Source organism: Lytechinus pictus, chromosome 15 (genome assembly GCF_037042905.1).
Source record: "Lytechinus pictus isolate F3 Inbred chromosome 15, Lp3.0, whole genome shotgun sequence".
Lineage (NCBI taxonomy): Eukaryota > Metazoa > Echinodermata > Echinoidea > Temnopleuroida > Toxopneustidae > Lytechinus > Lytechinus pictus.
This window is the reverse complement of record NC_087259.1, coordinates 5,047,147-5,119,235: the sequence shown is the minus strand read 5'-3', so window position 1 is coordinate 5,119,235 and position 72,089 is coordinate 5,047,147. Positions and strand designations below refer to the sequence as shown.

Below are 72,089 nucleotides of genomic sequence, written 5' to 3'. Positions count from 1 at the left end.
GCATCCTGCAGAGTCTGAAGTAATGAGACTAAATTCACTTTGAAGGACAAGCCCACCCAGTCAAAAAGTTGATTTGAATAAAACGAGAAAAATCCATCAAGCTTCACACTGAAAATTTCATCAAAATCGGATGTAAAATAAGAAACTATTTAGACATTTTAAAGTTTTGCTCAATTTCACAAAACAGTTAAATGCACATCCTGGTCCGTATGCAATTGAGACTGATGACGTCATCCACTCACTATTTCTTTTGTATTTTATTATATGAATGATAAAATATTCTAATTTTCTCCTCATTGTCAAGTGAAACAGATTAATTCCTCCCTGAACATGTGGAATTCGCACTATTTTAATGCTATCTCAGTCAAGTTGGCCCTTATTTTTAAATCTTTAAAAAATGAAATATTATATAATACATACAATAAATAACAAAAGAAAGAGTGAGTGACGGACATCATCAACTGTCTCATTTGCACGTCACTCAGTTGTGTATATAACTGCCTTGTGAAAATTAAGCGAAACTTTCAAATGTCATAACTTTCTTATTTTACATCCAATTTTGATGAAATTTTCAGCATTATGCTCAATTCATTCAAATCAACATTTTTCTGGGGTGAACTTGACCTTTAATATGTATTTCTGGTAGGGATGACCATGCAGTACCACTCTACTAAGCCTTCGGTATCAAAGATATTTACTACATTCAAAACACAAATATTTGGTAGTCACTATCAATCTGGGGGGAAAAAACACACTTTTCACCAAAGAAATATCCCTGAATCCTACTCTGTAAATGCAAAGGAGCTAATCTGGTCCCTAATCACAATCTTTTCAAAGTGAGAAGAGGGACCACTCCTGATGGAATGAGATTTCAATCTTTCAAGAGTGAAAATGTACTCTTTTAGGAGTTTAAGTGTAAAAATGCACTTTCACTCCAAAACAGTTTTAAAAATCACTCTTGGAAGATTGAAATCTCATTCCATCACGACTGGTTCCTCGTCTCACTCTGAGGGGAGTGAGATTAGGGACCAGATTAGCTCATTTGCATGTAGAGAGTAAGTACTGCTCATTTTTTTTTCCATTTCCATTTAAACAACTTTTTTGGAGTGAAAGTGTGCATTTTTACACTTTAACTCCAAAAAGGGTACATTTTCACTCTTGAAAGATTGAAATCTCATTCCATCAGGACTGGTCCCTCGTCTCACTCCGAGGGGAGTGAGATTAGGGACCAGATTAGCTCATTTGCATGTAGAGAGTAAGTACTGCTCATTTTTTTTTCCATTATTGATCACCATATAATTCTCTGCTATAACATAAAAATGGCCAAAAAAAATAAACATATTCCAATTTCTTAGGATATAAAATACATTATGCAGTGCAAGAAAAGTACTTTGAATGCAGATAGATTTGTTTTATTTCATATGGTCAAATAATTCTAGTTCATATAAGTTCTCTTTTTTTCTTCTTTTTTTTTCTCCAAAACTCTGTGATGACTTGGGCATTGAGCAGTTATTTGCAGATATCTATAATATATTCTTGATCAGCAAGTGAGCATGAATTTCCTTTTATGAACCCTCTTTTGATTCAATAGATGATCAATCATTTAATATTTATCTAGGTTATGGAATGGTCTTCCCAAATTCTTTTGACGTGATCACCAGCTACCCATCTTTGAAACTCAAATACAATACTCTATTTCAGATTATTAACAATGGATTACTTACTCTTTTACAAGGATTAGCCTAACCTAACCTATCTGTTGGTGAATACGGTGTCCAACGATAAAAATGGTCTATATCAAGATTATCAACCAAAACTTCTGGTAGATAATAATAATAATAGCCAATTTTTATAAAGCGCTTTTCCCAGAACGGCTCAAAGCGCTTTACAGCATATTATTACCAAGATAATACCAATACATTGGCTGATTTGAACTTTATTTTTGTTGGTTGGATACACATACACCAAAACATATAGTTATTTTCACCAATCCTGTTTAAGAGTGCACCCTTTTTATGCATTTCATGTAAAGTCATTTTTGTGTGTTTTTTAGTCTCATCTAGGTCTTTGCTTAGCAGCTAGATGGACCCAGGGGTAAATTGCCAATTCGTTTATTGCCAACTCGTCCAACGTCATTTAGTCCAATGCCATTCCGTCCATCAACACTTCGTCTAGCAACCATGTGGTCCAATCATCACTTCGTCTAATCACCAGTTCGTCTATGATCATTTCATCTCACAACCAGTTGGTCTATTATCCATATCATTTTAACTCACTTCAACCAATTCATAGCTTCAATAGAGCACTTAAAAAAAATCTAACCAATAACTATAACACTCACATCATTCATCCTACTTAGGATATCTTGTGGATCTTCTGTTCTTCCGGATTCCCCCCCCCCCTGCCTTTACTTCGCTTCTTTTCCCCGTCTCCTTTCTTTCGCTCTACTTTTTTTTTTCCTTCTTCTTTCTTTCTTTTACTCGTTTTTGTCCTTTGTTTTGTTGTTGTTGTTGTCTTTTTTTTTTATTTGTCTGTTCTTGTAATATTTCGTCTGTCTTGTTTTGGTATAACTTTTTGTCATGTCTTGATCTTGTACCGTTCTGTCACGTCCTGTTTTCGTAACATTTTGTCTTGTGTGTCCTTTTCACTTTTTCTTCATATCTTGTAATATAATCCAGCCTTGTTTATCTTTTACTTGGGAGAATATGTAAAAAAAAAAATACATTTAACAAGGATTTACACATAATTTTTACATATCATTTTTACAAGAAAGATATGATGACTTGTATATTGTATCTATTTTGAACTTCAACAAGAACGATATGATTTGTATATTATATATATATATTGTTTTTTTTTGCATTAAGTCTTATTTATTGAAGGAAACCTTCAATAACAAGCTTTGCTTTCCAGAAGGTTCCTATTTCATTTCAAAATGTTACATTATATTTTGCTTTACTTTGTAAATTTGTTGAAATTTTGGAATGAATAAATTCGTTGTCAATCAATCAATCAATCAATCAATTAACACTTAGTCCAATTAGACCAAAATGGTATATGGACTAAATGGCTATTGGTCCAACTGGATATTAGACGAAATGGTGAGTGGACGTACCCTGTGGATAGTGGACGAACTGATGGAGGAGCAAATGATAGGAGACAAGTCGGTAATTGGACGAATTGGCATTAGACCAATTGAACATTAACTGATCTAGGAGGGGGGGCTGGGGGCTCCTGGACGGAAGTATTAACTCTATGGAAGGGAAGCCACTGGGTCCCATGTACTTGTGATGGCACTTAATTTATGCTTGTCACATTTGGTTGTTGTTTTGGGGGTTTGGGTTTTTTTTTTTTTTTGGTGACAATGACATCAATCTTGCCAGCAGGGAACATTTTTTTATTTTTTTTATTTGGCAAACAAAATGGAAAAGTTTTCTGGGGCCCTATGCAAATTGAGGATATCCCTCTGACTCGGAACTTGATACTGGCACGATACACATTTCAGGATTGGATTGTTACTCAATCAAACTAACTTCACTTCATTTAATTTCATTCAAAAGTTATAAAATAGCATAGAAATCAACCGTGTGTACACAACGAGAAGGGAATTATTTTAAACACAAACTCTTTGACAATGTTGAAGAGTTACTTCAATTACACAAAAATTATTAAAACGATACCTGCTAATGTCATCACAACTTTGCCAATTCTATCTGAGAAAGATCATAATATAATTTTTTTCTTCTTCTTCAATTATCCGACAGATAAGATTCTAGGTCTGTCTTTCCTGGTGAATCCCCAAGTCTGGTGGCATTTACAGAACGCTGAGGCAGGGGAGACAATACTTCCTTTCCAATAAGACTGTGCGGATCGGGTTACGGCATCAGAAGAGGAGGAGTCTGTCCATACAGGGTTTTATTCCTAAAATCTAGAAACTTAGTTTTAGTTGGTCTAGCTTATTCTATGACCCTGTTTACAGTGCAATGACGGGTCTCCCTATTTTGTGCGTTACAGTGGCGGGCTTGGCCCGGCTTAAACTTTAGCCTTTCAATACTTTGTCGTAGTGGCACTCTACATGTAAACAAACGATTATTTTGTGGCGCGCCGGGGTCATGCTGGAGTCACATTTGGCCCTGCGTGCGTTTTACAGTTAAAAAAGTCCGGGCCGAGCCACAAAAGCAATGATTGCGTCTCCGTTACAAATAATCTTGAGATTGTTCGGATCGGGATAATTTGCCGGATCAGAACTATTTGAAAACTCCGGCTGGTGCAGACGGCCCTCATGAAACTTCCAAGCAGTACCACAAAAAATGTGTCAAAGAAACTCTTCTAACTCATATTTTATTTCACTTTACATCTTCACATTTTGAAAAGTATGAAGTAGAAGAAGAAACACTCTTACAAAGCTCTAATTCTATTTTCACTTTTTGAAGACCAAATTCTCATTTTCAGCTATTTACAGAGAATTTTCCCTTGGGTGTGGCTGGTCACAAATAGAAATATTCAATTCAAACATTTAAAAAAATGAATTCATGACAATCATCAACTGTTTTATTAAAGTAAGCATAAAGGTGTCATATCCCTAGAATTAAACTTGGTTTGTATAAACACACTGAGGCACGGTAACTCCTGTGCATACAATAATGTGTACTTCCTCGTAACCTATGCCAAGGTCTGAAGGCCAGAGGCCATAATATCATGAAAATATTATCTCATAAAGGGAAAAGTATTAATTTTGAAATAACGTCCACCTGCGAAGTAAAAGCATTGAAGCTCAAACACATTTCTTAAGTTTAGTGATGGAACAATTGTCTGCGTGTAATACAATGAGTGAGGTGATGATGTTAAATCCTTTGTTATGATTTTTTTTAATAATTAATTTTCATAGACATACAAAATTTGCATCCCTTTCAAACAAACAAGTTAAAATAATGAATAAATCCTGTATTTTAGAAGCAAAACATATAGACAATATTGTATTTTTGTAATGAAACACCAAAAAGTGGTGATAATGTTTCATTAGCTTTCTAATTGAAAAAAAATATGTACATAACTATTACCCCCATTTTTTTTAAGTTTTGAAATACAACTTTTTATTTTTTTCCGATATTGATGGAATTTTAAATGCTTTTTTCTCAAATTTTAGTCTATTCAATTCATTAAGTTATAGACAAGACAAGGGTATTCTTTTAATACAAATAAGAAGTTTCTTCATAGGGTAGCCCCATGTAGGATATGAACTCGGTTCTATTTCAGGCAGTCTTGGCAAGAGAACTACATCATTTCTTTCATTCATTTCCAAATCTATTAATTCCCCACTCTATAGAAAGTCGATGAAAATGTACATGTATGTAAGGAAATTCAATCACATGTTAAGCTTATTGGGATTTATTGAATATCCGCAGAGGAAAAGAAATTAAAAAAAAGTGGGGGTTTAAACTTAAAGAGATGATAAAATTCTGTGAAATTATTGACAGTTGATAGAAATGTACATATCTGAATATGAGGGAGTTATTGGAGATGAATCAAAACTTAAATGTGATTTTAAAATTTACGAGACTGATTTACATTCTAAAATCTCTTGGAGGAGTGACAATCATTTCTGTTACATTTTCCACTTTAAAGGGATACTCCGGGCTGAAAATATTCATATCTGAGTAAATAGAGTAAAATTCACAGAGCAAAATGCCGAAAATTTCATCAAAATCGGATAACAAATACCAAAGTTATTGAATTTTAAAGTTTAACAATATTTTGTGAAAAAAGTTATATACACATCGTCATTAATATTCATTAGGTGGGCTGGTGATGTCACATCCCCACTTTCCTTTTTCTTATGTCATTACATGAAATCATTGTATTTTTATTATTTCATACATGTGTGAATAATATGTCTCCCTTATAATGAAATAATGCACTAAATCAGTTGTCACTCCATTTTTTAGTTCTTGGAGGAAAAAACTTGAATAAACCCAATTTCATATAATAAAATACAAAAGAACAAGTGGGGATATGACATCATCAATTTGCCCGTTGAATATTCATAAAGACATGCATGCCTAAAACTGTTTCACGGGAAAATGCAAATCTTTCAAATGTCATAACTTTGTTATACTTTGTTATTCCTTGTCCGATTTTGATCAAATTTTCAGTGTTTGTTTGTCTGATTTTTCCTTAATCTGTTCTTCAAACCGTATTTCCTTCAGACTGTATACCCCTTTAAATGTTTCGACCCATTATTCAAATTATTGGATTCACCTTAATGCAAGGTTGGATTTAACAAGTAGAAAAGGTTGACACTCCAACCATTCAATTATTGATTTAAAGGAGAATGAAACCCTTGAAACCAGCTGAATCCATATCAAAGACAAAAATCAAAGAAACATATTGTTGAAAGTTTGAGGAAGATTGAATGAATAATAAGAAAGTTATGAGCATTTGAATAATGAGATCACTAATGCCATGTAGATCCTCCCATTGGCAATGCGACCAAGATCTGTGATGTCACACACGTACAACTCCCTCATTACTTTAGTACTTATTTCACTTATATTCTCACTTTTATAGAGTCTATCACAAGGTGAGGTGTTCTCTTTATGAGAGGACAAGTACAGCGGTTTCACAACATTATATCATTGATGAATCGTTTGTCATATGATTAGAATGAGCCAAAAGATATGTTTTGGGGTATATTTTTAGTGTCCAAAAGGGGAGAGTTGTTCGTCTGTGACATCATAGATCTTGGTCGCATTGCCAATTGGAGGATCTCCATAGCATTAGTGATCTCGACATTCAAATGCTCATAACTCTTCTATTGCTAGTCCTATTTTACTCAAACTTTTGTTGATCTTATTCTTTAATTTTTCTGCTTTCACAAAAGCTGACTTGCTCCAAGAGTTTCATTCTCCTTTAACATTTCAGTTTTCAGAGTGATAGCTTTAAAATCTTTGTTTTTATACATATTTATAGATCAGATGCTCTTTAGATTCAGGAGGACTGACTGTAACTTCCTCTTGGACTCATTTCAAATGTTGAAAGTTTAAATGGTACCTCAGGTAGGAGATTCCACTTTTCAATTTTGTATCTTTTCATCTAGATTTGGACTGATACGTTTCCTTTTATTCCTTTTTTTTCACCAATTTTCTCTGATGCGCCATGAACACATAATTTATATGGAAAAGGTTCTATACAAATTCTATGTATTCATTATCAAGTTTATTATTGTTTTAAGCATTATGTCCAATATTAGAAGTAAAATATATCTGATCTAGAAAGGAATAAATAAGTGTTGAATTATCTGCCGTGAATATAAATGATAAGCAAGATCACCCAACATTTCACTCATGATATCTGGTGTATTTCAGTGCGACGATCTGAAACAGAATGAATAATAGCATTTAATATCTGCTTAGAGTATAAATATATACAAGATCATCAAACATTTTACTCATGATATCTGTTGTATTTCAGTGCAGTATTTATTAAATGTATACTATGAGAAATTACAACAGAAAAGAAAAGAAAGGAAGGAAAATGGGTAAGAAAAAATTGTGAACCCCTACATGTACAAAAAGCACTGTTTTGTTTAATAAATCAGTATTTTTCTTCTTTAATTAGATTAATTGACAATTCAATCTTGACTTCTTTTTTTTACGTCTTTACTCCTTTTTTTCAAGATTTAAATTGGTGTTGATATTTGAGATATATGCAAGAAGGATTTATTGGTACCTTACCGCTAATCGGCTAATTCCAATGACCTAGGACCAATTTGAAACAATTCAAAAATTTCTAATTCCTCTGGATTATAAAGTGCATTCATGTTAACATAATAGGGCATATTGTTACATTTTGTAACATGAAACTTGAAAAATTATTCTCCAATGATGAAAAAATCAAATGTTTTATGTATATATATTGTTAAATTTGCATATTCAGATCATTCTCATGCACAGGTTAGTGTATATATACATGTATCCTTTAATATAAGATAATGGATATGCTATGTGCAATTTAATATTTATGGGTAAAATGTAACATGAATACTTTTAAGTGTCCCAAAATTTGCATGAATTTGTTTTGCTTTTTTATATTTTGGCATAGAACCTCTTTGCAAGTACCAAAAAGTCCAAAAGGAATAAGATTTCCAGGATATGTTTGCCGCATACAACTTTATAACATACCATTACTAAATGATTTAAAATTATCTAATGGGTCTTTTTGTAAAGAAAAAAATGTAACATTGTTAAATAAATAATAATAGTGAATATAGTTTACATTATTGATTCTTCATCAGAACTGTAGATAGGCATGATTTAAATTGTGGTTCCTTCTATCTGCAAAGGCTTGTTGTTGTAATCTTCAGTATAAAATTGAGACTCACATTCCTTGCTTCCACTATTCTGTGATCAAATTTCATTTTCTTATAATTTGAACCTAATTCTAGTGTATCTAGTTTACCAGATATTGAATTGTGATACCGATTAGCCGATTTCTATAGCTTTAATTATAGCCACCTTTGTTTCTCCATCCCTACCCCCCCCCCCCATATCCTTTTTCAAACAATGGTTCCTTCTATCTGCAAAGGCTTGTTGTTGTAATCTTCAGTATAAAATTGAGACTCACATTCCTTGCTTCCACTATTCTGTGATCAAATTTCATTTTCTTATAATTTGAACCTAATTCTAGTGTATCTAGTTTACCAGATATTGAATTGTGATACCGATTAGCCGATTTCTATAGCTTTAATTATAGCCACCTTTGTTTCTCCATCCCTACCCCCCCCCCCATATCCTTTTTCAAACAATTATCTCCCTCTTCCCTGTCAGCCCTCCCCCCTCTCCCCCTTCTCTCCCACCCCATTTTGTATAATTTTTCTGCTATTTTTATATTTTTTTTGTCAGGGTGAACTTCCCCTTTAATTGAGAACACAGGAGCTAATGAGCTCTCTCAGAAGGAAATCTGCCCCCCCCCCCCTTTCCAGTTTCAAGTCCAAGTCTCCCTTTCACCAGTCTAGGTGTTCAAAAACAGATTGAAAAGAAACAAAGCATACCACCCTGACAATAAGTTGGTCTTTAATTGGTTTTAAAAAAATTAGAGAAAAATTTTGTTTCGGGTCGTGTGGTCCAGTGGTTAGAGCATTGGACTCATAATCGCAAGGTTGTGTGTTCTAATCCCCACTCTGCCATTGTCTCCACTTAGATAAAAAGGCCCAAGAGTAATATCCGTTGTCTATATGGTCAGCCGCTATGTGACGGAGTAACCTAGATGTAAAATGCTTCCTAGGTAATTGGTTATATACCAGCTTGGCGCTTACCAGCAAATATGCTGTCCTGCCGAGTTCCTACGGGAGTTACCATAAACAGAAACAGAAACCGAAGTTTTGATGAAAATCTATCAAAATTAACAGAGTAATGAATTTTTTCAAAGTTCTTATTTTGCATCATCACAGACGAGCAGCTGCTCGCATATGACATCACAAAATTTAAAAAAAAAATTCATAGCCCTATTATTCTTTGATGTAATTTCATGAAACCTTCACCAATATTTTTTCTAATATTTTTTCTCCCTTTTTTCTGTTCTTATTACAACTAACTTAATATTGTCAGGGTGAACTTCCCCTTTAAGATAAATACCCCTGTGCCCATATTCTCAAAAGAGGTTTCAATTGTACCATGGTACAACACCATGGACTATGCAGACTTTTAAACATAATTACACTTATTTCATCGCGTACACAAAGTTAAATCCAATCAAATATGCGTTTTCGGCAAAGTGCACTTAAAATAATATATGTTAATGAAATAAATCTGCATAGTCAAATGGTTTTGTACCATGGTACAATTGAAGCCTCTTTTGAGAATGCGGGACTTCAAGTTGATGTACATGATATATAAAAACGGTGCATATTCTAACACCTTTTTTACTGGGCATAAAGGAGGATAATAAGAACAGAAAGTTGGGTGGGAGCTCCATGAAAAGAAGTCCATCGAGAGAGCAGATACATATAGTTAGTCATATACTAGTAATTGGATATGTTTATAGGGACTTTCATTAGTACTTTAATAGCAGCAAAAGCAACCCTGCATCACTGTGGCTACAACCAAGTTTACAGGTACGAAATCTAAATTTAAATTATTCAAAATAAATCCACATTGCCTGTGAATCACCTGAACATTGGATTTTACGTTGAAACCCTGCAAGTTAGAATTTAACCCGAACTTGAATTTAACCCTTGTTGGGTTGAATTTAAAGCCAAAAGATTTGAATTTAAATCTTTCAGATTTAAAAGTTAATCCTTAGGATTGAAAATTAATCCAATATATGGTCACTTAGGGAGCAGTAAATGAGGTTTATGCTGCACTAATACAGAGAAAAAAGGGCAGAAAAACCTTAAATCTCTTTGTCTTCGGCAGGACATGAGCGAGTAATACCCCTTTCATAAACCCAATAAAACCCAATTATGCGGCTAATAGCAGCATAATTTGGTCGTAAAATCAGAGGAGGACAAGAGTTATCAGCATTATTCTGATGCTGCTATTATCCGCATAATAGCGGCATCGGGACAAGATTTTGAGTTTATGAACGTATTTCCAAATAATGCGGATAATTGCCATGGTGCGGTCACAAGGTCACCATTTTCCAACACAACCGCATCGGAGGGGGCGTGTTCAGTTGTCATGACTATTATCCGCCTTTTTCAGGACGGGTGCTCGTAAAAATAATGCGGATAATTTTCGGAGTTTGTGAACGCAATTTTTATTGAATTATCCGCATTACTCTTAGGCGGCTAATTGGAGGATAGGTTTTATTGGGTTTGTGAAAGGGGTATAACATGAGTAACAAAAAGATAATTCCAATATCAAGTTCCAATATCAGTTTCAGTTCCAATTTCAATTCTAATTTTTATGTCAATTTAATAACCAAAAAATAAATCCTATGTACGCATATTTGTCAATATAATAATTCTCTACATATATATCAGTGTTTGACTTTGTGTAAATATGTATGAGGCGCCGAATGTACCAATATTATATAGAACAATTATTTGTTATATAATCATTATTTATTAAATAATAACTATTATATATATATAATTTACATTTTATTTGTAAATAACTACTATTATATAAAATATCATTTCTAATTATTTATATATAATTCCAAGTAATACTTCATTATTTGTAAATAATAATAGTTCGACATTCCATTATTTATAAATAATGATTATTTGTTTTTCATTATTTATAAATAATGATTATTTGTTTTTCATTATTTATAAATAATGATTATTTGTTTTTCATTATTTACAAATAATGATTATTTGTTTTTCATTATTTATAAATAATGATTATTTGTTTTTCATTATTTATAAATAATGATTATTTGTTTTTCATTATTTACAAATAATGATTATTTGTTTTTCATTATTTATAAATAATGATTATTTGTTTTTCATTATTTATAAATAATGACTATTTGTTTTTCATTATTTATAAATAATGATTATTTGTTTTTCATTATTTACAAATAATGATTATTTGTTTTTCATTATTTATAAATAATGATTATTTGTTTTTCATTATTTATAAATAATTTGTTGAGTTTTCCATTATTTATAAATAATGATTATTTGTTAAATAATGAAAACGTCTACTTCATTATTTATAAATAATTTTTTCGAGTGCACCATTATTCTCATTATTTATAAATAATCATTATTTAATGTTCGAGTTTTCCATTATTTATAAATAAAGATTATTTGTTAAATAATGAAATATCTACTTCATTATTTATAAATAATAATTTTGCTTCAATATCCCATTATTTATAAACAATTTTTACAGTTTGCCATTATATACAAATAATCATTATTTATATACAAATAACCATTATTTATTAAATAATGCCATTATTTATTAAATAATGCCATTATTTATTAAATAATGCCATTATTTATTAAATAATGGAAAACTCGCTATAACATGCAAATGTGGGACCGCCCATGATATGAATATTCATGATGCGATTTCCTTTTTCGTGATTTTTCTTCACAAATATTTGTCCATTTCCTCTTCATAATGACATTTCTTGAAGCAATTTTCTAGGGATATGGTCTGATTGTAATATTCTTCATTTTCTATATAACTTCGTCTTCGTAGAAATATCAAAAAGTGTAATTTTATACGATTTTTCCTACAGTTCACAATCCCCATAGGCGCGCGTGTATCGTAGGGACAACCGGTGAATCGACGGAGTGCTCTTCATCGAAATACTACGTTGGTTGGTCCCCGGAAGTGGCGGGCGGAATTTAGCCCGAATCCTCGATGGAAGTCGATCAAGTGCAAATGAGCTGAGAGAGTGAAATATCAGTGTACTTGTACAGGCCCTTCTACTTTTTATAAATATTTCTTGTTGCTTTTTTTGTTAAGTTAATTTTTCCTGGTGTAGAGATAAGTTTCAGTTCTAATAATGCACTTCAAATACATTTTGGAGTGTCTGTTTGAGGCGTTTAAGCGTTTGGGGCGATTTCACCCTGGCCCCAAAATGCTCGCAACGACAATACGGGGGCATGATGACCCCTAAATTTTTAAAAACTTATTTTTCTATTGAAAATTATCACAAAATTCACCAAAAGTGTGCACGAAAGCCTTCGTATTTCACTTTTAAAACTCCAAAAAGTGCCCAAATGACAAGCTTGGTCGCTTCGCTGTGTCGCTTTCAACTTGAGAACGTTTACGCGTCTGCTTCCCCCCCCCCCCTCCTCCGAAAGAAATTCTGTATACGGCCATGCTCTAAAGAGCCTGGCACATTGATTTATGTATACTTTCATTTTCATTACTTTTATCTCATTATCAACATGGCCTTACGCAGAATTTTTTCCAGGGGGGCCGGGGCCGGAGCATGACGCGCGTAAACTTTCTCAAAAAAATCTTGAAAGCGAGATAGCCACGGGACCAAGCCCAAATGACAAGCTTAATTGGTCGCTTCGCTGTCTCGCTTTCAACTTGAGAACGTTTACGCGCGTCTGCCCCCACCCCCCGAAAGAAATTCTGTGAACGGCCATGCTCAAAAGAGCATATGGCACATTGATTTATATGTACTTTTCATTTTCATTATTTTTATCACATTATCATCATGGCCTTACACAGAATTTTTACCGGGGGGGGGGGGGGAGCAGCTAGGACGCGCGTAAAGTTTCTCAAAAAAATCTTGAAAGCGAGACAGCGACGCGACCAAGCTCAAATGACAAGCTTGGTCGCTTCGCTTTTTCAAGATTTTTATTAGAAAGTTTACGCGCGTCCTGCTCCCCCCACCCCCCCCCCGGAAAAAATTCTGCGTAAGGCCATGATGATAATGAGATTAAAATAATGAAAATGAAGTATACATAAATCAATGTGCCAGGCTCTTTAGAGCATGGCCGTATACAGAATTTCTTTCGGAGGAGGGGGGGGGGAAGCAGACGCGTAAACGTTCTCAAGTTGAAAGCGACACAGCGAAGCGACCAAGCTTGTCATTTGGGCACTTTTTGGAGTTTTAAAAGTGAAATACGAAGGCTTTCGTGCACACTTTTGGTGAATTTTGTGATAATTTTCAATAGAAAAATAAGTTTTTAAAAATTTAGGGGTCATCATGCCCCCGTAGTGTCGTTGCGAGCATTTTTGGGCCAGGGTGAAATCGCCCCAAACGCTTAAACGCCTCAAACAGACACTCCAAAATGTATTTGAAGTGCATTATTAGAACTGTATTTAGAAATATTTATAAAAAGTAGAAGGGCCTGTACAAGTACACTGATATTTCACTCTCTCAGCTCATGTGCACTTGATCGACTTCCATCGAGGATTCGGGCTAAATTCCGCCCGCCACTTCCGGGGACCAACCAACGTAGTATTTCGATGAAGAGCACTCCGTCGATTCACCGGTTGTCCCTACGATACACGCGCGCCTATGGGGATTGTGAACTGTAGGAAAAATCGTATAAAATTACACTTTTTGATATTTCTACGAAGACGAAGTTATATAGAAAATGAAGAATATTACAATCAGACCATATCCCTAGAAAATTGCTTCAAGAAATGTCATTATGAAGAGGAAATGGACAAAAATTTGTGAAGAAAAATCACGAAAAAGGAAATCGCATCATGAATATTCATATCATGGGCGGTCCCACATTTGCATGTTATAGCGAGTTTTCCATTATTTAATAAATAATGGCATTATTTAATAAATAATGGTTATTTGTATATAAATACTGATTATTTGTATATAATGGCAAACTGTAAAAATTGTTTATAAATAATGATTATTTATAAATAATGGGATATTGAAACAAAATTATTATTTATAAATAATGAAGTAGATATTTCATTATTTAACAAATAATCTTTATTTATAAATAATGGAAAACTCGAACATGAAATAATGATTATTTATAAATAATGAGAATAATGGTGCACTCGAAAAAATTATTTATAAATAATGAAGTAGACGTTTTCATTATTTAACAAATAATCATTATTTATAAATAATGGAAAACTCAACAAATTATTTATAAATAATGAAAAACAAATAATCATTATTTATAAATAATGAAAAACAAATAATCATTATTTGTAAATAATGAAAAACAAATAATCATTATTTATAAATAATGAAAAACAAATAATCATTATTTATAAATAATGAAAAACAAATAATCATTATTTATAAATAATGAAAAACAAATAATCATTATTTGTAAATAATGAAAAACAAATAATCATTATTTATAAATAATGAAAAACAAATAATCATTATTTATAAATAATGAAAAACAAATAATCATTATTTGTAAATAATGAAAAACAAATAATCATTATTTATAAATAATGAAAAACAAATAATCATTATTTATAAATAATGAAAAACAAATAGTCATTATTTATAAATAATGGAATGTCGAACTATTATTATTTACAAATAATGAAGTATTACTTGGAATTATATATAAATAATTAGAAATGATATTTTATATAATAGTAGTTATTTACAAATAAAATGTAAATTATATATAAATAATAGTTATTATTTAATAAATAATGATTATATAACAAATAATTGTTCTATATAATATTGGTACATTCGGCGCCTCATAAATATGTTCTTTTTCTATGTTCAAATACCATGTAACAATGCAAAATTCCATTTATTTATTTATTCATTTATTTGGAGAATAAACACTACCTTACACCTAATTAACCTTATAAACCATTGAAATGATGCTGATGTTTACACTTATTTTCCATAATTACCAACTTCCAATCTGATTGTTTACATGAAAGCCGATACAGGAAGTAATCACTACTAGTTTGTGACCATACAACAATCCAGGGTTGCAGAATATGCCTGTACCTAGGGCAGAGGTCACTGGAGGTGAATTTCAATCTGAATAGCATCTGTCCAAGGAGTTCCATGTACTCCTTGATCTGTCCCATCAAGGGGAAAAGGTACAATTCATACTGACAGCGCCCCTTTCCTGATCAATGCAAAATCATACAAAGCTCTATTACTGAAGCAAGACCATAGGACTCTATTCTCCTTACAATAACAACAACACAAGCATTCATGCAGTCACATGTGCTATTGTGCTTTAATATGCCCATCATACACACACACCCAAACACACCCACGCAACCTAGTAAGATGGAGGCCTACTCTAGTGTACGATGGCAGACGATATTCACATTTATTGATTATGATCATATCAGCGAAAATTTATGAAGAAAAACATCCTGGTATATGGCTGAGAGGTCAGGCGATTGGATCAATGGTAAGGAATATCTTTTCACTTTCATTCTTTTTATGAATTTTCGAGTCGAAAGAGGGTGAAGAAAGGAGTCAAAGGTGCATCTCCTGTAAGAAAGGGTCGTTAACATACTTGATGGGTATAGGCCTATTTAACATGAGCAGGTATACATGTAGGTAGTACAACCATTATGCTATATAACAGAGTCATTTTACAACTGTGTGTAGATGTGAATGATATGCACATACAGACATACTTTGAATATGACTTACTGGAATTCAGATAAGATGTGCTTGAGTCAATGTCACATACACGTTACACTTATACACTAATGATTTATGTATATGAATCAATCTGTAATTATGTGCATGTCAACATTTTGTATTTGTTGCTCCTTTATTTATGTATATTTTGTTCATGATTGTGTTATATTTTGTATAATTATAAGCATGTAAACAAAATGAATTTCCATTAAGTTTGACAATAAACAACAATATATATATATCATATTTTTGTGTCATTATTAGGCTTGTAAATACATCGCAATTCGGCCTTAGCCGTGATGATGTCTTGATTTCTATTAATAAACCATTTATCTATCTATCATCATATTGGCTTATATCCTGCTGTATTTGAAATTGTTTGATATGATTTGTTTACAAAAACATTAGCAGGCATGCTACAACTGCACAGCTATAATATACAGAGTTATGTTACAAGTGCATCTAACTATGCACACACAATCATTATTTGAATTAAAGATGATGGTCGAGAAAAACGGTGAATATTTTCAACATATAAACAGTATCTATACGTACAATCATATTTTGAAAATTATGTAATGTGCGATGAATAGTCTAGTACTTAGTGTAGAAATGAACAACATACAACTGGATCAAAATATTAACAAAATATTCCCTCACATTGATGAATGTATGTGATCAGATATTTGTTATATTTTCAATATTCTGTTATGTCCTGAACTCTTTTGAGATGATTTGTACAGAGTCACATTTTATTTTAGTCCAGCATATTTAACAATATCAATACACAGTCATTAATTATCAGTATGAATATTTCAGTTATAAAATGAACTATATCCTGGTAGCGTGGATATACCAGTGAAACAGCGTAGAAAATGAATGAGAGCAACAAGCAATTTTGCCCTCATGACAGCCCAAATCGCTCCTAAAATTTGCCAAACAGAATGCTCTGGGGCAACCATCTTTTCTACATGCAGTTGCCCCGAGATCTGCTGCACGTAATAGTCAAGGACATTTAGAAAATCAATATTCTACATACAGCCGAATAATTACAGCATAATTGCTTGATGAACAAACAAAGGAGCCCTTGAAATGAATTTATGGTCCCAAAAATGCCCCCAATGGCTCCCATTTGTTGCTTCGTTATTTATGTATTTTTTCTTTATGATTGTGCTGTATTTTGTACAATTATAAGCACGTAAACAAAATGAATTTCCATTAAGTTGGACAATAATCAATATATGTATTATAATTCAGCAATTGCGGCAGTGTGGCAAAAATATAAATTATTTCCAAGCCTGCTTTGAAGATGGAACAGTGACATTGACTGAAGGAACTTGGGATCGTCAGGTAAACTGATTTGATGAGTGAAGAGGATTAGTAAGATTTAACACAGGAACTATCACTCAATTGTGAATGAGATCATATTACTACAAAATGAAGTGATACGTTCTGCTCGATCTAAACTCCCACTTTGCTACCATACTGTACACCGCGAAAAAACCCAGGGTGTATAGAGTCAGTTTTAATGGGAAGTTTGACACCTGTATTAGGTGTTAATTGATTGAAGGTGTTCTACACCAACTTGACTCCAATTCTGAGTGAGATCACATTTTTCCTAATATGAATTGATACTCTTTGCTTCATTCTCTCTTTGACCTGTGGTGTTAGAGTCGGTTTTAATGGGAAGTTTAACACCTGTATTGGGTGTTAATTGATCAAAGGTGTTGATCTACACCAACCTGACTTCAATTGTAAATGAGATCATATTACTCCAAATTGAAGTGATACGTTCTGCTCGATCTAAACTCCCACTTTGCTACCATATCCTCAATACTGTACACCTTCACCTGGAAAACCTGGGTGTACTACACTGTATAGAGTCAGTTTTAATGGGAAGTTTGACACCTGTATTAATAGGTGTTAATTGATCAAAGGTGTTCCACACCAACCTGACTTCAATTGTGAATGAGATCATAATAATCCCACATGTAAATGAACTGACACTTTCTGCTTGATTCTGACTCCCAATTAACCTTCAATACTGTACCAGCTATAGCTTACCCTTTGAATAAATTAGTCATTACAAAACAAAACCAATCCGCATAACATGCATTGACAGGAGCTGTAAAGAGTGATTATAAAACCGTTCCAGAAGAGATACTTATTCAATGAACTTGCTTGCTGTAATTAGTCAATGGTGCTAATTGTCAAGAGGACTAAATGATTAACAACTAGTCTAAAGTCAAGGATTAGTATGGTATATTACACTGTGAGCGTGCATGTGTTGATTAAGTATTTTTTAATGTTCACAGATAGGCCTATACACATACTCAAAAGCCTTATTTCAAGATGGTGTAACAATGCCTACAACAAACCATGTAACTTAATTTGAACAAAGTCAATGGGATATGAAGCAATCAAAAAGCCCTTGAGACACGAGATGCCTTCCCCGCCCCCTTTCTTGAGGAGGAGTGGGGTTTCTCTAAGCTGAAAACAGCTTGGAATCAATAAATAAACCTCTGAAAAAGGAACCCCATCTTTAGGGCTAGATATCACAATTAATCAGGAATAGTTCCATGCTCAATTCATTAATGAAAACAACTCAGACTATTTCAGAATTTTCGCGTACAGAATTTTTCGCGAATCGCGGGGGTCCCGACATTTTCGCGGGTTGTTAAATTCGCGATCGGAAGATGTAGAAAATATTTCCACAGCACTTAAAAGAAGTAAATCTAGTGCAAATCACGTGCATATCTCTACTCCTAAAAGTCCCCATGCTGATGTGTGTTTTGTACATAAATATTTCTCGTAAAAACAGTTACAAACTGTGGAAAAAAGTGGTTTAAATTTCAATTTTTTTACCTTTAAATCTGAAAATTCATCATGCCACAGTTTGATCTGTAATTTATAGGGTTAAGCAATCTTTAGAATTGGTGTTTTGTTCTATTACATGTAATTTTTCAAAAAGATGGTAAAAGTGCAAAAATGTGGAATTTTGTGAACAGAATCTTCACCTTTAAAAGCTCTGGTCATGTGACTTATGAATATTAATGAGTATGCAAATAGCTGCCAATACGTGTGTATAGAGTCAATCAGATGACAATAAAATCAAATTATTTCATGGAAAATACATTTTAATATTACAGTGAGTGTATAGATATTGATGAAATAATGTTAGAAAATACTTTAGGCTCTGATTTTGTTTGAGAAATTAAAAAAAGTGAAATTCTAGCTAACTTTTTGAATCACTAACTGTACTTTCTAAGCCTTATTTTTTGTACATATAGAGGTGCATATCTCCTTTTTTCTCACTACACAGTATGTTTTCAATAGCAAAGCTTTGCTGCTGGGGACATTGGCACTTACTATTGAAGTGTGTCAATATTTTCACGTGTTGTTAAATTCGCGGCCGATCGGCAATTCGCGAAATCCGCGAAAATAAAACCCCCGCGAAAATTACAGCTCATACAGTATTTGAAGGTGAATTAATGAAACGGGGTATTAGACAAGTTTGTCACAACAGGAGGGGGGAGTTGCAGAAATATTTGCAATCAATTGCAAATGTCTGATGCAATTTACAAGTGATAGATCAATTCAAACTGAAATCGATACATTTTTTTTAACATTGTTTACTTTTCTTTTTTTTATTATTGCTAAATTTTTATTCTTAATTATTGATAAATATTTTGTTATGCACTACGTTCTTTCTTATTATGTATATACAAAATTGCAGAAACAATTAATGAAATGAAATTTTTTTTAAATTCATACTGATGCAAGAGGCAGGCCACCAATCAATTGCAAATGTGAAAAGAAATGCATGACTTGAGATTGATTTGGGGACCTGAAATTGACTTGCGATCAATTCCAAGTTTCTTGCAACACCTCATATGTCTGATACATCTCAAACGGAATGTGAAAATAAACTTAAAGGTCAATTCCACCTCAGAAAAATGTTGATTTGAATCAACAGAGGAAAATCAGACAAGCACAATGCTGAAAATTTCATCAAAATCGGATGTAAAATAAGAAAGTTATGACATTTCAAAGTTTCGCTTATTTTTACAAAATAGTTATATGAACGAGCCAGTTACATCCAAATGAGAGAGTCGATGATGTCACTCACTCACTATTTCTTTTGTTTTTTATTGTTTGAATTATACAATATTTCAATTTTTACGAATTTGACGATTAGGACCTCCTTGCCTGAAGCACAAAATGTTAAAATAATGGAATTCCACATGTTCAGGGAGGAATGAAACTTCATTTCACATGACAATGACGAGAAAATAAAATATTTCATGTTTCATACAATAAATTACAAAAGAAATAGTGAGTGGGTGACGTCATCAGTCTGCCAATTTGCATACCGACCAGGATGTGCATATAACTGTTTTGTGAAATTAAGCAAAACTTTAAAATGTTATATCTTTCTTATTTTACATCCGATTTTGATGAAATTTTCAGTGTTATGCTTGTTTGATTTTTCTCTGTTTATTCAAATCAAGTTTTTGTTGGGGTGGACTTGTCCTTTAAGCTACCTGGCAAGGTCAGTCAAAAATAGAAATTAAAATCATAGGAATTTCAAACACTTTGGGTGTGCATGAATCATGATCAAGTGGGTGGGTGCTAATTCAATTACCAAAGTGATTAAAATATCTTGAACTTGAAGCTCATATTGACATAATTTGATATAGAAAAGTAATGCAACATGTAATAGACTCAATGGCCTGTATTCTGAACACAAGTTTAATTCAAACTCTGGTCCAAGGTTGTGGTTAAACTATGGAATAGTATGGAAAGCCAATGTGACACAAAATTTACCACATCCATTGACACTTGATTCATTCATGATTTGTCTGGGAATAATATCTCCGTGTACAATAGTTTTTTTACCATAAAAAACATGGAAAAAACAGTAAAGACAGAAAAAATACAACGTAACAAAATTATGAAGTTTATTTAGCTTCCCATAATTTTAGCACCATGGCCAAAGTTAAACTTGACTTTAAAAAGCATGCCAATCAATGATGTATTCAGAAATCTATGGGGGTTCACTTTTGTTCTTTTCCTTTTTGCGTTTGTAATGGATTCCATATTAATCTTTTTGCGATCAGTATCACAATTAGAATCTTTCTTTCATACCGCACATATCTGCATTGCTTTCTTGATGAATCCATGCATTGGTATATCATGTATCATTACATTTAGATTATAAACCTGAATATGAAACATGATTCACGATTAACATTGCTGTGAGTATCAAATCGCAGATAATATATTTGCACGCATATGATCACATAGAAACAGAGTACTCTTCCTAAAGTACAGTAAAAGAATTCAAATGCTCACAATATTCACTTTCACCTTTCCAGAAACTAGTCGTTTTACTGATCCTTTTCTTTCTTTTTTTTATTGATTATTTCACAGATTTATATCTTAAAAGCCTACAGTTAGTCTTGGTAAAATGTTAAGAGCATGTCACTATTCTGATTAAAATTTAGTTTGTAACAAAGTGTATGCCCTAAAATAATCATATGAAAGATATGGGGGAAAAAAGTTTTTTATTGAATATAAATTTTGCATTAAATCTATTTCCATCAGGTGGCAGATCAAAATGAAATATCTGGGAGTTTATTTCTTACGTTATCTTTGAATCTGTGATGGTATTCTATTCTAATGTGATAAGTGCTATATTATTACCATTGTGACTATTCTTATTATTTTTTATTAGTATCATTCTGTTCAAAGTGCACTGGGATACATGCATATTTACCAATAATGTGTGAACCGCAGAAATAAAATTACTCATATTTTAATAGTGAAAATATAAAAGTGCTTATACACTGATGATTTTGATATATTATTGTGCATCCACATGCTAATTATCACAGGCATTATCAAAAATTATGTAGTAAAATTATATAGTGCATGTAAAGTGCATATCAATCATACATTTCTAGTTAGTACTATCACAGGCAGCACACTTACCTTTTACACTTGGAATCCCCAAAGAGCATGAGATAATACATATAAAATAAATGTGATTTGCTGTTAATACTAGTTGAAAGTGGATCTCTGCTTGGCATCTGGACATGCAGCAACATTTTATTGATCCCTGCTCGGAATTAGGGATTCCACAATAAATCTATACTCCATATCACATTACAAATCCATGGCTGAATTTCCAATGTATAGAGGTAACCTGACGAATCTTCGTGATTTTCATGAAAACGTGTTAGCTCATATATGAAATATCTTAAAGGTCAAGTCCACCCCAGAAAAATGTTGATTTGATTAAAAAGAGAAAAATCAAGCTAGCAAAACGCTGAAAATTTCATCAAAATCGGATGTAAAATAAGAAAGTTATGACATTTTAAAGTTTTGCTTATTTTTCACAAAACAGTGATATGCACAACTCAAATGAGACAATCGATGATGTCCCTCACTCACTATTTCTTTTGTTTTTTATTGTTTTAATTATACAATGTTTCGTTTTTTATATATTTGACAATAAGGACAACTTGCCTGAACCATATAGTATTAAACAATGCTAATTCCACATGTTCAGCGAGGAATTAATCGTCGTTTCACTTGACAATGAGGAGAAAAATAGAATATTCCCTATTTCAATGAAATACAAAAGAAATAGTGAGTGGATGGCATCATCAGTCTCCTCATTTGCATACCGACCAGGATGTGCATGTAACTGTTTTGTCAAATTAAGCAAAACTTTAGAATGTCATCACTTTTTTATTTTACATCCAATTTTGATGAAATTTTCAGTGTTATGCTTGTTGGATTTTCTCTTTTTATTCAAATCAACTTTTTGTTGGGGTGGAATTGTCCTTTAACATGAAATGAGTCGGAAGGGGAAGGGGTTTTACGATTAAAAAGAAAATGCTAGTCTCTCTTTGCAGTACATATGATAGGTGCTCCACTAAAATGAGTGCTCTAAAAAAAAAAATATATATATAATTTCATTTGCACCCAATGAGGCATGAACAGTTTTAAATGCAGGAGTTGCATACGGATGCAAGTTTTACATGACATGCCAAAAGACTACAACATACCCAGTAAAAATGTTGTTAAAACTTTTATACAGTGCTGTTTTGTAAGAACCTTATAGTAGTTGATTAAACAATCAAACAAGTGTTTAATAGATAATAATTAATATAGGATTTGTATAGCGCACGTATCCACCTTGCTAGGTGCTCAAGGCGCTCCTATAGATTTTACCCCGGCTAAGCTAGTCTACCGATTCCGGTGCGCAAAGCTTTTTGGGGAATCACTTCCTGCCAGTACCCATTTGCCTCACCTGGGTTGAATGCAGCACAATGCGAATACATTTCTTGCTTAAAATTTCTTGTTTAAAATTGTAAATAACAAAGTTTAATTTTTTATTTTTCTTTCTCAATAAATCAAGCATGGCTGTTTAAACTGTTAAACAACTACTGTAAGGTTCATATAATAAACAGCATTGTATGAAAGTTTAAACAACGTTTTTACTGTGATAGGAGCTATAACACAGTAAAAAAAAAACTTTTAGAATGTTTGTCACTCTAACAAATTGTTTAACAAATTTTGAAATTGTTTAAAACTTTTTTTTTTAATAGTTTAAACATTTCCAAACAACTTGCTTAAAACTTAAACAACAGTTGTTAGAGTGAAGGCCTTAAACCATGCGCTTAAATTTTTAATCAGCATTTTTACAATGTAAACAGTATTTTCATTTTATATTTATTTGAACAATTTAAATCAGAATTGTAGACAATCTTACCTTAGATGAGGATATCATGGTCTTCATACCAAAGGACATACAGCCAATGACATCATCAAATCTGCAATGAGTGGAGAAAAAAGGGACAAATGAAAAAAATCCTTTAGTTTAACACTTACAATAATAATAATGTGCTGCACTCAACCCAGGTGAGGTAAATGGGTACCAGCAGGAAATGATTTTTCAAAAAGCTGTGAGCACCGGAATCGGTAGACTAGCTTAGCCAGGGTAATATCGGAGTGCCTTGAGCACCCAAATAGGTGGATATATGGACTATAAAAATACCCTATACTATTTATGTTGTCACGGTTCAGAATATGGGAGAAAATCCGAACATCCACAACCCCTTCACACTGTAAGGGTTAACTATATATATGAAGAAAAGCCTGATGATTTGAGAATTCAAATGAAAAAACATAGCTCATTTACATCCTTGCTTCTCTAAGATTTTTTTCATGTTTCCATATGTCTTTCTCCAATTTTTAACCTCTCCTATCATATTATTTATAGGGATATACTCCCTCCCCCTACCCACCCCCATGATAAGCTGTACGAAGTGCCTTGCAATATTGACATTTTGGGAAACACTATGTAATTATAGGATATAATGTTATAATCAATGTCTTCCTGGCAGTATTGGTTTGAAATGCCTGAATCACTGTTCTTCACAGATAATGATCATTAGAATGGTTTATTGAAGTACTTCTGACCTAGAAGTATATACGGGTCAAGGAAGTCTTTTAAAGGTAATATACCACAGTCATCTTGTATTAAGCTTCAACTCAGTCCTTAAAGTACCTCTAGGAAGTTCTGGTAAATCTCAAGCAAGGTAAATTGTAATTGGGGCCAGTGTGAATACTTCAGGGCCCCATCTTACAAAAGACTTGTTTGATATCAACATCTAAACTGCATGTTTGTTCAAAATATTCTGTAGCTATGATGTATATTCATACATTCACTGTTTTCTTGACAATTCAGCATGCTTCTCTTTGTTTTCAAAGGACATTGTGCAAAGTTCCTAAAGAAAAAATTATGTCATTGATGGATTTCCATATACTTGAGGTTGATCGAATCAATCATAATGGGGCCCAGGATTGGAGATGATGCTCTTCAAGGTAGCTGTGGTGAATTGCCTTTAAATTTCACAATTACATGGAACAAATGATTTTCATGCATGCACGTTAAGAAATGATGCATTCTGGGCCATGGATAAGGAACAAATTGAGTAATTCAAGACGAGAGATGGTGTTCATTAAGGCAGCTGCTGTGGCCCATTATATGTACCTTTAAAGCTTCACCATATCCTGTTACAAAAATGTCCTCAGAGCACACCACGGCTTGCTAACGATTAACCAGCTGATGTCAGTTCAGGTTGGGACAGTCCTGAACATTTCCTAGGTACTTTTGAATTAGTCACGTCAGAGATCTACGATGGTGGCGTCAACGGAACTCCGCATGTCACATGACCCATAAATGTGTGCCCTTGACTTCCAGGGTGGCCAGGGGAAGGGGGGGGGGGAAGTGACATAAGGAAACATGAAACCAAGGCTCTTGGTGGGATAAGTGCAGTATTATGTGCAATATGTCTATAACTGCGGGAGCATATATTCTAGATTGAGTGACAGAAGGGCATTAGAACTTTGTATTTGTTTAATTTACTGCCTTTTTGGCAATTAAAAAGTCATTTGGGGAGTAAGTGTAAGTTAATTTAACCTACTAGGTTTGGTTGAAGGTCAAATATATCCCTTGTTAAAAACACAAAATTATAGCAAGAACTCCTTGCATCCCACAAAGCCCGAAGTATATCATAAAGCCTTTGGAAACAAAACTGAAAGCAAGATAATCATCAGATTGAAGAAAGGAAAAAAGAAGAGGAGGTCGATCAGAAAAAAGAAGAAGAGAAGGTGAGGAGGTTAGGAGAGGAGAGGAGGAGGAGGATGAAGACGATGACAGAGAAAAAGAAGGAGAAGAGGAAGAGAGTGATGACGACAATGAAGAAGAAGAAAAAAGGAAGAGGATGAGACAAGTGAGGAGGAGGAGGAGGAAGATGGAAAGTAGGAGGGAGGAAAGGTAGAGGGAGAATAAATACGAATAAGAAGAGGAAGAAATGGGAGGATGAGAAAAAGAAGTAGAAGAACAGGAAGAGTATGATGGCGAAGAAGAAGAGGAAGAAAAGAAGAAAAGGACAAAGAAGAAGAAGAAAAGAAAGAAGACAAACAAAAATGACGAAAAAGAAGAAGGGAAAAACTGAGAAAAGGAAGTAGGAGCGGAAGAATACAACGAAGAAGAGGGCAATGACGACAACAAAGAAGAGGAAGAAGAAGAAAGGAGAAAAGGAAGAAGGAAAAAAAGAAAAAGACAGGAAGACAGGGTGTGTAGAAAGAAAAACAAGATGACAATCTTTTTACCTTTTTCCTGTCTGTCTGTTGAGATGAATGATGAGTCTGCTAGAGATTTGAACCAGTTCTAAGGGGCTGCGATGACAGAACAGAAAAAAAATATTTCAAAATAGAATGCTTCAATCATTCAAATTAATTTTCTTCCACATTAGTACATCTTTGATCTGAAATGACGTAATACCTCCTAATCATGTTCAATTGTCATTTTTATTCATCAATATAAATATTATCATCAAATTGCTAGGCTATATTTCATTAATTCTTTTAACAATGAGTCGTTTCTAAACAATACTTCATAAATCACTTGTTCCTATAATTCAAAGTATTGATGAAACATATGATTGCTATTGAAAACAAGTTGATTGCTGTAAATGCTTGAAGACATACTATAGGCCTACCTAGATCCTGCCAGCCCCATTTTAAATATATGCATTTCTACTATCATGGAGCCTGTTCAGACCGGCAGAGATAGCGCGATCTAGCGCGCGCTAGATCGCGCTATCTCTGCGGTGTGGAAGGTACAACGTCGTTTCGGTCCGCCCAACAGCGAGCCACGGCGAGCCAAAACGGCGTGCCACTGGAGCACCTCTTGGGGGTGGTCCACGAGAGATAGCGCGGTCTAGCGCGCGCTAGATCGCGCTATCTCTGCCGGTGTGAACCCGAGCTACGATAGCACGGGATAGCATGCCGGAAGTCATCGTTCTACAACGCCATGAAATAAACGTAGGCCGGCTAGCATAATAGGCACAGCGATATCGAGCTCTCAACTAACTAGTACGGGTTCGTAATAGCGCGCGAAATCTTTGACCGCTCTGACCTCATGACGTCACGCGTCATGGCAACAGGACCTCTAAAAAAAGGGGGTGCTACGATAGACCGCGCTATCTCACTGCGGTGTGAATCCGGCGAATGCCAATGGGCGGACCGTGGATCGCGCTACGATAGCGCGATCCACGGTCCGCCCACGGTCCCCCCTTGCGGTGTGAACAGCCTCACAGATTCATACTTTTTATCAGGTCATTCACTTTCATTTCTGAAACCACATGCAGGTTGAATTTGTGCATCATCGCGTCAATTATTCATTAATGAGGAAACCATAATGTATTCTTTAGACTGTCTTTCTTGCTCAGACTCTGGATCACATTCCCTACGAAAGGCTGTTAATAGGGGGCTTCCAAAAAAAAGAACAGAAGTACTTAGATTTAATGGCCCGTATTCTTAAGTCGGGTTTTAATTCAAACTCAGGTTTAAAGTTGTGGTTTAGGTTTGGATAGCCCATTGTGACAAAAATCACTAACAGTAGAGATATAATATTCAGCTCATTTGACTCTAAAATCATTCTCAGTTGTCTAAGATGTATAAATAAGATAATTGTTTTCAGCATGAAAGGATCAGGAAAGATCACAGTAAACATAATAAACATATTACCATGTAATTAAAATTGTGACACCTTTGGCTTCCCATAATCTTATCACGGAGTTAGACCATGGTCTAAGATAAACCCCGACTTCAGAATACGGGCCAATGGGTTTTCCAATAAGCCATGTGCGTTGCTAGGTCAGTGCAAACATTATCGTTTGTTAGGCATACTTGAAGCTGCCCAGTAAAGCCAGGGTTACACCATAACTGAATCCTCCCAAATAAATTTGGACCAATTCTGCCCAAATATGGCCCGATTCGGATGGATTCTGTGGTTTCGTTTCGGAACCTATTCGTCTCTGATTTGGCGAGCTCCCTGGATCAGAGGTTGATAGGTCCAGGACAGGTCCCAAATCAGAGCAGAATCGCCTAATATTGACTGCTCAGAATACCCCGCATGCCTCCGAGAATCCAACCAAATTCCATCCAAATACATCCCGAATGTGGCCCAAATAATATTTGTCGTGGCCACATTCGAGGGTATTTTGGGGGTATTTGGCTGGTTTTGAACATTTCAAATCGAGCCAAATCCCTCCACGAATGCTCCCGATTCCCTCCTAAATTTTCTTGCATTCAGGGAAGTATAACAGAATACTCCTGAATCCTCACGAATACGTCTATTCAGATGGATTTGCAGCTGATTCGGTTCCGGTGTAACCCAGGATATTAGTTATAAATTACCACAAAAAACATGAACCAAATTGGTCCATAAGAAGTATATGAAAAACTTTTTTGATGGGGGGTCAACTATATCAAAAGGGAAATAATTTTTACAGATTACATCTAAAATGTGAGATTATCAAGTGCTGTTCACATCAGCATACTTACATATAGAATGTTTTGTCAAACTTTGGTTCTCTGGTGTCATGTTGGACAGATGTGAACTCCCTCAGGATCTCTTTGCCTCGAGTGACGACAGATATCTTCAAATAAAAATGAATAATATCAAAACAATAAACTAATTAAAGCATTATTAAATACAAATTCATGAAACTTGAAAGGGCCTCTTTCTAGTCACTGGGCCAAGGGACAAGGGCTTTTTTTATTTCAAAAGGGCACTTAAAGGTAAGACAGTGCTATTTCTAGGGACATCCAAGGTCAATAAAAATGTGCGTTGATAGAAAATGAAGGACTCAACATTAGCAGTGGCCCGCTGGCCTGGGGCAACAAAAAATGAGAGTCGGGCCATCGAAATTCTCTATCAAAGCCAACACTTGGTGGCCCGGTTGGGTTACCAAAGTTTCGATAAATGGTAATGCTTCCTTTTGTTTTACAGCCACCAAATTTGCTTAACAGGGTAAAAAAAATATGAGATTGATGATTTGGGGAACGATCGGGCCACCAAGAAAAAAAAGTTAGTGTGGAGCAATGAAAAATGTACTTTCAATGGGATACATGCACTGGATTAATGCAGGGCACCAAGGCCACAGGCAAAAAGGGCACTCATTTTTTTTTTACTTAAGTCTACATATATTTGGAAGGGCATCAATGCCATTCAAAGGACATTGGAGGCCATGTCCTCGGATTGCCTTAAGTTTAATAATTTGAGCCCTGTAGTTATCATATGGTACCCCAAGCTATCCGTTAACACCCAAACCCTTATTTTCTCAAAGCATTCTCAATGCCAAATCCTTTCTTGATCAAAATGTCAACTCCTGGGCAAACACAAGTTGAAAGACACTTGGATGAAGAACAATACGTTCTAAATTTAGGGTTGATATGGAGTTGACTTGTATTTTTGGCTTCGTACCCCCAAAACCCATCTTTGCAGCGTCCTAGACAATTTTAATTTCCTCCGAGCCAAAAACCACTCCTCGACCAGAGGCCTTTCGGGAATGAGAGGGATATTGGACAAAACATGGAACTGTGAACTTTAAAACGTCAATCTTTTAGAAGGTTATTCTTAAAGGACAAGTCCACCCCAACAAAAAGTTGATTTGAATAAAAAGAGAAAAATCCAACAAGCATAACACTGAAAATTTCATCAAAATCGGATGTAAAATAAGGAAGTTATGACATTTTAAAGTTTCGCTTAATTTCACAGAACAGTTATATGCACATCCTGGCTGGTATGCGAATGAGGAGACTATGACGTCATCCACTCACTATTTCTTTTGTATTTTATTATATGAAATATTCTTTAAAAAATTTAATTTGTCAAGTGATACAACGATTAATTCCTCCCTGAACATGTGGAATTAGCATTGTTTTATACTATATGGTTCAGTCAAGTTGGTCTTTATTGTCAAATCCGTAAAAAATGAAATATTGTATAATTCAAACAATAAAAAACAAAAGAAATAGTGAGTGATGGACATCATCGACTGTCTCATTTGCATGCAACTGAGTTGTGCATATCTCTGTTTTGTGAAAAATAATCAAAACTTTAAAATGTCATAACTTTCTTATTTTACATCCGATTTTGATGAAATTTTCAGCACTATGCTAGTTTGATTTTTCTCTATTTATTCAAGTCAGCATTTTCCTGGGGTGGACTTGACCTTTAAGGATACAGTAAATAACTTAGACAAAACAAATAGAGAGAAAGAAGGAAGGAAATAGTTAAGGAAGAAGTGGATTGATTGAATGAATGATTGAGGTTTAATGACACTACCAACACTATGTGTCATATAAATGTCTGAATATTAATATTAGCAGAATCTTCGTTGGAGAAGAAGATTCTGCTAGGATCGAAAATTTAGGCCCCTTTTGACTTTCTAATTTACTCCATTGGCTCTCTTTTATTAGATAAGCAGTTTTCAGCAGCTTCTTTTTGCCATTGAATATTAATCTGTAATTTTATGTTAAATGGCGGGATTTGCTTTCTAAATGTTACGATCTATAGATTGAATTAACCAAGTAAATGGAGTTATAAAAAATATTAACTACTTCACCAAAGACATCTTGCCTGGACAGCCTTCAGAAGTAGTTAAAGCATAGCAGTGTGAAACACCAAGGAATAGACTCATGAATAGAGAATTTCAAGGACTGAGATTTGTGGAACAGCTCCACCTAAGTCTATTGTTATTGCACCAATGCAACCCAAGACTCTCGCAGAAAGTGTGGAGAAGGAATGAAAACAGTGGAAGTGGAAGAATAAGGAGTGGAGAAGGATACATTGGAAGGGCAGTCTGCTGAAGAGGAAGGAGCGAGAGATGAAATACGAAAACAGGGAGCTAAATAACTTTTTAGAAGCACTTGCCCAGTCGGGCAAGTAAATTTTTAAATAGTTGGAATATACTTGCCCATTAATCTATTTCACTTGCTCGAAAAAAATCCTTGGAAAAAAACTTTTACCTCTTCAAAAGATAGTTTTGCGGTTTTATAAACCATTGACCTTTTTCTCTCTTTTGACATGAAATGATCTACCTTGTTATTGCATTTCTTTTTCCAAAATGATTTTATCTTGCCTGCCAAGACCAAAATTATGGTCAATATCATTATTATTATTATTATTATTATTATTTGTTTTGGCGTCGCCTGTGCCTGGGAAGAGAAAAGCGAACTGAATCACTATGACCCGCAGGTCTCTCCTCCCGATATAACTGATTGGGGGGAATGCAGGTGGACCACTACACCGGGGTTTCCCCCTACTCTTATATCATATCATATCATATCGACCCTCATTTTGGTCATTTTACTGTGAGAATTTTGCTTCCTACTGTGTGAATTTCGCTTGCCCAATTCAGGCAAGTAGTTGTGGTCTTTACTTCAAAACACTTGCCCGACTCTAATTGTTACTTGCCCCGGGCAATCGGGCAAGTGCTTATGTACATGTAGCACCCTGACTAAGTAACTAGAGTTTCGTTATTGGTAGGTTTTGCGCTTGCTATATCCAGAGAATATAAACCCGGGGGCCACACCACATTTCATACTTCTTTTGTAGAATAAGACTCCGACAGATATTCAAAGGAGAGGGAGTGTGTGGAAGAGATTTAAAAGAAATGGTTTAATTTCAATTGGTCTAATGCCAATTCGTCCAATAACCAACTCGTCTACGATCATTTGGTCTACCGTCAGTTCGTCCACTATCCACATGGTCTAATTGCCATTTCGTCCACCAAATGTCGTCTAATAACCAGATGGTCCAATAGCCATTTCGTCCACATACCATTTGGTCTAATTGGTCTCAGTGTTAATTGGGCAAAATGAATGAAAAGAAAGAGGGTATTAGACCAACTGATTATGAGACGAAGTGGTCATAGATGAAATGATGATTAGACAAAGTGATTATTGGACCAAACAGTTTTTAGCCGAAGTGTTGATGGACGGAATAGTCCTACTAATACCATGGTCACATTTACTTTACAGCGGCCGTACGGCGAGTCGAAAACAGCCGTTTTATTCATTTTTATACAAACCACCTCTATGTAGCTCGTACATAAAATGTGAAAAGGGCTGTTTTCGACTCGCCGTACGGCCACCGTAGAGCAAATGTGACCGAGGTATGAATGAAGGTAGACCATGTGATGAGTGGACGAGTCGGCAATAGACGAATTGGCAATTTACCAAAGGAATAGGATGGAAAGTAGATGTGACTGAAAGATCAGGGATTGGTGCTTAATGCTTATTGAGAGATTGTATAACAGCTCCATCTACATGTATCTTGTATTAGCCCAAGACTTGGGCAGAATAGTATTAAAGGAAACCAAAACCCAAGAAGAGGAGCAATCTTATTGGAAAGAGTAAAATGAGAGGAGCAATTTAAAAAAAGTTTCATCAAAATCAGTTATGAAATAAGCAAGTTTAAAAAGTCCTGTTGTACTTTCTATGGGGATCCTCAAATTGGCAAACATGCTTCAAAATGGCTGATTTTGTGGACAACTCTCCATTTGTTTTGTAGACAAATTTTCAGATTTTCCCTTTATTTTACATATTTCACATTATCTCCTGACCTTGACATATGTGGTGTGAATTATATATTCCCATGTTGTGCTCAGGAGGCAAGATGCAATTTGAAAGATGAGGAAAATCTGAAAATTCGTGTACAAAACAAATGGAGAGTTGTCCACAAAATCAGCCATTTTGAAGCATGTTTGCCAATTTGAGGATCCCCATAGAAAGTACAACAAGACTTTTTAAACGTCCATAACTTGCTTATTTCATAACCGATTTTGATGAAACTTTTTTAAAATTGTTCATCTCATTTTACTCTTTCCAATAAGATTGTTTCTCTTCTGGGGTTTCGGTTTCCTTTAAGATATGGAAACAGAAGGCGTGAATAGAAGAGCAAATAGTGGAGGGGATACTTTGGATGGACAGTCTGCAGAAAATCAGAAAACCCTAGAATGAAATACCAGGAAGTTCAGACTGCTATCAAATGCGATGATAATTTGCTGCTGAGTTTCATCACCGTTGACCTTTGTTGCATCTTGAATGAACAAGCATTTAGCCTGTTTATTATTTGTGCCCAAAATAAGTGGATAAACGGGGGGGGGGGGGGGGGGGGGGGGGGGGGCGGCACTTCCATTGACGAGTAGATACCATGCCATGTAGTCTCGAAAAGCACCCTAAACAAGTATTTTCCATATTCTAAAAATGCACCACTTAACAAGTAACAAAATGATACTCTTGGCAAGTATTCCCTGAAGTGAACCCCTAAACAAGTACAGCGATATTTGAATTGTTATGTCACAGAGATCGGTCGTCAGTTTTACTTTTACCTACATCATTGGGTTTAGTACGGCCCCCACCTCCCACACCTTGCGCAAATTGTACTCAATACACGTAGTGTTGACTGTTGGGGCAAAAAGTATCCTTTATAAAACATTTTAGTCTTTTTTATACCCCCGCAAATTTGACCATAAACACGTAGCTTTCCTAGCGAAATCGATACCCTCTTTCCATTAATTTAGTGTTTTTGACACCCTTCTTACGTACGTAACGTGCCCTATCTTGAAAAGGACATCCTTTTTACGTGTTTTTTGGTCACGCATGGTATCCACTCGTCAATGTAAGTGCCCCCCCCCCCCCCCGGGGGGATAATGCAACTACAATGCACTACAATAAGAGCTGCCAACCTTGTGCAAGCAAAAAAAGGAATCATTATGGCCAAAAAAAGGAATTTCCAACAAAAAAAAGGAATGTGTTAAAACGAACCTTAAAACCACACGCGACAAACATCCAATGCAAAAAGTATGTATGCAGTGAACAATTAAAAAAAAGTTAATCTCTAGGCCAAGTCTGGGCTAAGTAACGGAGTGTTACAAATTGGACCCTTAGTCTTGGGCCGTTTGATATAATCTACCAACTTTAATTAAGTCAGTAGCAGGGCTTGAATTAAGAATTGAGAGGGGCAAGGCCATTTTTAAATGGGCACTTTCAGCTTGGGGCAACCGGCAAAGTGGCCTTGAATGCCCCAAAATTTCAAGGGGTATCAAGGCCATTCTAAAGGGCATGAAGGCCACTTTTATTCTAGTCAAATGGGCACCTAGGCAAATTTTTCTAAAAATGATAAGTAGCTAGGCCTTTCATTTTGTAGTGCAACCTACTCCGGCACTTATCAAAGTGAAGATCTGTCGAGAAAAAATTCTTTCAGGGGCACCAAAATCAGTTCTGGTGAACATTTTTAGGGCTCCATTTTTCTGGGGCTTCCTTTCCACTTCTAAAATAATTCATTGTTTTATGTTGAGTTTCCTGACAAAACTACCAAATTGTAGACTAAGAGAAATAAAAAAAAAAGTTGACATCAATTCAGACTTGTTCCCAAGTAACATTGTTTTTGCCAAACAGTACCCTTTAAAATTAAAGTGTCATAAAATGGAAGTGTACATGTAACATTCCACAAATATAGAAAAATTATTCATAAATCAATCTAATCTAAAATTCAAATAGATCTATAGATAAGATTAAGAAGTTGAAATGATTTCAGAAATCATTTCACAAAAGTCCCATCGTAAATCACTTCACGATGTGCACAGCTCAGCCTCAATCACACTGCACGCACACTCAATCATCCCCAGCAGTGACAGCACTATAGAGCAGACATCTAGGCCGCCAGAACCGGGGAAGAAATCTTCCCATTCCTGCTAAACTGAATGCTAAAGTGCCGACTTTTTTAATGAATTCCAAAGGCAGTAGGACATCTCTCTAGTATAAATCATGTGAAACTATCAATAAATGTTGAATATCACCCAGAATTATTACTTCAGGGGACAATGAAGAGCTTTCCAGGTCTTTTCAAAGCCGAATTCATCGTATTTGTGTGATACGAGTTGATGAAAATTAACCAGACAGTACCGTTATCCGAAGGGCACGTACGTGCATAGCGCCAACTTAATGTGTTCCGCCATCTTGCTTGTTGGTTGCCGATAAAATGCGCATTTTCAGATTTTTTAACGCTCAGTTATTATCCATGACTGAAACATTGACCAATCAAAAACTAAGATTCTACAAGAAATATGAATATTCATATACGAAAGTATAAACATAGATAATTCAGTTTTATGTGAAATTTAAACCCAATACTTCAAAATATGGTTAGTTTTATGTCTCTAAAATGACCCTTAAAACCAGAATTTTATTAGTAAAAAATAAAGGTTTTCCCAAGTTGCCATGGTAACACGGTCTGAGATATAAAAGCTTAGCAAACACTTCATTTCAGTGATCGAGGATGTATTTGTTTACGGTATACGTCTACATAAATTATAACATTTTTTTCCAGACCATGGATGAACTTTCAAAAAGAGACATTTTAGGCAAGTTTTTACGATTTCCGGCAATTTTCTGACACAGGCACTTTGAAGAGGTAATTTTTACAGAATTAGAAGAAGACATCATGGATTTTCCTAATTATCACGACGGATATGCAACTTACTTGTAAACAAATCAAACAAAGGCTATGATACATTTTCGATAATGCAAAAAGAGACATTCAAGTCTCTGATTGAGAGCCGCAGATTGAACATTCGCACGGCGCAATGGTAGCGTTTTCGCCGAATTCGTCGGGGCGAAAACTCCAAGAGAGCCGTACCACTCACCAGTCCCGAACGCTGCGCTGTATGTTTGATGATTTATCTGGTGCCATTTCGTGCTTATAAATTTGTTTTTTCTACAATGCCACTATCTCATTAAAATTGTTTGTCATGATAACATTGGAAATATTATCGTTTAACGGCCCAAAGGATCGACTGTAATAAAAGATACTTTGAAATATTGTCAGAGAGTGATTAGTTAGGTGATGTTTATGGTCAGAATTTAGTCATGGCTTCGGGTGAACTTACGCGAACGCGGTCACTTGCTCACGGGGCGAGTCGGCCTGGCCCTTTGGTGGAAGGCCGTTAGGCAACGTGCAGTGCAGCTAGAGCAGAGTTGGGGAGTTATAGGTATAAAAATACTTTGAAATAAGTAATCTGCAAATATTTTTGTCTTATCCCTTTGGATTACTTAGATAAGAAATTCAAATTCTCAAAGTTTAAATCAAATTTTAGACAGTGACAACAAAGAGTGGTGCTGTATGGGGGGGGGGTGGGGTCTTGCATGCCCCCAATTCACGAACAAGAAAAAAAAGGAAAAGGTAAGAGAATCTTGCGAAATTGTTCAATTGGATTTTTGTAACCAAAAGTCAAAATTATGCTTATGTCGCTTGCTTGCAACTATATATTTTATAAATTTTGCCTGATACGCCATATCGTAGTACCCTCAATTATTTTCACTTGTTACGCCACTGACATGACTGATATAACATCTACTAGTTTATGATAACATTATTTGGTTGCGGGATCAAAGCATCAGCTATATAGCTAAACATTTATACTTTATGCCTGTTCAACTTCCAATACAGGTTTAGGCCTGTATTTATGAGATGTTAAGATCTATGGGTGCCTTTATTATTTTCATTTTCAATTAAAACAATTATTAATTATGTATTAATTTAGTATTAACCTCGATGATACATTTTATTGTATTAAATCGTACAATTTCTGTTGTATTAAGCCCCTTATTAAGCCCTTTTAAAAACATGCTCAGTAGCAGACCCCCCCCCATATATAAAGACAATAGAAGTGTATATATATAATTAATTGAACCCCCCCCCTTATTGAGGACAAAATGAAAAAAAAATACTCAAAATAATCGACCGCCCCCCCCCCCTTTGACGAGGCAGCTGTCGGTGACCTGATGTCTTCATTGACTTCTTTTTGCTTGTAAAAATAATATTAAAGAAATAGGGGCTACTCTAAGTGTCCCCTGTGAAAATTGATTTGGATCTGCAAGTGCATGAGGCTGCGCCCCCTCCAACGTCATAGCTACCCCATATCTTTAGGTTCTAGCTCTCATATTTTTCAGCTCCCTGGTTTTTTGGAAGAAAAAAAAACGAGGCGAAAGAAAAGAGTGAAATAAATGAAATACGATTAATCAAAATTTGAGTTGTTTGAAAGAATTATACTTATCAGAGCTAGAAACTAAATTAAATTCTACAACCATGAAGAATAACAGCAATCTTGATAAATTCTGTTTTTTTTTCAAAATCAGAACCAATCAACCTTTTTCTGATTATTCTGTCACTTTCCATATTTTGGAGAAAAAAATAAAAGTGTTCATCGACGCCCTGTACTGCATGATGAAACTGTATCCCCACTCTGCCCTCGTAACCCCCCCCCCTCTCTCCCTCTCCCCCTCCCCCACCACAATGCCCCTTGCTCATTTCTCTTATCTCACCTTGACCTTAATTAATTAATCTTAACTATTTGGCGGTACAGTCAAACGTGACTGGTCGCCATCATAGTTTCATCCCCAACAAACAAGGAACAAACAATAACAATTCTGTTTTTCGACCCAACATCATTCCTTTCAATACGGGTAAGGCTATACGTGGGCATGCACAAACAACGTGGGTTAACAAAAACTGACCCGCGTTTGGACTAAAATTGTGATTAAAATAAAAATGTTATAAATATGAAAAAAATATGTGTATAATGAAGGATATCTGATAAACGGATAAACATCAATCGCTAATTCATAAAAATGCTGGAAAAGATTTGACAGAGGTTTTTAACAACGGTAATCAAGGGGAATTAGTGTATGGGTGAATGGCGTTCGAGCTTTAGCCGAGCGTTAGCCGGAGAGGGCGCGGGCCAAATCTGCCTGAATCTGGCAATATGGCGTCGTCCATTAAGCTGACGTTAGCCAGCGGCGACTGCACGTACGTGAGGGAATTGATATTAATCAATTCAAGAAAATAGCCTCATAATTTCATTTCTTTATCACTACAATTAATTTTAAAGTATATAAAAAATATCTTTTGATGATTCAATCTTTAATATATATGATGAGTATTTTTGTAAAATTTTGCAAATGGAATAATAATTTCCCTCAAACCTCCAAATCCCCTCCATTACAAATGGACTCTTCTCTTACTACATTTGGGGAATTACCCTACCCAATTCATCGTACTCCTCGCTCTGCGCTGCAAGAACAAACGTTGGCTCTACTCACCTGAAGAGTGTTGGCCCGTGCGTAAAGACAACGTATTAGCAGTAACGTTAGATCCAACATTCGGCGGAAATCTGATTTTCGGATCATTTTTTTGTACATAAAACATCACTTTATAGGAAAGAAATTACATGCAAATTTAAGATAAAATATACAAAATTTAGAAATATCGTACCTTAGACCGCAGTTACTGTTATTTCCTTTCAAATGATGATCAAAACATAATCATCCTCGATCATTTCGTTTGTCATCGTAAGTTGCCATCTTGGATGACGTCATCATCCTTACAGACGTATTTACCAGTCGCTATACATCGCGATTCGTACCATGCATGCCGCTCGCATATTCAACTAACGTATATGTACGTGCACGCTATCAAATTATTAAAATGCGTTGGAAAACCGGCCGGCAGGCGACTACGCACGCGCAAGTACCAGGCTCATCTCGGGCTCAACACGCACTCCACATACATACAATTATGTACACACATTATCAAAATTGTCAAAAAACGTAATTTGAAAAGAAAAACCATAATGCCGTAATTTGAATGAAAAAACGTAATGATTACGGCAAAAACGTAATGGTTGGCAGCTCTGTACAATGCATGGAAACAGAGGGAGATAATCTTTATTTTTAAAGTTGATCAGAAGACTTCGGCACTGGGGAAAAATTTCAAAATCGACGCACATTCTTAGATCAGATGTAATAACATGCTACACATTTCATCTACATGTAGCAAATGAGCACAGCAAACGGCAATGTGATACCAGGAATATTAACCCCAAAAATAGCACAAAAAGCAGACCAAAACTGAGTTTCTTTACAATAACAAAGCTTTGTCATCTCCTGCAACTACGTTGATACACAAGAGAGCTTTTAATTCAATCAATACCATAGAAACCTCAACAGGGCATACTTGTTCTTGTCTGAATTGTCCACAAGACAATCAATTGTTACAAAAATCCCAATTCTACTTTTAACAGGAAATTCTTTTCTGCATTCAGCCCATTTTAGTTCAATCCAAATGTTCTACCTTGCCAAGAAAAATCTTAAGATAGTTCCATCATCGCATGGGGAGAAGGGGCAAAATTGCGGGGGATAAAACTTGGCGATGAACGTGAATATCCGCTTTTAACTCATCATACACCCGTCAAAATCAGTGACATTTCAAAAGTTGGTCTCCAGAGTTGGGAGTTGGTGACTTTGCAGGTTTCATAATAGTTTTTATTTATTCAAAATAATTAAGAACAATTATTTGGAAGATGGTTTAATGGAGAAGGTAGATAGTCTTTAGTTATATTATTCCATGATGTTCTAGTAGGATACATGTTATATGTCTAGCCAGGATCACCAGGCACTACTAGTTCACTTCTCCTCTTTCTCCTTCTCATCCTCCTCTTCTTGTTCCATTCCTCTCACCTCTTTTCTTCTCCTCCTCCTTCTCTTCTTCTTCTCCACTTCCTCTTCCTAATTATTTTTTTCTTCTCTTTCTTCTTTCTCTTCTTGTTTTCTGATTGCTTGCCATCTTGTTTGTATTGCATATTGCTTCTACATGTATGTCCCATTTCTTCTCCCCCTTCTCCTTCCCCCTCCTCATCTTCCCTTTCCTCATCCTATCGTTCTTGTTCTCCCATCCTCCCATTTTCTTTTCTTTTTTCTCATTTTTATTTATTTGTTTCCTTCTCCCTTTCTACCTGTTTCCCCCACCCCTCTCTTCTCTTCCACCCCCTCCTCCTGCTCCTCTCCCCCCCCCTCCTCCGGCTCCTCCTCCACGACCCTCTCCACGACCCTCTGTTTCAAAGGCGAGAGTCAGAACCACTAGACCACGACACACCCACTGATAACCCCAACCCATCATTAATTATCAAATGGGCACTGACAAAACTGTGTGGAGCGGTGCGGCCCAATGGATTAGCGGTGCTAATGGATTAGTCTTCTGAAACAGAAGGGCGTGGGTTCAAATCCCAGCCATGGCGTGGGTTCATATCCCAGCCATGGCGTAATTTCCTTCAGCAAGAAATTTATGCACTCCAACCAAGGTGGGGTAAATTAGTACCTGGCAGGAATTTATTCCTTGAAAAGCCACCACGCTGTAAAAGGCTGCAGGACTAAAGCCAGGGTAATAATATCCAATTGAGGGCAAAGAGATGTATTTGGCAGTGATATGCGATTGGCATGCTACAAATTCTAATTTTAACATGAATATGAAACTACAAATCCCATAGGAAAAAAATCAAATAAGGTAGAACAATCAGTGCCTAATTTGGGGTCCTCTGCAATCTAAGGTAATCAAAACCGTTGTACATCCACGGTCAGATCAGTCGTAATCTTTGGCAAGGTTTTAGGAGAGCCCTGGAAAATAATTGGGGGGATCTGGGAAGGTGGTTCAAAACGGCAATATGATTGCCAATTTGGCATTAGATGCATACGGTACATGTAGAATGAAAATAAAATCTTGGCTCTGTAATAATTGTGATTGATCAGGGGCTAATACGAATAATTGATCATACACAATAATCAGGGCAATCACTCGTAGAAATCAGCACCACAATCGATCGCTAAGCTTTGTGTTACGGGCCCCTGATGTAAGTTTCTCCATTAAGACAGGGTTGTGTATCTTTAACACTGGACCTGTAACATAAAGCTTTGTAATTGATTGTGGAGCAGATTTTACAATTGATCATACACAATGATAATCAATGCAATCAATTATAGAAAATAGCCCTACAATCAATCGCTGTGATTAATGTTAAACGGCACTGATGGGTGCAAGCTGTTTAATACTAAAGGCCATCGCACACTTAAAGATTGGTCTGCGACCCAAATTTGGAATGAAACGTAGTAAAACATGGAGTGAAAATTGAGACATGGAACATCTATTTAAAATTCTCAATCGTAGTATGAATAATTATGTTATAATCTGTGACTATGCTACCATCCTTAATATAATTGATTTCCATTATTTCTCCCTTTTCACACTTTGATGTATAAAACAGTGGAAAAAGTTCCAATTTCATGACTCTATTTCATATTTCCTTGAATTCTTAGTAATCCCATCCCATCATTAATTATCAATTGGGCACATTTTAACATGAAAATGAATTAAGAATGAAACTAGTTATTGAAGGAAACCTTCAATAACAAGCTTTGCTTTTCAGAAGGTTTCTATTTCATTTCATAACGTTATATTATATTTGGCTTTACTTTGTAGCTTTGTTGAAATTTTGGAATGAAATAAATTTGTTATCAATCAATCAATCATAAAAAATAAATTCAAATCGAATATCTAGTTGTAATGACGTCACAACAAACGAATATATATGGCTATTATTGGAAACCAATTTGGCCTTTACTCCAACATAAAGGCTCACAATCATCCAAAATTGATAGAGTTTAATTCAAGTTAAATCAAACCTCAAATAAAAAGATACTTTTCATTTACAAGTTAAGCAAAATGCGCTTTGTTCCAAAAATCGGATCCTGCACCAGTTGTAAGGTGTGCGGAGGCCATAGTTATGAAGTCTGCAACATGTTCTTTGTGTACAAAACCAGAATCTCAACTTTTATTGCAATCAGATAAAGCTATTCACACAGATTAAAATTCTTGCATTTGGATGCAAGAAAATAATAACAATAATAAAATACAAAAGAAGGGGTGGGGATATTCATTAAGACATTTATACAACAACTGTTGAAATTGGCCAACATAACGCAAAACTAAATCATAACTTTGTTATCCACTGTCCCATTTTGATGAAATTTTAAATGTTTTGTTTGTCACATTTTACTTCATTTATTCAAATTACTTTCCACCCCTTTAACCAGCCCACACCAACTGTAATTCTAAATACTACCACCAAAATACCAAGAGTACTCAGTGACATTTCTTTTTTATTTCTCTCTCTATCCCTCTCTCTCTCTCTCTCTTTATATTTTTCACTTTCCTTTCTGGTCTAAGGGGTGGGAGGGGGCAAGCAGATAGAACAGGCCATTGGTTGAACTTTCAAGGCTGTCAAAGTCTATTTCCTGAATATTAATTTTCATTCTGCATATAAAAAATGCATACTCACCCTTGCATACAATCTGCACTCCTGAGTCCTGGATGGTATTTTGAGTTCCTTGGCTCCACAAACTATGGTGTGAAATAAAAACAGAAGACACAAAGGGATTTATGACTTTGGCACCTAATATTTCTCTGCAGAATACTACTGACAAATAACCTAGATTACTAGTAAGATCATAGCGAATAAGTTGGATTATCAAACATAATGTCAATCTTCTTTTTTTGGCATATATGTATATCCCGAATAGCTTTGTCTATATGGGGAAAGACGCTAAGCTTTAAAATGACATATCACATCAATTGTATATATGTATTACATAGTAGTAAACTACACTGATCATGAATTTTGTAATCTCATGAATTGGTCAATCGCTATCAATTATCTTTGATAAATTCCAGAATCAATTGAAGATATACCCAAAAATAATATTTTAATGAAATGTATGTAAACTTGTAAATTTATTATAGACATCGTTAATATATTTTTGATCAATCCTGGGTAAAATTCTTTATCATCTGTGTCACTCACAGTCACACACAATTAAAGGACGATATCTCTTAATTCAATGAACAAGGTCTTTATTGGTGCTTTCATGTTTCAATCTAATTCTCAAATACTTGGGTTTTGTGTAAAATTCATCCCTGATTAACCAATTATAATGCTCTGAAGCTGTGATAGAGAAACCTTCTCTGATGATTTGTTTCCAAGCCCATCCCCTTCCCCAAACTTTCAAACTAGCCCATCCTCATGGATGGTTCACATGAAATTTGCTCTGGCGACAATTGCTCCGCTCTAAATTTCCACACACCAAACGAATGACGAACTTCAACCCTGGGTTTAACACTATACCCTACTCTAAATCTAACATAAAACCCTATTGCAACCCTATCCCTACATCTTAGGACGAAATTAAGCCCGGAGCAATCGTCGCAGGAGCAAATGTCGTGTCTACTATTGGATACCTCAACTGGTTTCAACTAGTTCCGATTGTTATCAAAAAAGAAATTTGAAAGTGATCCAGTATCTGCCCAGTTGGGTTTTTTTTTCTCTCCTTTAAAAACTTTCATTACCAACATACACACATGCATCCAGTGTTTAAACAAATTTTGAAAATGTAAAAAAGTACAATAATATCTAGCGAAGACAACACAAACCCTCATTTGCTAAAACCATATGTACATTGCATCAGAGTCATCAATAGAGAGTTTGGCCAACCTGGTTTCAATGGGTTACCAACGTAGCACAATTTAATTTGAATTGGGCCTGCCTAACAGCAATATGCACGATGTTGGTAACCCATTGAAACCGGGTTGGCCGAACTCTCTCTCCATTAATGCAGACCTGCCAACCTCTGGGAATGAAAAATCGTATTCTGTGATTAAAAAAAAACAGTATTTTTCCCCAAAAAAGTTTATTTCATAATAAAATGTGTGGCGCACTCGCTCATCGCGGCGCTCAAGCTGCATGCAAGCTAAAATGTGCACTGCTCTTGCAGATGAAAAAAAAAACATTGAAACATGTGTATATCTCACCCTGGTTTTAACAAAATGATTGAAAAAAAAACAAGTTACCTGAAATTTCATTGATCTAATAACAATATTTGTGTAAGTTTTATGAAATAGAGACAAATAGAGATTTTTTTTTTCCAATAAATTACGATTTTGTAAAAAAAAAAAAAAAAAACATATTTTTTAAAGAAAAAACGTATTGCCATATTTTGGTTGCAAAAACGTACTAAATACGCCAAAAACGTACTGGTTGGCAGGTCTGTTAATGGCTCTGCGTTGCATTCCATCATACTACCCTCTGTTGTTCAAATTGAGCAGCATTCAACTTCAGCTCCATGAGGGCACCATTTCACAAAACTTGTTATCAATCAATGTAGAGTTGTCATGTTATAAGCTACTGAAATGAAGCTTTTTGATTGCTGGATAGTAAATTTGTCTTGAAATTTCAGTATTTGATATTGAAAACAAGTGTTACAGAACAAGATCAGGATCAAGGCCTTTCCCCAATCATTTTTCAATTTTGTTTTAGTTTTGTCATACATGTATAATATTCAAGCAATTAACTAAGAATTGATTTATTTATATCATTTCCAGGAAAGATGAAACACAAGTACCCAAAAAACATCAACGAATTGTGTGTAAGTATGCTTTGGTCAAATTCATTGTAATAAATCATAGTTATCAATAATTATAATCATTTCTGGAAAGAATCCTACAGTTTCGATTAAAAGATTGGTAAATTCATTTTAAATCACTCAGTCTCATGATCGGAACAATATCTTACCTCGAATTGAGAAACAGCTTGACTTTGTCTTGATTAAGATCTTCAATTTTCCTGCAAAAAAAAGAATAGCAAATATATTCCTTTGTTTCTCATGTCAGTTTATCTACAAACTTATTTTATAAACAGAATCATCATCATCATCACCAATATCATCATCATAATCACCACCATCTTCCTCATCGACATCATCATCATCAATATCATCATCATCATCACAATCACCATTACCTTCACCGCCATCATTGTCATCAACATCACCACCACCATCGCCATCATCATCAAAATCATCATCATCACCACCACCACCAGCACCATCATCATCACCATCACCAGCACCATCACCATCGTCATCACCACCATCACACCACCATCATCAGCACATCATCATCATTGAAATCACTATCATTACCACCTAGTGATCATCATTATACTCATCACCACCACCATCATCATTACAATCCCCATCATTACCATCACTATTATCATTATCATCATCATCATCATCATCATCATGCAATCAATCAATCATCATCACCAACATCATCATCAATATCATCATCATGATGATCACCATCACCACCATCATCATCATCATCACCAACATCATCATCATCGTCGTCATCATCATCATCACCATCATTAAATTGAGATACTGCCCAACAAGTGTCTTTTTTTATATCTTTTCTTCAAATTGTTTTTACTCACTCATGCATGAATAAGGAATCATCTACATGTAAGTCACACCAAATGAAAGAGGAGACACTAGCTTGACAATGATAGGTTACTCGCTTGTCAATTACATTTGTGATTAAGTTCTGATAAATCATTGAAAATTCTTGGTTCAGTTTTTTATGAGACACACTGTATACAGAAGTGAAACTGCTACTGCTAGACTAAAAATTTAATAGCAACAAAGATATTATAATAAATCACTTGCAAAAATTAACCGCTGTCTGAAGTACTGGGCTCCGTAGGCTTGCAATTGACAATGACCAATCAAGATCATCGTTGTATACACATTTTGTTTAAAGCAATGATCAGGAACCAATCCCAAATGACCTTTCGTATTTGCAATCCATCGTGAACATTTGCGTTACAGGGCTTTAATAAAAAGACGAATCCGTCAAGTTAACATTGTTACTATTTGGATTAACTCTCGATTACAAATTTGTTGTGTGGTATTTAGAGAGACAGACCTCGATAGGTCAGTGACCTCCTGTCTGTCCCTCACATCTGTCACATAACAGTTTTTTTCTTTGCTTTGTTGTTCTCGGGTTTTTTTTGCTCATTTTGTAAAACAATAATAATATGGTTATTGTAGTCTTATTTCAATATGTTATTTGTGATTTTTAAGAGAAATTTAACAATTAAACTGAAATTAAAGTGGCTCAACTAATGATCTTTAGCAATGAATGAAAGATACTAATGCTGCCAATTTGTATACAACACCACAATACATCAAAAAGGTATTAAACAAACTTGTTGTATTAAAGGAGTATGGACCCACCTGTCAATTTAGCAGCCTCACTATCCCCCGTCTCACACCGCTTAGCAGCTAGCCTCTTGCCACTGCGTCTCACCGACTCACTTCGGCTGAAGTAACCATACTTCTTGCTATCCTGCTGCTGCTGCTGCCCTCTTTTGTCAGGCTTCATATAGTTTTGCTGGCCATGGCTGCTGCCCTTTGGCTGGAGGGTGGCGGAGGGTTGAGCATGGTGAGTTGTAATAGCTGGAGCAACAACTCTCTGCCTTGTTTCTCCTTTGTTGCGATGAGTTGTGGATAGTGAATAGTAGGATCTGGATGCCATGTTTATAAGAGCCTTTAGCACTATAAGTCTGCAATCAAACAAAATATCATTTGAAATAAAACTGTATCAACTCATGATACGAAGCTTGCCTTGATACATGTGCTTGTTGATTTATTTGTTTACTTTATCTAAATATCAAAGGGGAGTGAAAACTTGGGTGACAACGGTAAAAATTGGATGAACAAAGCAATTACAGTTTGAGAAAAATTGTACAATTAATATTATTAATAAGAAAGGTAAGATAATTTTTAAATGTTGATATTGATCATTATGATGTGGATATCCGCCCGTTGGCAATGTGACCAACATGTGAAGCGTCGTTCACCTAATTACTTTCCCAAGATATACTTGAACTGTCAAGCTTTTATCAAGCCTATCCACATAGATCTAGTGGGTTGAGTTTTTTTTCATAAGGCTTGCAACAGAGGTTTCATGTGTATCATGGACAAAGAGTTTATATACTATCATTAGAATGAGCAATAGATGTACAAGTACGACATCACAAATCATGGTTGCATTGCCAATGGGAGGATCTCCACAGTATGAGTGATTTTTGCATTCAAATGCTCATAACTTTCTTATTGTTTGTCCAATTATTCTCGTTCCCAAATTTCATTTTCATCTGAGGACTCATGCACTTTTGAACACGTAGAATTTTGATTCTCTGGCCCTTTGGTTATCGAGAGAGGCGTGGTCAAATTCCATATTGTTTTCTCTGTAGGTGGCAGATTTCATGGCCAGATAAACCTGATAAATTTCTTTTGAAAAATCCTTTTAAACATAATATTTAGTGGGGAATCTACGTGGAGTTCTTTTTGCGACAGCCACAGTCCCAAAGTGAAAAATAAATATATTAGGGTTAGGGCTAGGGTGGATGTCTCAAAAGGAACTCTTTCCATTTAGTGGGAAAATTTTAAAACGATTTGGAGGAAAATTTGAGATCTCTGGGAAATGTTAATGCAGGGATAATGAAATGTTATAGGCCCACATCACTCCTAGTACCAATGAGGTCCAACATTACATGTATGGACCTCATAGGCGACATCAGTAGTATTTTTGGTTAGAAATCTCTGAGAACAGGATATTTATATATTATATCACAAGTACAAGCTATATTCCTTTCTCTTATTTAAATTATAATTTTATAGTGTAAATGCATCGTTAGCAACAACAAAAAAATGAAAGAAATGAAGGGGAACTTACATTTTCACGGCTTTTTCCTGATTTTCTGGGCAGCTGCTCTTCTCTTCTGACTCGCGATCGAAGCTGATATGAAGATCACGTGATTCGCGTTCTCGTCAGCTGATCGGTTGGTTATTCTTTTCGTCAGACGTTAATAATATATATTTTATAATGCTAGCATTCATCGCTAATTTAGGTGAAAGAGAAAGTTAAACAGCGCCAGGTCGGAATCATAATTATTTTGGAAGAGTGTATTTATACACTCGATCTCATACCTGACGTAGACGGCGCTATTCAACAAATGCACAATCTTCAATATAAAAAATAAAACAGAAAGAACGCCTTGAATACAGGCCAAAATGCCTAACGATTTCTCCGCGGCATTAACAACTATCGTAAAGGGCGCTCCATTTATCAATAAAGATGGATGCTAAGCTGTCTATGGCGACAAAATTTGCCGCAAATATTTACGAAGAATTGTGAGAAATGGTCTGAAAATGCAACAAAAGAACCGGTGAGTACCGATTAAACATTATTAAAGTTGTAAATAGATTATACATACCTTGTAGATTTAGTTTTTAAGGTGATATTAGTGCTTAGTTCTAAGCTAGGGAGGCCCAAACGCGCGTGAGTGGAGTCCCAGTTTATTAGCACGGGTAAGTATTGGGGTGTCGCCTAGAGTGGCCCACATGTAGATTTTTATTTACAGCAGTAAACGTAATTGTTCTCAACTCAAGACGAAAGAGCAAAGTCATATCTGTGGCTGTAGATCTAGGCCTACACCCAGCGCAGCTAGCGGATGGATGATATCCTGTTGCGCCTGCACAACAACATGTCCATCATCTGGCCGGAGCGTGATTTTTCCATATATACACGATAATACAAATTAGTTGATGAATATTAATTACCAAAAGGCCAATCAAAAAATGTAAATTTTGCCTTTACAAATGGGAATATCGGGTGTAAAATAATTGGGTGTCACGGTTACGACTGTCAGAAAAGTGTTGTCAATGACAGGTGCACGTCAGGAAAAATGGGGTGACATGAATGGAAACACCGATTGTGAGCTTGTGACAATTGAAGGTAATCAATATTTCTAGTACCATCATGACCACTGGTTGCCAATCCCCCCCCCCCCCCCCGATAAAGTGGGAGGCTCCATATTTCAAAGATCAAAAGCCATCATGCAGATTCATGCAGTATACTAGGATTGCCACATCCCCATCTCCAATGGAAGAAATTCAGTTGACAGACAATGCACGATAATTGATGATGTATAAATTTCTAAATGAATTTAAAAAATTTTCACCCCTCTAATTTTATAGCCTTATTAAACTTAGCGACTGCCACCAGCGTGAGCTGTCCCTCTTAATATACCCCGATAAGGCGATCGGATATCCAATAATAAACATGTCCAATTCCCAATCCCAATCCCATTCCATTACTATGTGAGCCAGGCTCGTCGAAACACCGCAACTTGCACTCAATCTCAATGCAGCACATGTAAAATTGTAATGCCTGGGCTGGAGATGTATTCACAATTACACTGACTCAGTGACAGTGACTGGTCGTGTGTGTGATTGAAAACAAATGATAATCAATAGTTATTAAATCGATTTAGTCTTCATGCCGGACATAAATAGTATTCTTGTAACTTTCCTAACGTCAAATATAACATACAGGTAAAATACGAAGGGGAGATACTCACCATTCACCGACATTAGAGAAATCGCCAAACTTTGCAAATACGAAAAGACCGCCATATTCAAACAACGGGAGTGAATGAGTCACACTTGACTCGATTGCAATTTGCATGCATGCAATGCACCGAACGTGCATGAACTCCCGGGAATCGCGGGCAAACAAACGTAAACAAACATTGAGCGAAGCCATAACATGAGGCTTCGTGAGCACTGTTTCGGTGTTGGTGGAAGTGGTGGTATTGGTGGAGGTGTTGGTGGTGGTGGTGGTGGTGGTGGTGGTGGTGGTGGAGGTGATGGAGGTGATGGTAGTGGTGGTGGAGGTGGGGTGATGGAGATGGTGGTGGTGGTGGTGGTGGAGGGGCTTAACTGCAGTTTTTCCAGGTGAATTGGTGGTTAGGTGGTGTTGGTGGAAATGGTAGGGTGGTGGTGGTGGTGGTGTGGCTGATATGGTGGTGGTGATGGTGGTGGTAGTTGGAGAAGTGGTGATGGGGAAGATGGTGTGATGATGACGAAGGGGCTGCGGAATCTTGAAGCTTTAGAGGGAATTTGAAGAAAAAAGGGTTTTGAAAATGACCATCTGATTTTGGGGGATGCGAGATCAGCCCCCCCCCCCCCCGGACCCCTTCTTGCAAAACCGTTGGTGATGATCGTTTTTTTATCATCAATGTTAATTATGAAGATGGTGGTAGGCCCCGGGGGTGGGCCACTTCCATTGACGAGTGGATACCATGCGCGACCAAGGGGTCTCGACCGGGGTCTCGACCTGGTAGGCTCGGTTTGGACTGGTGGTCGTCGTGGTGGTGCGTGATTATAATGTGCAAGAAGTGGTGGCGGTGATTATTGGTAGGATAAGTGGCGTATAGTCAAATCATGGAATATTATGAGCGGCAGTAGGGCGGCAATATAAGAAGCCACGGTCGGCTCGCGTCAGAAGGACATCTACAGGCCTATTTATAATGGTTCAATGACATTCGCTCCGATGGAAAGTCTGCACATTAAACGAAACATAAAACCTTACCTCCCAAAATTAACGGGACCCTAACCCTAATCTTTACATTATTCTGAACCAAAAACTTTATTACAATCCTAGCTCTAATCCTATGCCTTCTGAGATATTAAGACCGGAGCAATTGTCGCAGGAGGAGATGTCGTGTCACCACTTAAGTTGGGTTAGCCATTATTCTAACAACAATCTAGGCTGTTAAGAAATAGGCCTTTCATCCCATATATCATGATAATTTTATCAAAAGAAAACGGGTTAAAATCTTGCAGTGAACTGGAGGGCGCCATCTTCACTCCTGTACTTCTCCTTCTTCCACAGAGGCTCCACCTCTACGAATACTACCTATGTTTCTTTACTTAGTACGTCCTTTTTATCCACGAAATCTCGAGGATGAGGAGTAAATCTAGCGACCAGCCGAACACTTCATTTATTTCAAATCGCAAACGATTTCAATTCAAATATTTTTTAGCTTTCCACAATGTTTAAATATAAATCCATTGCTCGACTGGGCACATCCGATCTAGATCTTTATATTTTACATCCTTGAAATTTAGAATACACGATTTCCTGTTCAATTTACATTGAAATTATCAAGTTAGCATAATATTATTATAGGCTCCTGATTATACAGATGATGTATATAAGCCTTACCAATTCGGTTTGCATGATGTTTTTTATGGTTATTTATCGGGAGCTTCGAGTATATACCTGACAACAGATTATTAATGTATTGGCATAGCAACTCACCAGGGCCGTTTCATAAAGCTGTTCGTAAGTTAAGAGCGACTTTAAGAATGACTGGTGATCCTTTCTTACGCGCTAAACCGTCGCCAATGAATATACCATTTACCACAAGAAAGGATCACCAGTCGTTCTTAAAGTCGCTCTTAACTTACGAACAGCTTTATGAAACACCTACCAGGTTCATTGCATGATCAATTGAAAGTGATTTTAGAAAATAAATTTTTTGAAGCCCCCTCCCCACCCATGATGACAAAGGCGGATCCGGGGGGCATTTTGTTAATGTAAATATGTCGTTTTTACCCAAGCCCACCCCCTCTTTGAAGGTATATAAGGACTCTTTTTTGTTGTTGTTGCTTGTTTTGCTTGTCCGCAGACTAAATAATGACCTCCAATTTTAGGTGAAAACCTTTTTTCTTTTTTTTTTGCTCGTCAAATTTTCATCGGAAAAATGTGCCCCCCTTTGGAAAATCCTGGATCCGCCCCTGCGTGTTGGCCACCAAAGCCTATATAAGGTTGCAGTGATCTGAAGTTGGATTCATCTATATAGACCATGGACTATGTATATACACACTGTAGCCTACATATCCCTAACCTCAATATAAACAAACTTCTAGTGTCAAGGGCGCCATCTCAAGGTCTTCTTCACTGTGGGGCTCGATCCCCCTCCGAGTGCTCGAGTCACACCAAAAACTGTTTTTTAATGGGATCTTTTTTTTTATTTCTGTTTTTATTATAACAAATTGAAATAAATATCACAAAATTTACAAATGATTATTAGGTGATTGCAAATCACATAAACACAAGTTAGTTACACAAAAAAAGACAAAATAACAACCATTCTTGCAGGCGCTCGAAGTATTATAGAATGAGATGAACAAAGGGAAACATGCCGGGTTTTTTCAGTCAAGAAGAAAGGAAGAAATATGATTATTTTTGTCATGTTAATAGCTGCCCAATAAGCAATATCTCATCGTGAAATAAATATTTCCTCATCATTATCAACTTTTTTTTGTCAAAGTCATATTCCCAAATGAAAGAATCACATTGAAAAGGCTGGTAATGTGTTGATGTCCCCCTGCATTGTTTAGACTTTGTCTTGTATAGACTCTTAAAAAAGGGTGCTAGGTAGAGCTAGCTGCATTTCTTTGTCCCGCATTTGGAACATTTTTAAGGGTCTCCAAAAAAGCACAAAAGGGTTCTAATCCAACTGGCCGACGGACACAAAACGGATTCCTAACGGATACAGCGGACAATTCCTCTCAGAGTGAGATGAGGGCCACACCCGAGATTTCAGTCTTTCAAGAGTGAATTTTCACCACTTTTCACCACTCCAAAAAAGGTGAAAACCCACTCTTGAAAGACCGAAACCTTGCTCCATCAGGAGTGGTCCCTCAATTCACTCTGAGAGAAGTGTGATCAGAGACCAGAATAGCTCCTTTGCATTTAGAGAGTAGGTTGGTATAAATATTTCTAAAGGGGGAGTGAACTGTGTGTGGTCTCTCATTGACTGTGTGTTATAAATACATAGTCTTAAAATATACGTTTTCAGATATTTACTAATACTACAGATAATAAATTGACCTTTAATTGTAAAGAAACTAAAATGATTTGAGAGGAAAAAGTAATTGTTTTGCTACTTGGTAACATAATTATTACGTTATAAATGTATCGAGTAGTTAATTAGCATGTTATCATTCAAGTGTGTCTACATTACTAGACTACACTAGCATTATGGGTCAGGAAACTGGCCAGTTATGAGTATAGTTGAGGACTCAAGATGGCGCTATTGGTTCGTATCTGCTTTAAAGGGTTGTAGAACCGAAATCATTCCAAATAACTGTTTAAAGCCCTTTTCTGGTTCATTGAAGAACCCAGTGGTTCCAAATACGGAACAACGAAAGGTTCTTCAAAATTTTAAGTATTTTTTTTATATTTAAGTTTTAAGAGTGTATCCCCGGTAGATTTGTTAAGGGAATTGCACATTAATTTTCATCAGTTCAAGAATAAACAAATTATTGGACATTAAAGTCATGATGATGAATCGACTTACAATTTCAACATAAACAAATGTGAATGTATTTTGATTGAGATTACTCGATTTGCACTGGTGCTTTCTTTGTGCACATTTCTTTTCCTTTTGTCGCAGCAAACCTTGACGGAACTATTTGCGAACTTTTTGAGCGAAAATTGTCAGCGTTCGCTCAACCGTCAAAAGACTGGTCTAGATATTTGTCATTTCGTGGTAAACTGATAGAGGAGATTTTAGATCATAATTTTTTTAAATATCTGGTTTTCAGTTTGAAATATAAGTTTGACAGATTTTTCAGAATGTGAATTTATAGTTTTTATACGCACTGTGGAAATCAATGCGAAGGTTCAATCGGTTTGTGACAAAACAATTTTGCTTTTATGCTTTCATTCATTGTATAGTTATCATATCGACGATGTTTCTTAACTCGTAAGTCCTTTGTGATAAGGACTCCTGTGCGTTTTATGTATGATTTTTGTTGCTCATTTTGGTTACTTCACGGTACGGTTATTGTTGTATACTGAACATTATGATCGCGTGCAGTCATAGTAATTCATATGATCCGTTGTATACGATAAACGTGCCGGTCGATAAGATATTGTGGAACGAAATAGTGATCTACCTCATATTACATGGTTTTCCTAATTGCTATATTTCGTGGTCATGAGAGCTGATCATTGTTTGTCTTAATGGTTATTTGTAAAAGAACAGAATTCAGGGATTGGACACGATCACTTAGACTTGACATCGTCACCATCATCACATTCTTTCTGACGTTATCGTCATTGGGGTCGTATACCAATCCCTGTTACACGTTACACGGAATAAAACGGATCAGGCGCTTTGTAGTTGATCAAACAATATCCTTTTGATATGTGCATTTGGATTGACATTTATCTATATTGGCTGCTCTCGGGGACTGTTCTGCATCTATCTCTATGTTTATTATCGCTTTCATCTTCACCACTCTGACCTCATGACGCCATTGAGGACGACGTCGAAGCGGACAATGATCTACTGAGATTTAAACCCCCACCATCCATTGTTTAAACTATAGTCTTTTTTTTAACTGTGTCTGAACTTAGGTCTTGGAAATTGGGTGATATCGGGACAGGCCGTCCGATTCCCCCTCGTCGTCTTCGTCAACAACGTCGCCGGCGTCGGTGATCAACGACCATGTCTAGACCGTGGATTCGAATGAGGGAAGTCCAGCTCCCAGGCAGAATCCAACGGAACTGGGGGTGGGTCGTCACCGTCTGCGCCGCGCTCATTTTCATCGTCGTTCATGGTTTCTTCTATTCGTTCGGCCTCCTCATGGTCGAGCTCATGGAGGAGTTCGACAGTGACGTCACGACCACGGGTAAGTGACAGCATGTCGTGTCTTTCAGGGGCCGTGTACAAAAAACGCAAAAATGACCATACGATTATGATTTTTTGCATGGTCAGCCCCCCCCCCCCCCCCACTTTGAAAACCGTTCCGCGGCCTTTTTTTTTTTTGGCCACTTTTAGTCATTCATATTCTAGTGTACAGGGGGCGGATCCAACTTGTTCCATGATATTTGCTCCCGCGACAATTGCTCCGCTCTAAATTCCACACACTATGGAATTACCAACTTCAACCCTGGATTTAGCACAAACCCCACCCTAAACCTAACATAAAAAACGATCCTGCAACCCTAACCAACCTTAACCCTACATCTAGATGAAATTAAGCCCGGAGCAATATAGTCGCAAGAGCGAATTTCTTTTCACCATCCAGATTTATAAAAATGGACAGAAATTATGGAAAGTTGAAAAAGGAAATGGATTTTCACTTTTATTAAAATTAATTCAGCGATGGCACCAAGATTTTTATATAAAGGGGCGGATGAAGACAAATGTTTCAACTGGGGGGGGGGGGTACCTTACCTAATTCCGCGAATGACTAAATTGAAAAAGGGGTCGGGGGTCGGGGCTGGTCATGCCCATGTGCCGCTGTAAAATGGATGAATCTGCTGAACAAATTCTTTCCGAATATTCTATTTTATTTTTAAAGATGACATGATTATTTTTTTATTTCATTTTTTCTGGGTCGATAGCGTTACTGTGCATGTGGTAATATTTCAATTTTCTCCTTTTCATTTTAGAGTTTGCATTTAAACTGTAAACACGAGTTGCTTTGTTTTTAAGTTATTTTGGTTCAACATCAAGACGGCACTTCTTATTCTTGCTTTATAGGGGAGGGGGTAAGATGTAAGATTTTATTTTCACGCTTGACCCTTTCGGGGTATAAGAGCAACATTCAGAGTCAGTGGTTTATTACCAACAGAAAATATGATACATATATCACTACATACATGTATAATTACATTCAATTATATTAATTAAAAGTATAGTACAAAGATATTTACATAATATAAACAACATACAACAATTACACAAACAAATGTATTAGTGCATTATATATACCTGCATAGAAAATACACATGAATGTATATGAAACACATACCGTGGAGTTATTATTCAGAATAATACTCCATAATTATAAAGTCTATTTACACACCAAAATCGTCTTATTTACCATTGCGCGAACGAAATGTATACTAGAATTACATGAAAAGTCACGAAGTAACAAAATATCTTTGTTGACCAAAAAAAAATCCAACATGATAAACTGATCATGGACACGTTTTTTTTTAAGCATCAAAAAGATATTCCGTGAGCAACATAATACTTGGGAACATCAGAACACGGTGTTTGCTCTGTGGTAATATCTCTCTTTGAAATGAGGGGACAAAACATAATTGAATTCGTCTCCTAAGCCAGAAAATCGGTACAGTGTATACTGTATTGCAGTATGAGATGTGTAGCATAAAAATTGCATTTGGCAACAGGTAGTGCATGTGATCTACAACTGATTTGAGAAAATATGATAGGGTCTTTTTGATGTAAGGTATGTTAATGATCAAATCCAAAGTTTGTTGATATTGAATGCTGACATTCAATGATTATCATAAAAACAGAACAATGTTTTAAGATAAACATTAACATAATAATAACAGAACAAACACAAATCATAAAATTCACTGAATGACAATCCCCCGTGCGCCCCTCTCTCTCTCTTGTCGGACGTTTTATCCGACAAGTACTGTTTTATCCGACAGTTACCATGGTAACAGTGACTTTCAGCCAATCATTCTCAAGGAAAGTTGTCAGACTTGACAACTTGTTGCATGGAAATGTTGATGAAACGCTCCCCTGGTATGAGGATTAGCGCACCAAGTGGGAATCGAACCCGGGTCACCGGAATCCGAAACCCCTCTCTACCGATTGTGCTCAGTTAGTCATATTTCCTTTGGGGTGTTGTTGTTGTTGCTTTTATTGTTTGGCAATTTCAGAGGAACTGGATACTGGAAAAAATATACTTATTGTTTACAAATCCACATTAATAGTGCTTTAATAATATTGGATAGCGATGTACAAAAGGAATAGCAAAGATAAGTGCGGATAAGCTCCTGAAAACTTATCAATTCATCTCAAATTTGAATGTTTAGTTCGTAGGTAAGCTCCTTGGTACATACTCCATTCATATATATATATATTTGGAGTGATATTTCAACTTAGTTAAGTTGAAAACCGGGGTTGAAAACATGTGAAATGAGATCCGTTATTATAAAGTGTTCCCACAAAAGAAAAATCACCGCGTATAGGAGTCGCTCTTTGGCCTAGTTTCGTACGGGGGACTACTCACCAATTGCAATTCAACAATGCAATATATGCAATTTTCACCTTTCATCTACTATCAAAGCTTACCAGTTGAATAGTTTTGCACTACAGTATTGAACTTTGCATCACACATATGCTTGACGTCAGGGCGTCAGGGATCCCTTGTAAAGCAGGCTCTGGCTTGAACGGGACTACCCTGCTTTTTAAAAGAGAAAATATAAATAGATGAATAAATAAGCAAACACAATAATGAATGAATGAATAAATAAATAAATATATATATATATATATATATATATAAATATATAAATAAATAAGTAAATAAATGATAATAAACAATGAGCTTTATCGAGTTCCTCGTTGATCAGAATTTTTAGAATCATACTATGAGAGAGGTTATTCTGAAAACACGCGTTTGTACGTTAAAAAAGGTCGATTATTTTTCTTCCATCCTTACAAGCAGATTTTATTTATGTTTATATCGATTTCTACACCTTCAGAGATCCTATTTGTTGTATTTGTTGTATTGTTCATTGTATTACCCGCTTACTTGGCGTGAGTCTGTCAGTCATGCCTGTATACAGTATATTAATTTATATCATCTATCTCATTATGTCTCAACAAAATGATAGCAGTCGATATAACCAACCGCGGTGGGGGGGGGGGGAGCACTCGGATTTATAAAGGGTAAGGGTGTGCGCCCCCAAAATAAAAAAAAAACATACCCTTAAGAAAAGAAGTTGCTATCAATGAGGGGCTCAAGAACTATATGGATGTCCCTCGGCAAATGGTGGTGGTTGGGAACTGGAATTTTGGTTACACTTCGTAATTCCGAAGGTTCTTTATTCCGAAGGTTCGTAATTCCGAAACACGTAAATTGCATATACCTCGATGTTCGTTAATCCGAAAACGTAAAAGGGTTCGTTAATCCGAACATTTGTGGTGTTATTCCGAAGGTTCGATAATCCGAAAACGAAATAAGGTTCGATGTTCCGAAGGTTCGTTAATCCGAAAACAAAATAAGGTTCGTTGTTCCGAAGGTTCGTTAATCCGAAAACGAAATAAGGTTCCTTGTTCCGAAGGTTCGTAAGTCCGAAAACGAAATAAGGTTCGTTAATCATTTAGTTTTCGGACTAACGAACCTTCGGAATTACGAACCTCATTTCTTTTTCGGATTAACGAACCTTTGGAATTACGAACCTCACTTCGTTTTCGGACTAACGAACCTTCGGAATTACGAACCTCATTTCGTTTTCGGACTAACGATCCTTCGGAATTACGAACCTTCGGAAATACGAACCTTCGGAAATACGAACCTTCGGAATATCCGAACCTTCGGAATAACGAAGCTTCGGAATTACGAATGTATGCGGGAATTTTAACATGGGGGTCTTCGAGAAAAGATGTTCTCTGCATCACGCCCCCCTCGATATTTTTCGTAAATTGGTCATTTCATGTTTTATTTTGTTGATTTCACTTTTTTCCTCTTCCCCTCTGTTGGCCACTATCATTATTTCAATTATGCAATTGACTATTAGTGAATAATTTCATTCGAGGGGTCCACGATTTACAAGCACAACTTCACAGTGGACCTTTCCATTTCCAACATGTTATTTTAAATATTTCATAATCCATCTGAATTTCTAATGTATAATTACGACATATGAAGTTGTGTTACATGTTTCTTTACTATGCTTTAATTTAAAAGTGTTAAAACAATGGCAATTTCAAATGTTCATGGAGGAATAAATCTTAGTTTGTTCAAGGAGGAGAAAATTAAAATATTTCATATTTCAATGTAATGAAAAACAAAGGAAATAGTGAATGGGTGAAGTCATCAATCCCAGGCCTGTCAATCCCCTCGTTTGCGTACCGAGTGTGCGTGTTACTGTTTTATGAAATTCAGCGATTTTTTTTTCTTCAAATGTCATTACTTCCTTATTTTACATCAATGTTCAGTGTTATGCATGCTATAGATTTGTTCCCCTTTTATTCAAATCAACTTTTTGTTAGGGTGGACTTGTCGAAATATATTTTGTCAACGGATTCAAGCCGGTGAGACCACATTGATGGCTCATAAATGCGAGAAAATCTAATTTATTGAATACTCATATATGCGGTCAAAGTGATAAAAAATTGCATTGTTTTATTTTCATTTTCACTTCCAATAAAGTCTTTATTTTTATTGCTTTCTTCTTCTTTTTCTGCCAGGTTACCTCGGGACGGTCGCCTACGGGTGCACCTGGATCTTCTGCATCTTCGCTACACCTGTCGTCAATCGCATCGGGTGCCGACCCGCCCTCATCCTGGGCGTGGTCGTCTGTTCCCTCTCGACCCTCATCAGTTCCTTCATGCCCGGTGTGTTACCCCTCTTTGGCTCTTACAGTTTTCTCTTCGGTGTGGGCAACAGCTTCATCTGCTCGGGTGCCTTCCTCTCAATCCTCGCCTACTTCCCCGTCAAGCACACCACATTGGCATTCGGGATTTCAACGGCTGGGGTTAACACAGGTAAATGGAGTATCAAAGTCAGTGCACTTTAAAAAAATTGGGTAAAAGTGATCCATGAGAGTAAAGCGTCCAATCAACATTTGGCATTTCTTTTGGGCATCCGGTGTGATGAAAATTTTGCCCATTCTAAAGTAGTTGCTGCTTATTTTTTAACCTTACTGGACGATATCCTTCCCGCATGGGGTAAAATACTGTCCTGAATTGGTTGGACGCATAATAACCCTCGTGCTGGTTAAAATTTTACCCAATATTTTACAGTGTGGCGTACCCAGCGGGGAGGGGGGGGGGTGGGGTGGATAAGGGGGATGCTGAGTACAATCATCCTTCCAGTTTTCGAGGTAGGAAATAACATCGAGATTTTCTTGTACATGATATAAATTATGAACTTGTTATCGTCTTCAACTTGTGCTTGTCAAAGTGCTTACTTTCCAGATGAATATAGCTTAACAAGACTATCATGACTATGCGCTGTTAAAAGCAGAAGAGGCTTTAAGGAAACATCCTTTGCTGTATCATCTTGCTTGAAAGACTCGAGGGAGATGCTAAGAGTCAGTTCCATATTCCGATATCATCAGGAGTGAATGCCTTTTGATATCGAGTTTTTATCACTCACTGTAGGCCTACTTGTTATTGATATTTATTTCTATTCATTATATCCTACGTAGGTATACTTGTGTACAATCCGATCATGTACGCCATGATCTCGCGGTGGGGGTGGAGGAACGCCTTGCGCATCTCGTGCGCCACCTTCCTCAGTATCGCTCTCCCCTGCACCATGGTGTTCGTCGAACCACCACCGTCACACGACGAGGACGACGATGACGACGAGAAACGATCACAGCTGTTTAACGCGACTGAAATCTCAGCTAAGGAGAAAATGCTGGAGGACGAATCTAGGAGTCAACCGTGCATAGTGGAGAACGGTTGCATCAGCGATGATTCGAATGCTCTTGTTGCTATAGCAACGGATGGCAAAGCCTCTGGTTGTTCCGATGTGAAGTACAGTGGAGCAGAAAGTGGCGGGAATGAAAAATTGGTGGCGATTGGGTCAGGAGGTGGAGTTGAAGGAGAGAAGGAAGACAGCAGGAAACTGTCCAAGTGTGGTGGTTGGTTCCAACTGTTGGGTTACCCGGACGTCTGGCTACTTGGGATAGGGGTGCTCTGTGGGAACGTATGCGTGTCTTTTCTTTACTTTAGTACGGTGAGTCCAGGTTTTGTGTTTTTTGTTGTTGTTTTGTCTTCGTCCTTTGGGCACGCAAACATTTTCGAGTCACGGTCTAAAATTGCATTCACCATTCGCATTCAGCATGCCTTTGCTAGAATGTTCGCCAAACGTGCACCTTGAATAGAGAGCATCGTAGATTTCTCACAGGAACCCACACAAACTTGAATTAAAAGCAAAATAAATGTAAGCTCTCCCGATTCAATAATGGCATTCAACAGGTACGCTTTGTTTAATGAAGGTTTGATCGATTCAAAATAATATATGCTTTGCCCTTTGGACTGAAGGCCTTTTTCTAAAAGAGAATATTTCAGATGATTGTCAAACTCTATCATTATTATAGTCAGAATGTATTTATTATTAGCATATTTTTTCGAAAGATGTTTTCCTTCGTCCTGCACCCCTCTGCACCCCCATTCCCTTTTTCCCTTGTCACTTTCCTGCTTGGTCCTTTCTCTTATATTATGGTATTTAAATGACCTCACATTTGGATGAAATTGACACTATTCATAGTCGAAATTATGCAAAAAATTGCAAATATTATACTTCACAGGAATTTATATCAGCCTTTGAATTAAACGACAATAACGATGGCAATGTTGATGTTAATAATAACTTCAGTTTACTACATTTCAATTCCAGAAGTATCTGCAAAAACTTTGACTCTGTCGAAACTTTTTTAACTTCTCTAAACAATTATTCTTTTTCAGTCATTGGTATTTCGGAAACCTGGTTGAAGTCAAATTCTCCAAGTATCTATAATTTACCAAGTTATCACATGATACACATTGATAGGAGGAAAAGAAGAGGAGGAGGGGTGGCAATGTATATTAATTCAAATATCAAATATAAACTTAGAACAGATATTCATTTTGAAGATATAGAAAGTTTATTCATTGAAATAGATAATAAAGTTGGAAAAAATGTAGTCATAGGAACATTATACAGACCCCCAGGTAGCAATATTAACAACTTTCTTGAAAACTTAGATAGTGAATTGGATAAAATTTCACGAGAAAATAAACATATTTACATAATGGGCGATTTCAATATTGACTTGTCAAATCATATACAAAGCACGTCACATTTAATCGGAAATCATGATGCCAGTGAGAATATCATAAATACATTTTTGAATACACTATTTTCATATGACTTTTATCCATGTATAAATATACCTACTAGGATAACTCCAATGTCAGCGACAATAATTGATAACATATTTTCCAATTCTTTTAATGATAATAATCATAGTGGTGTTTTTACTTATGATATTACGGATCACTTACCAATATTTTTTATTTCTCCACTTCTGAAGCTTAATGATAATAAAAAGCCGAATAAAAGAAAATATAGAAAAGAAAATTTGAATACTATTTCGGCCTTAATTGAAGACTTAGAAAGAGAAGACTGGCATGAAATTATGGTTCAGCATGATGTTAATAGAGCTTACAAATACTTTATTGACAAACTAACCCATTATTATAATAAAAATATACCACTTGTTCAAAGAAAACAACGCAAAAATGATAAAAGAAACCCATGGATCACTCGAGGAATTATACGTTCAATTAAAAAACGCAATAAACTTTATAAATCGTATATTTCTAAACCGTCTGAACAAAGTCTTAAGAAGTATAAAAAATATCGCAATACTCTTAACAGTGTAATCCGCTCATCCAAAAAAGATTATTATTGTAAGGAATTAAAAGATGCAGAAGGAAATTTAAATGCCACGTGGAAAGTTATAAACAAATTGATTAACAAAAGCAAACCACATAGCAACAGGGACAGTCTTAAGATAGACAATGAAGAAATATCTCAACCGGCTGAAATCACACAATCATTCAACCGTTTCTTTACAAACATCGGTCCCAATTTAGCTTCCAAGATAGTTAGTGACAATACGAATTTTAAAGAATATCTTTCCCAGCCAAATCAAAATACAATGTTTTTTACTCCCACAGACCGACATGAAATAATTAAAATAGTACAAGCTTTAACATCAAAGAAGTCAACAGGCTATGATGGTATTAGTACAAAACTGTTAAAGCAAATTGTAACATGTATTGTTTCTCCATTGGAACATATTTTTAACTTATCACTCTCAACTGGATGCTTTCCTGAGCTATTGAAAATAGCCAAAGTAGTCCCGATTTATAAAAAAGATGATCCTACTCAAGTTACAAATTATCGGCCTATTTCTCTTTTACCATGCATATCAAAAATATTAGAAAGAATTGTTTACAAAAGATTGGATTCCTTTTTGTCATTTAATAAGATTATTACACCAGCCCAGTTTGGATTTAGAAAAAATTCTCTACCGATTTCGCAATAACCAAATTGCTGGACAAAGTTGTAAACTCACTTTCAGAAAAAAATCACACAATTGCTTTATTTATGATCCTAAGTAAAGCTTTCGATACCATTGACCATGGTATTTTACTTCATAAGTTGTATAATTACGGGATAAGGGGCATTGCTTGGTCATGGATTAAGAGTTATCTTTCCAATAGGCAACAATACGTTTTTATCAATGATGTTAAGTCTCCTTTATCGTTTATCAATTGCGGCATCCCGGTGGGTTCTATTCTGGGACCTTTGTTATTTTTAATATACATTAATGATATAGTAAATTCATCTTCCATTCTTTCTTTCATCTTATTCGCCGATGATACTAATATTTTGTTATCTCACAAGAACTTACCAGAATTAATAAATATAATGAATTTAGAATTAAATAAAGTTTCATCATGGTTTAAATGTAATAAGTTATCTCTTAACATAAGTAAAACTCATATTATGCATTTTCAATCATCTCATAGAAATGAAAATTTTATACAAGATATAAAAATTGATAATGTGCCTTTAGATAAAAAAGAATACGTAAAATTTCTTGGTATAACAATAGACAATCATTTATCATGGACTCCGCACATAAGCAACGTGTCTTCCTCTGTAGCTAAAGGAATTGGAATACTATGTAGACTAAAACAAATCTTACCAGAGAAATCTCTTGTTATGATATATAATACATTGATTTTACCATATATTCACTACTGTAACCTCATTTGGGGGAATAGCTGCAAAACAAGGCTTAATCATATACTTTTATTGCAAAAGAAAGCGGTTAGAATGTGTTCCAAATCTGCATATCTTTCACATACAGACCCTCTTTTTTATCGTCTGAAAATATTTAAGATAAATGATATTAATACTTTACAAGTAGCACTTTTTATGTATAGATATAATTACGACATGCTTCCTCCGGTATTCACGGATTTATTTTCATATAATAACAATTTACACTCATATCCAACAAGAACATGCAATAATATTCACTTAAACAATCCCAGGACACTATTTGCACATAAAACACTAAGACATCATGGACCTGATATTTGGAATGCATTGCCAGATTCACTCAAGCTGACAAGATCATTTTATTCCTTTAAACGAACTATAAAAGAAATGCAATTAAACCAATACCTAACAAATTAAAAAAGAAAATCATTACAATTGTTATCATTATTTTAATTAGACATTGACTTTTATCTAGAACATGTATAAATTAAAATCAAACAACAAAACGTGTTATTTTCTAAAATTCCATGCTAAGGACCAAGCATCTCCCCCCCCCCCCCCCCAGTCCCTCATGCACCTGCACGTTTAAATGACAATAGATATTAATTATTTTGGCTATATTCCAGGGTTGTTACGTTTTCAAGCTTTGCTTTTGTGACGACCCTTGCAACCATCCTATTTTTATTGTGAAACAGAAAATACCACTTAATGATTTTCATTTATGTAAGATATATTTGATGATTTATATACAAAACTATTGTTCATTATCTTGATGTCAAGTTTCAGATATGTATTTTCTTGTCCAGAATTTTGTTATGAAAAATGTTGCAAAAACCAATAAATGAAATGAAATGAAATTATATCACACATATTTGCAAGTTTTATACGTTAAACATCGAGTGCAGAAGACGGATAAACGAATTCAGCCGAACTCAAAAAGACAATAAGCAACTCTTCCGAGCACCTGGATGATTTTTGGCGGATTGTGGGGGTCCAACATGAAAGTTTATATTCCCGATCTGTATAAACCTGTTGCTTTGGTTTATAGATATTACGATGATGACGAAAATGACGTTGATTGTGATGATAGCAGTAATGATGATAATTTAATTGATGACAGTGATGATGGTGATAAAAATGTTGCTGATGGTGATGATGATGATGATGATGAGGATGATGATTGTGATGATGATGTTGGTAATGATGATGATGACGATTATGATGGTGATAATGACGATGGTGGTGACTGGCGATGATGTTGGTGTTGAGGGTGATGATTATTAGAATGAGGATGATGTGATGCCAATAATGTTGATGGTGATGGTATTGATGGTGATGATGATGATGAGGAGGAGGAGGAGAAGGAGGAAGTAAATGATGTATGAATTGTGGTGGTAGTGGTGGTGAAGATTGTTATGATAATGGTAGTGGTGATGATAATTATGATCCATATAAACTTGGGCATTCCTCACCACATTGCATATTCACATTGCTTTAGTGGTAATTTCGAATATTGGATTTTTACTTGATGATGATTATGCCAATACTGATGATTTTTTTTTTATATTGTCTCCAATATCTGGGCCCCGTCTTACAAAGAGTTACGATTGATCCAATCAGTCGAAATTCTATGGAAGTCCATCAGTGTCATAATTTATGTAGGAAATTTGCAAAATGTCCTTTGTAAACAAAGGAGAACACACCAAATTGTCAAGAAATCATTGGATTTATGGATTTATATTCATGTCTAGAATTTTTTTTGAACAAACATGCATTTTATATGTTGACTTTGCTGGCTTTCCATAGTTGCGATTGATCGGATCAATCGCAACTCTTTGTAAGATGGGCCCCTGATCTTTAACATAACAATGTGATTTACAGGTCAATTTCATCGTGTTGGCGGGTTTCTCCAAGTGGAAGGCGAGCCTGATGATGGCCACCATGGGCCTGACCGAGATCTTCGGCAAGATCTTCATCGGCATCGTCGTCGATCGACTACCGATTCCGAAGTTATTCTACATGATGGCTGCCAACTGCATAGGTGCCGGCGTGCTGTATGCCAGTTTCTTTGCGAAAACGGAAGCTGTCATGTTCGCCATTGTTGCCGGTAAGTTAGTATTTAAAGCAGAAATGTGAACCAGTTGCATCGTAACACCCATAGAGTGTAACTACCCTTACCCATAGTGCAACATTATTTTGAGGGAGACAACCCAAAATGTGACGTCAGTTTTTTTCACACTCAATAGCCTACAGAGTTATACGGCCTAGATTTGTTTATCATGCACTTTGCTTTTCTATCCCCCCATGTGGAAAACATGCAAGAATTTAGGGGGAGAGAAGAAAAAAAAACACACACCTTGCTATCGCACCGTTACCATCCATCTCTCACCCCCGCCATTTTTTGTATCTGTTTTTTTTTTTTTTTTTTTTTTTTTACAGTTGAAGGTTGTTTTATCATGGCGCCGCTCGATTCCCTCGCTCACTCGGTCGCTTACCAGCTCTACGAAGCTTCTTACAGCTCTCTCCTCTGGTCTTACGCCATGCTCGCATGCGGAATTGGAGGGATTTTGGCGGCCATGTTTGGTAAGGCGACATTTTGAAAATCAGATTCAAAAGAAATAGAGTAAAAGATGTTTATGTATTATTTCATATGACAGGTGAGAAAACCTAATCATTATTGCACAATCGTAGACACAATAAAAAAAAAAACACTGAGCATGCTTGGAACAACATTTGTCATAAACTTCGGTTATATAATAATGATAAACATCCGGTACATAGGCCTAATACCAGTGCCCCGTCTATGCAAAGAGCTATAATTGATCCAATTAATCGTAACTCTATGGAAATCCATCAGTGTCATAATTTTTCTACAAGAAATTTGCACAATGTCCTTTGTAAACTGAAAGAAGCACACTGAATTTTCAAGTAAAAATGAATGCATGAATATACATCAAAGAACAAACATGCAAAATAGATGTTGACGTTGCTGGCCGTTCTTAGTTGTGATTGATCGGATCAATTGCAACTCTTTGTAAGACGGTTATATAATAATGATAAACATCCGGTATATAGGCCTGATACCAGGAGAACAAATTGAAAGAATAAGGCATTTTTGACATCCCACCGATTTATATTCACTAGTTCAGAAAAAGAAAATATTCACGAACATTCACCAATAGAATAATATGCCTAGATAATTATTGAGAAATACGAATACTTTATTATTGAAAGATAGGGATGACAGTTCTTTTTAATGTGAGATTCTATGTCAAGGAGAAGAGATATACTTTCCCTGAAACTATAATTAGTTTCTACTCGTAATGTAATATACTAATCGACGAACTCACCCCCCCCCCCTTCCTTTAATCCGATCACCCTTTTCTATCGTTTTCACACGCAGGTGAAAGTGTGGACAAAACGGGTTCATACAACACTGCCATCTACATCATTATCGGCGTCTTTTTCACAGCTGCACTGTTCCTCGTTTTGGTCCCCGTTTACCAGAGGACTTTTAGTAAGGACCGGTTCATCGTCTTCAAAAACGCCAGGCAATTTCGGCGGAAGAAACCCGACGAAATTAAATACCAAGCTCAGGATACGCTGTGAATATTACTATATACATCAGCCAAGACCGACAGATGACAAGGTCACCGTGACGCAGAACGCTTTCGAGAGCATAGAGAATGTATTGTCAAACGACCTTCATGACAAAGAGCAACCAAGAAGTCTTTGTCGAAAATTTATGAATCAAAACAGCAGTTTCGGTCTGGACTCTGGACACACGACATATATATTTGCATTTTTTTTCTTCAGCCTCGAAACTTCGGACGAAAATGCTGTTCCGGTCCATCAATTTTCGACAAAGACCACCCCAAAAAGTTCATTGTCATGTGGCTGGCAGTTTCAAAAAGTCTGCTGCGTTCTTGAATTCGTTCTGCGTCCCGATGCGAAAAGTCTCTACTTTTCAGGAAGGAACACTATAGTTTTGAATCCGTTTGGAACTTGGTCAATGGTGACCGAGATTTGACAGAACTAATACGGCCACGCTCTGTGCAGAACTGAATTGATCTCGCACGATCTTTACGCCTCGTTCCTGCTGTAGCGCGATTGGCCGTTCGTAACTGATCGCGAAAAGTTTTTTAACCATTCGAAATCTTTCTACGATTAACAAGATTACCACGACTGATCTGATACGATATGATAAGATTACTACGATTATCACACGATTAAGTACGCCGTTTGAATTGTGGCGCAAAATCGTGTTAGTAGGAACTATTACGATTCGCTTTCACGATTATTGATGATTCGTGGCACAACATTTTGGAGTAATCGTCAAGATCTTATAAGTACATAACTATGCGGAGCGTTGTGGCCCAGTGGATTAGTCTTCTGACTTTGAAACAGAGGGTCATGGGTTCGAATCCCAGCCATGGCGTAATTTTCTTCAGCAAGAAATTCATCCACATTGTGCTGCACTCAACCCAGGTGAGGTGAATGGGTACCTGGCAGGAATTTATTCCTTGAAATGCGTGTGCGCTGTAATCTTAGTAATTACGGCTGCCAAGCTACAGCTGGGGTAATAATATCCAAGTCCTTTGGAAGCGCATAGAGACATTATTCATAATGTGATATGCGCTATACAAGAACTGTATATTATTATTATTATGAACCCATTGGATTTTGGATGATGAAATATAAAGCTGTCATGATCAAAAGAATAAATGTTAATCACGATCACTGCATCAGACTTGAAAAGCGCGATATGTCGCAGTCCGACTGAAAATGCGCAACACGTCGCCCCTAATGGTAGCCTGAAAACGTGGTAAACGGGACGCAACCTTTGAAACGCCAAGGGCTTGAAGATCGATCTTCGGAGGATTGATCTGCGATCTTGCGCGATCTTCAGACGACGAGTCTTGTATCTTTGGTGAGAAATGCCACCCAATTCTGAGGCAAGATGAGACTAGTTATAAAAGGCGGCCTCAAACGGGGTAGTTCAAGGATCAGCTATTCATATACGACTAACCAGTCGTAGGTCTATATGCCTATTGCATTCGTCATGTTCGTGGTCAGATCACGGGACAATTTGGACAGCATTTTGGCAGTTGAATAAGGAGACCATGATACCCATAAAAGATTGCTTTATCTAATAATCAAGACCATTACATTCAAGACAATGTGTAATTAATTATGGCGATGAAAGTATACATTGCAAAGTTAATCCACGCCAGAGGAAATGAGGAAGCATTTAAGTCCCATTTTTGGAAAACATAGGCGATGGGAAAGGAAAGATATCATCTTAGCACTCAGATTGTTTCCGGGATTGTTTAAACTAACCCGATAAACCCATCTGCTGTTGGTGTAAAAACAGAGCGTCAGTCGTCTTTACATGAAATTTCAATGTAAGCAAAAGTTGGTCGGCCTGTTTGTAATAAAGTGCCGTGGCCGAGTGGCCTAAGGCGCCCGACTGCACACGAAAGTCCGGGGTTCGACTCCCGGCACCGCCTTTGATGTAGGCTGTATTATATACATTGCCTTTTTATCTTGCATCAAAGAAATGAAAATGCCTTATATGCATTATTGATGCCAACGTGCACACGTGATTTTTTTTAAATATCAATCTCTTATAGGTTGATTAAAAAGATCCTAAGATCTGAATTAATGAAATGCAATGCTGCATGCACAACGTTTTATATTTTAGTATGATTGTGAGAGAAATATATATTTTGTTCTTCCATTTTTTATTGGTACTAATATTTTGTAAGATGATGTATAGTACAGGGTAAGCTATTGTAAAATACTGAAATAAGTGAATTTCTAGATTTATGATATAGACTTAAAGTAAATGTTTATTTGTCTTTCGCCCACGACTTAAAATTTGGCTTTCTATTAATCAAAGTTATTGGAAATTAAATTTTATATTAATGTATCTTTTTATTGTTCTGATATGCATGTATTTCAATGAATCAATATATATGATTGATTTCAAGAAATAGGCATCATGGCCGTACGCAGAATTTTTTGCGGGGGGGGGGCAGGACGCGGAAACTTTCTTTGAAAAAAATCAAAAGCGAGGGAGTGAAGCGACTGAGCTTGTCATTCGGATGCTTTTGCATTTTGTAAAGTGAAATTGAAGGATTTTATGCATACTTTTGGTGAATTTTGTGAACATTTTCAGTAAAATGCGTACGGCCATGATAGGCATGGAGATCAGGAATAGAAATGTAAAAGATTTGATACAGTGACGACGATTTGAATGTCATTTGTGTGTTATAACGTTAGCAATTATGATCCAGATGTCGGAAAGAGGTTGAAATCGAACGTTCGAATATTCTGATCTGTGCGTGTTCATGAGCTCACCAAAGCTGGCTCAGAACTGACTGAAAACTATTTGCAGAATCTGTATTATATATATGATTTTGCAATCCTTTTACACTTAAATAGTTTCCCATGCAACAGACTCTATTCTGTATCGAGATGCTTTGCAATAATTTTATCTTTCTATCAAGAGAAAATCAAGATAACATTTGTTTAAAAAATATGAGAATTGGGTTTATTGGTATCGCTATTATAACTCTAATGGAATCTTATTTTATGGGGGAGGGGTATAAATAGAACTTACAAGGTGGTCCATGAAATTATCTCGTTATAACGAGCTTGTGGTAAGTTGATGTTCTTTATAGCGGGGTTCATCTTGATTTGAAATTTATTGTATCACATTGAAATACTATATTGGTGCGAACCAAAAAAGCAATATTTTATTTAATGTTCTGACATGTCTGTGTGTTCTTTTATATTGTTATTATGATTATGTTATTGAATATGCGTATTTTTTCTTCAGTTCAAAAATTTTCCCTTAACAGAATATTACCAAAACATTTTATACGATTTGGGACCATTCTTGGAGATCTAAAAAAAAAAAACACTTTGAATTCATCCATTTCAAAGTATTTTTTTTTTTTTTTCAATTTTTTATTATATATTGGCGTCGTGTAGGCCTATTGGAGTCATTGTCAGAAACCACAAGATGCTTTTAAGAAGACCTTATGTACACAGTAACATAGGGGCGTACCGTGAAGTTAATTGTCATCGAAACATTATCAGCTACTGAAATAATTTCATCTTGATTGGCAGATAGCAAATTTGTCAATATAAACCACTTACAAGATCATGAACCATGTCACAAGATGTCCTGAAAGTCAACTAAGGGTGCGTTTATCCGCCACTTTTTTACCCTAGAATCATGATTTGAATCATGATTCAAATCATGATTCTGCAGAATCACGATTGCGTTTAGTCGAAATTGAATATAATCATGATTAGAATCACAAACATGAAACACGAAAAAAGGGGCGTTTGGAAAGACGTTTCTGCAGAATCACGTACGAAAATGTTCGAATAAACGATATCGTGATTACAATCATGATTATATATGACCTCACTGTTGTGTCGGGCTACTTTCGGTTTGACTCTTGCCAAGCTCAAGGCGCTCTATATGCTCATTGTATGTACATAACTATGTACTATGAATTCATTTATTGTCATGTTCAAGTTCTGTGTTGGTCATCGCATCGTCCACTACTTTTGATTTTTTGGTCATGTCTTCAACTTCAAGTTCTAGTAAATGAATTAACTGGACAGACAATGATCTCAGTTGTTGTTGAGTATACAGTATCAATATCAAATTGGATCTACGCTGAAATTCACTTCCGAACACCATTTTGGATAAACTAACAAGATGAATAGAAGCATATGGACCCTTTATGATAGAAGTAAACAAAATGAGGTATAGACTGAATTCTGATGGAAGCAAAAGAATTTTCGAGAGCCGAAACACGAGCGAAAAACTTCCTCTGTCAAACTGCGCACTAGTGATGCGCACTGGATTGGCCCGAATCTGAGGAGAAACAGCATTGGAATGAAGGTCGTCTAAACGCTGATTCTGTGATATTGTGATTCATGTTTGTGTTTTGAATCATGATTCAAATCATGATTCAAATCATGATTCAAATCATGATTCTGGCTTGAGGTCGCATAAACGCAGCCTAGAGGGAACGGGATATTTACAAACTATCGCTCCCACCCACGCGCACTCATCCCCTCATAAGCCCTTCATTTCAGGCGTCGCGACGCGTCGGTTCTCGGAAACCCCCATTTTATGTTAAATTCCAGTTCCAAAGCACACCCCCCCCCCCCATTTGCGGACGGCCATCTGGTTCTTAAAGGGAAAGTTCACCCTGAAGAAAAGTTTGTTGTAAAAATAGCAGAAACATTTATTTAAAATATTGGTGAAGGTTTAAAAAAAATCCATTAAAGACTAAGAAAGATATTAGAACGTTAAATTTTGGATTTGTCATGTTTGTGACGTCATAAACGAGCAGCTGCTCCATATGCTATGTAATATAAAATGCATGAATTTCGTTTTTGTAATGGTTCCTGATGACTTATTTAAATTCCTCTTCATGATCGTGTGTGAAATGATTTGTCTATTAATATATAAAAAGGAAAAGAAAAAAACATTTTCTGAAAAAAAAGAAGAAATTTCATTGATATTTACTATTCGCTATGTAGGAATGCAGCTCGCATATGACGTCACAAATCACATAATCAAAATTCTAATAACATTTTAATTCTATAATGTATTTTGCTCAAACCTTATTTTAATT

The 72,089-nt window shown here is 36.0% G+C and overlaps 3 protein-coding genes across 6 annotated transcripts; 1 reads left to right on the top strand and 2 right to left on the bottom strand.

Moving 5' to 3' along the window:
- Positions 1-19,716: 19,716 nt before the first annotated feature.
- Positions 19,717-39,718, bottom strand: LOC135156871 (regulator of G-protein signaling 3-like). Its single transcript, XM_064110636.1, has 5 exons — positions 39,629-39,718; positions 28,474-28,568; positions 26,236-26,301; positions 23,828-23,888; positions 19,717-22,046 (listed from the first exon to the last, which is right to left on the bottom strand). The coding sequence occupies exons 1-5, from the start codon at positions 39,716-39,718 to the stop codon at positions 22,035-22,037; spliced, it is 324 nt and encodes a 107-aa protein (XP_063966706.1). The 3' UTR covers positions 19,717-22,034.
- On the bottom strand, positions 39,587-49,269 carry LOC135156815 (uncharacterized). The gene is made up of 4 exons (XM_064110382.1): positions 49,131-49,269; positions 45,940-46,268; positions 44,433-44,483; positions 39,587-42,208 (listed from the first exon to the last, which is right to left on the bottom strand). Exons 2-4 carry the CDS (start codon positions 46,238-46,240, stop codon positions 42,117-42,119), a joined length of 444 nt encoding a protein of 147 aa, XP_063966452.1. The 5' UTR covers positions 46,241-46,268; positions 49,131-49,269; the 3' UTR covers positions 39,587-42,116.
- Positions 44,242-70,189, top strand: LOC129278264 (monocarboxylate transporter 14-like). Of its 4 annotated transcripts, none has more exons than XM_064110379.1 (7): positions 44,242-44,286; positions 53,987-54,261; positions 58,818-59,114; positions 59,780-60,315; positions 65,302-65,527; positions 65,860-66,003; positions 66,824-70,189. In XM_064110379.1, the coding sequence occupies exons 2-7, from the start codon at positions 54,078-54,080 to the stop codon at positions 67,027-67,029; spliced, it is 1,593 nt and encodes a 530-aa protein (XP_063966449.1). In that variant the 5' UTR covers positions 44,242-44,286; positions 53,987-54,077; the 3' UTR covers positions 67,030-70,189. The 4 variants fall into 4 exon arrangements, with proteins under 4 accessions (XP_063966449.1, XP_063966451.1, XP_063966450.1 ...); XM_064110381.1 differs by lacking the exon at positions 44,242-44,286 and adding an exon at positions 53,091-53,114; XM_064110380.1 differs by lacking the exon at positions 44,242-44,286 and adding an exon at positions 53,122-53,255.
- The last annotated feature ends 1,900 nt before the right edge of the window (positions 70,190-72,089 follow it).

What these genes read in the sequence shown, in the direction of transcription:
- LOC135156871 (XM_064110636.1), bottom strand. Translation starts at nt 39,718, where the DNA reads ATGGGAGGATGGGAGAACAAGAACGATAGGATGAGGAAAGGGAAGATG. An exon ending in AGAAGAAATGGGACATACAT is followed by an intron (nt 28,569 to 39,628) that starts GTAGAAGCAATA and finishes TTTTATTTGAAG; the next exon opens with ATATCTGTCGTCACTCGAGG. An exon ending in AACAGACAGACAGGAAAAAG is followed by an intron (nt 23,889 to 26,235) that starts GTAAAAAGATTG and finishes CACTCATTGCAG; the next exon opens with ATTTGATGATGTCATTGGCT.
- LOC135156815 (XM_064110382.1), bottom strand. Translation starts at nt 46,240, where the DNA reads ATGGCATCCAGATCCTACTATTCACTATCCACAACTCATCGCAACAAA. An exon ending in TGAGGCTGCTAAATTGACAG is followed by an intron (nt 44,484 to 45,939) that starts GTGGGTCCATAC and finishes TTTTTTTTGCAG; the next exon opens with GAAAATTGAAGATCTTAATC. An exon ending in AAGCTGTTTCTCAATTCGAG is followed by an intron (nt 42,209 to 44,432) that starts GTAAGATATTGT and finishes TTCACACCATAG; the next exon opens with TTTGTGGAGCCAAGGAACTC.
- LOC129278264 (XM_064110379.1), top strand. Translation starts at nt 54,078, where the DNA reads ATGTCTAGACCGTGGATTCGAATGAGGGAAGTCCAGCTCCCAGGCAGA. An exon ending in CAGTGACGTCACGACCACGG is followed by an intron (nt 54,262 to 58,817) that starts GTAAGTGACAGC and finishes TTTTTCTGCCAG; the next exon opens with GTTACCTCGGGACGGTCGCC. An exon ending in CTTTTCTTTACTTTAGTACG is followed by an intron (nt 60,316 to 65,301) that starts GTGAGTCCAGGT and finishes TGTGATTTACAG; the next exon opens with GTCAATTTCATCGTGTTGGC.